The 72,089-nt window shown below is 41.3% G+C and overlaps 1 protein-coding gene across 1 annotated transcript; it reads right to left on the bottom strand.

The window, feature by feature from the left end:
* Nucleotides 1-35,179: 35,179 nt before the first annotated feature.
* On the bottom strand, nucleotides 35,180-37,579 carry FOXE1 (forkhead box E1). The gene is made up of 2 exons (XM_072126538.1): nucleotides 37,504-37,579; nucleotides 35,180-37,031 (listed from the first exon to the last, which is right to left on the bottom strand). The coding sequence occupies exon 2, from the start codon at nucleotides 36,740-36,742 to the stop codon at nucleotides 35,600-35,602; it is 1,143 nt and encodes a 380-aa protein (XP_071982639.1). The 5' UTR covers nucleotides 36,743-37,031; nucleotides 37,504-37,579; the 3' UTR covers nucleotides 35,180-35,599.
* Between the last annotated feature and the right edge of the window lie 34,510 nt (nucleotides 37,580-72,089).

The following is a 72,089-nucleotide window of genomic DNA, read 5'->3' as shown; positions in this document are numbered from 1 at the left end:
CCTAGTGTGTATAAAACTAGTATTCTTGAAAGCTCAATATACTCAGTTAGCTTCAAAAGGGTATTGCCTAATTTCTTCACTCTTCTTCTACAGCTCCTTCTACATTCTGCCTTCAGATGACAGGCTGCAAGGGGGCACATTTCAAACGTCTATATCTCCTGAACCCTGGCACCTAGAAACACAATTCTGGAGTCATATTAAACAGGAGAGTCTCCCCATTTAATAAGATTTTGTATGGAGATATCTACTCTTTAAAGTCTGTAATAAAAACTACGTAAATCTTTAACTTTTTTAGTACAACTTTAAGTGTGGATATCTTTATGGTTTATGTGAAGCATCTATACACAATCCAAATATCATATTAAAGGGGAAATTCTCCTGTTTAATATGACACCAGAATTGTGCCAGGGTTCAGGAGATATAGCTGTTTGAAGTTGGCCACTGTCATGACTTTTATAAACTTTCTTTCTGCATGGGGCATGTGCAAACAGGACATAGATGGCCGTATAGCAGTCGTGAAGGGGTTAAAGGAAATCAACCTTTAAAATTAAGCTTAATAAACTAGGGACACTTACTCCAACCACCATGATTCTGGTAATCTTCTAATATGTGTATTAAACAATATCAGGAGTATGCACAACCAAATAAATGATAATAATTTGTTGGTTGTGAAGGGGAGTATGAAGAGGGCTCATGGATGGACAGCTGTCACCTGCCAGGAACTGCTGTGGTTGGTGCTAGCACAGATCATGGCAGTTAAGATATTAATAGACATGCTGCAGGGTTGATTGGAGGTTGATGACCGCCGCAGTGACAGCTGGGATTTGTATTGCAGTTTATTGTATAAGGGATCAGACCCCTCTCAGGGTTCATGTAACCAAGGGGGCTGAAATAAAAGTTAAAAAAAATTCAAATCACCCCCTTTCCATATGAAAAATCATAAACCTATTAGTAATCGCTGCATTTTTAAATGTCCGATCTATTAAAATATAAACACAATTGGGGGTGTGGCATAGCCCGCTAGTGAATGGACTCCTGAGATCTGAGCTCTTGTGCCCGATCACCTCACATAAGCTATACTAGACAAACCTAGCTGCTGAAATTAAAAAAAAGGTCCCAAAATGGAACAGCTCACCTCTGGACCACCTGAAACCAGCTCTAGGATGATGGTCCACTTCCTTGCCGGAGCTCCGAACTCTAAAGCTTGTTCATCTGGTCTCCCATGTGGGACTTTGATGCTGACTCGCAGCTCTGGCTCCAGCAAGCAATGGAGAGAAGAGACCATGGAGCACTCAGAACAGCTGACCCTCTGGCACCTGACCCTCTCTCAGCAGGGTAAGCAATTCATTCAAAATCTTGGGTATATGTGAAAGTGTAAATTTATAAGCATTGCATGGATTCATTCAGAGTTCCCCACCTCCAAAATCGTCTGTATACAACCAAAAATTGCTATATAAAATTGAAAAATAGAGAAGTAAAATAATTTTTTGTATTATATGATATTTTTCACTAAAGAATATAAAAAGTCAATTGCTTGCATTGTGATTTTGGTTGAAGTGGGTAAGCAAACCATCACCCCCCTGGCAATGTTCGCTCCGACACCATGACATATGCAGCGCACCCTTTACCCTCTCCCACAGGCAACATCTCTATCAGAGCAACTGCAACCAGCCGTGGCGGTCTCCCCCTTACACAGTCATTAGGAGGGTGAAGGCCGCTATCAGAAGGGGTCTGTGGTAGTAATGGTGAAGCCCATCCACAATTAGCCATGACTCCACTCCCGAGGTTCTGAAGCTACCTCTATGGTCAAGCACCCCACCACAGGGAACTTACTTCTCAGTAGTGAAAAAACTGGCTGCAGTTCTTGCATCGCATAGAGAGGCTCTAGGTACATCCCTCTCTCTGAGACACCATAAACAGCAGTGTCCCTTTGATTGCAGACAGGGAACCCTGCTTGAACTCTCTAGGGACTGGTCAGAGCCCCCAGGAGAACATTGAAATGCCACCCTCACAGATTGATTTCCCAATGAGAGCCCTGGGGCTCTCGTACCAGTTCAGTTTCTTCAGCAGGCTCCCCACCTGCGGCTACTGGGCCTTTCTTTGTTGAATTTCATTGTCTTCTACCATTTCCTTGAAATAATAATCTTTATTTATATAGTGCTATCAAATTCCGTAGCGCTTTACAGAATCTGGGGAACAGATAAAATAAGACATTACAGAGTAATAATAGGAGTGAGGTTCTGCTTTAGTAGGTAAATTCTGAAGAAGTTGTAAAAGGTACATTCCAAAACAAACTAAATTTGGTCAGAGACGACCTGCAGGCCTTAGTGGATAGAGTGAAAAGACTTGAGGCAGCCCACAATGATACCAGAAGTTTTGCCTCTAAGCTTAGAGATAATAGGGGATATTAATCATACGCTGGCACTGCTCTGGCGCAGCCTAATACATAAAGAGCCTTCTGCCTCTTGATGTATACGGCGGAGTCCTGCACAGCGTTTATCTCTGTGCCAGGCCCTGCCTGGTGTAGAAATAAACGCAGCAGGTGAATTCGCCGACTACAGCGAGTGCGCAGACATGGGGACAGTAATGCCCTCCGCTTCTCCAGCGGCGCCCCTTCCTTCACGTCCCAATAGCGCGAAGGTGGCGGATTGGGGATAATAATTGCAAGTGCTAGCAGTAAGCTAGCAATTGTGATTATTTCAGGGCAGAGGCCCTGATAAATATCCCCCAATGTCTCAGACCAAGCACTCCTGCTGCGAGATATGATTCGTCAGACATGGAGGACCGTTGCCGCAAACACAAGTCCCTGAACCAAAAGGTCAAGAAGATGTGAATGCAGTTCTGCAGAAGATATTTAACAACATTGTTTGGTGGGCCAGAAGTGCACCAGATCAAATTTGACAGAGCTCATAGAGTTCTGGGGGCTAGGGGCACTGTAGCCTAGAGAGATAATTTGCTGTGTGACAGACATTGAGGTTAAAGAATGCATAATGGCCAGGGCTAGGAGAATGAACCCCCTGCAGTATGAGGCGGCAACTATTCAAGTCTTCTCTAATGTGTCTTGGATAACTATTCATAAATGCCGCCAGCTCAAACCACGCTGGCTAATGGTCAAACTTTGCCCTGAACCTAGATATCCCAAAAATTACAGATTGGGAGATTACTCCCCCCCCCCCCAACAGCCCCAGTGCCAGAATGATCTTTGATGAGGGAGAAGAGACGCCACCCGTCATCTAGAGCTTCACTAGGAGACTCAATGGCTTAGTAGCGCTAGGGATGGCGCAGAATTTGATGGAAGGCCCTTATCCTTCTACTTTGTTCTATATTGGTATCCCAGGCATGAAAAAAGTGCCCAAAAAAGAAGCATAGTGCAGTTTGGAATGTTTTCGATAAATGTAGGCCTATGTATTTACTCTTTCATTGGTACCCCTTCCCTTTTTTGTCCTTCCCATCTCTGTGGTATGTTTAATCTTGAGTCTATTTGGTCATCCCAAACAATCAGGGACACAGTTTGCACACTTATATTGATATTTATTTCATACCTCCTATTTTATGAGGAATACTTCATGTTACCATGTAATTTTTGAAATTCCTTATTCATTTTGTAAAAAAAAAACTTTTAGAAAAAAACTGTTATAAAAAAAGCAAACTAACCCCGTAATGTAAAATAGCACCTAAATGTCTGAATCTGCAGTTTTTTGCCATTTTGCCTCCAATAAAAATTTGAATAAAAAGTGATCGAAAAGTTGTACAGTTTTCAAAGCGGCACCGATGAAAAAATCATCCCATTCCACAAACAATGACACCTTACACCTTACACTGAAGAATGAGTTACAGCAGTCAGCATAGGGCGAGGCAAACCGTATAAATTTGGTTTATAAATCTGTGATCGTACTGATCCAAAGATTAACGGAGAGGTGTAATCTTCACCGCACATTGAAAGCTGTACAAATTAAGCCCACCAGAATATGGCGCAACTGTGTTTTTTGCCAATTCCACAATCTTTGGAATTTTTTTCCAGTATCCCAGTACGTGGTACAGAATATTAAACAATGCCACTACAAAATACAAGTTTACCTTGCATATAACAAGCCAACATACAAAATCTAAAAGTTACAGATTGTGGAAGGAGAGAAGTGAAAAACAAAAACGCCAAAATAACTAAAAACCTTGGTCTTGAAGGGGTTAAGTAGTCAATACACTACAAACCAACTAACAAAAGGAAGAAATAAATAGATGTATCACAAAACGGCTTCAAAGAAGTTCATTTATTTTTATTAGCAAAAAATATCACACAAGAAAGATATTTTATATTTAAAAACATAAAAAAAATTATACGTCCGTATAAATACAACAAAGGGTCGCGGACAAGGAAAGGTCACACACCTCCTAATTGGCATAAACAGTAAGAATTTTTACAATGGGTCCTTTCTGCTCACTACACAAATGCTGAGGGAGCAGGGAAGAGGGTGAGACAGTTTAATAGTCTGTAAAGCCAGATCAAAGATGGCCAGAAATTTTTATTGTAGGTTCACTTCAGTTGTGATAGACAGAATCTAAAAAGATAACCAGAATGTCACATTGTTTGATTTTTAACAAATTAATTTGCATTTTAATGCATAATAAGTAAACGAGCTGGAGCACATGGTCCTGCACCCCCCAGACACCAGAAGGCATCACGGCGTCCTGCAGAAAAGCTCAATGTGGGAGGGAGGGGAACTCTGGGTTCAGGAGCATGCTTGCCCTGCAGCCATGGAGGAGGCTCATGAGGAGACACAGGCTGACCACCAGCACCTCCTAATAGACCTGGCCCCTCCAGAAGGGCCCGTGGGTCTGATGCCTAGCCCCAGCCCATTAACCATACACTTAGCAAATGCTTCTCCTGCTGCCCCTTGCCACAGAGGCAGCCTCTCTTGAGGCAGATGTCATGTCTGGCCCATGATGAACAGGTCACAGACTATACAGCCACTTCTCCCGCTTCTCCCTCCCAATGCTGGTCATCAACATCAGAGAGCTCCCCAACCAGGGATTTGTCACTACCACCCCCAGTTGATTGGTGGTCTCATGTTAATCAGCTACCAAGGAAGCCGGACTTTCAAACTCTGATTTCAGAAGTAAAGGAGACATGCAAATCAGCTATAGCTGAGATTCATCAAGATGTCCAAATGGTAGCTCAACGGGTGGATGCACTTGGAGATGACCATGCCACTGCCCGCAAAGCCATCAATGCGCTTCAGAAGCATGTTATGTCCCAGGAAGAGACAATACAAGAACTACAATCTCATGTGGAGGACCTGGACAACAGGGGCAGGCGGCATAACATTAGGGTCCGGGGAGTTCCGGAATTAGCGGGCCAGGAAGACAATTTCTCTATCTTGCAAGAAATATTCAACACACTCCTGGGGAACCCCCCGGACACTCCCATTAAAATGGACAGAGCCCATAGAGCACTTTGTCCGAAATCCACAACTAACCAACCAAGAGACATTATCTGTTGCATCACAGATTTTCTTCTTAAGGAAGATATATTGATGAAAGCTCGTCGTTTGAAACGCATTGAATACCGTGGAACGCAAATTCATCTATACCAAGACCTATCATGGGTCACGCTTCAACGTCGCAGAACCTTGCGTCCCCTGCGTCCCCTGCTGAAATTGCTGCAAGATCATCACATACCATACAGATGGGGCTTTCCCTTTAGCCTCTCAGCACGGAAAGACAGAGTTACCCTCACACTTAAAACCTGCAAGGATCTCCCATAATGCTGCTCTCTCCTAAATATCCCGATTCCAGTAATCCCAGAATGGGCAATTGCCCCTCCGAACCCTCCCCTTTCTCCTACATGGCAGAAGGTTTAGCCAAGAAGAAAAGGAGGTTAAGATCCAACGGGAGGAGCGAGAGGCCCCCGCAGCTCCAATCAGTCCACACAGCCTTAAGGTTTCTAGACTGATAATATTGGTTGATTTGCTTGAAGATCTTCAGTTTTTGATGTAGCTAGTTTAAATGTTGAGGTAGGCTTTATTGATCTATAGTCAATTAACTGGTCGGGGGGAGGGAGACGCCTCAGAACCTGGACCCGAAACGTCTGCCACGACCCCCAACACCGGGTATGACCTTTGTCACCCAGACACCCAGACGCAGAGGTAAAGCTCCCCTGCTAGGACACGGTGTTATAGGTGTACCTGGTCGCCGGATCCCCACATGGGGCTGATTACTGTCCGCCCTATGGGGGGGGGCTGGCTCCAATCTTAGGTTTTTGAAACATAATTTTCTATGTAAGTGTGTACTTCTGTTCCACCACCCGTTTAAAGTTGTATTGTTATGGTTTATTGTACTCATCTCCTGTCTCTTGGCTATACCTCCCCAGTTCATCGAAGGAGCAGCCTGGCTCAGCTACACAGGGGCCTCCCCGGGACGGGTCCTTGGGCTTTTCTTATGGTCCGCAGATAAGCCTGTCATAGAGGTTCCGACAAGATGGTGAGAATTTTGTCATTAAATGTTAAAGGGCTTAACTCCAACACTAAACGCAACCTATTACTGCAGGAGTTGAAAAGGCAGGCCCCGGATATGGCCTTCCTTTAAGAAACGCATCTATCGGACTCTGGTTCCTGTAAATTTGCTAGGCGATTATATCCGCAGGCCTACTTGGCAAACTCCCAAACTAAAAAGGCGGGGGTGGCAATACTAATATCCCGCACTTGCCCTTTCCTGTCCTCTAAAGTACAGGCAGATGGGAGGGTAGATACATTATAGTTCAGGGCACCTTAGAGGGACAACCTATTGTGCTCTGCAACATATACTCACTAAACTCTGGACAACTTACCTTTCTGTCTGAGATTTTGACTCGACTGACGAACTTTAGGGGTACTCCCACACTGATAGGGGGGACTTTAATGCTCCTTTCTCGGAAAATAGAGACAGACTCTCAATACTGAATCGCCCCCCCGATGCAACAGACTCACCGACTGGCAGTGGGCTTCAGAAAATTAATTTGCCTATTTGACTTGTATGACCTGTGGAGAGTGGACAACCCTACCGCCAAAGCCTATACATTTTTCTCCCACCCGCATAACACCTATACCCGCATTGATTATTTTTTTGGAGACATATCTATTTTAAGAACCCTGCAGCAATCCAACATAGGACCAATAACATGGTCTGACCATGCCCCCATCATGCTTGAGCTCGATTTCACTACCACTATCCATCGCCCACTACACTGGAGGCTCAATGAGACTCTGATTTTCAACCCAACGACACGCGCAGAGCTCAATCAATGCCTACTGCACTACTTTGGGGACAACACCCCTACGGCACCATCTCATATCATCCTATGGAAGGCCCATAAGGCAGTGATCAGGGGGGATTGTATCTCTATAGCAGCACGAAAACAGAAAGTGGTTCAGGCCGCTCGTCAGAAATGCGAAAAGGAATTACGAGGTCTAGAAGCGCGCCTGTTGTCTAAACCCTCACTACGCCTACTGAGACGGGTGGTTGACGCCAGGGCTAACCTTCGTGAGCTCCTACTTATGGGGAGTGAGAAGCTACTCCGATACTCCCACAGACGATTCTATGAATTCGGTAATAAGGCCCACACTTTGCTAGCAAATCAACTAAGGACACAAGCGGCTGACAGCAACCCTTACGGCATTAAAGATGCTACGGGGACAATTAATTATGATCCAAAGGTTGTGGCCCGAATCTTTGAAGACTACTACAGTATTCTATGTTCTCTCCCCCCCACGGTCAACCCTGAATCCACAGGGGCGACAGAGGGCTTATCTCAATACTTAAATGAATGTAATCTGTCCACCCTTTCGGGGGAGGCGTTGGACTGCCTGAACCAAGAAATCACCCCAGAGGAACTGTCGGAGGTGCTGCAAGCTCTGCCCATGGGTAAGGCTCCAGGCCCCGACTGGTTTACCTATACCTACTACAAAACCTATAGCGAAATTTTGATACCCCACATGGTTGAGCTGTTCAACGCCTTCCTCGGAGGCACACCTATCCCACCTACTATGCTTTGTTCCTACATTACGGTACTCCCCAAACCTGGTAAAGACCCTTTGACTTGCGCGAGCTAGCGCCCCATAGCCCTACTTAATACGGATTTAAAAATCTTTACTAAACTACTTGCCGACAGATTGAGCCTAGATATCGCCAGGCGCCGCAGACCGTCTGGAGGTTATCCGACACCAAGGAACAGAAGCGCTTTTTCTTAGCCTAGACGCTGAGAAAGCGTTTCATAGACTAGACTGGACCTTCATGTTCGCCACCCTGCAACGGTTCGGATTTACAGGTCCCTTCCTCCAGGCTTTACGGCAGCTGTACTCTACCCCCACAGCGTCGGTTTGCCTCCCCCACGCACATTCATCCTTTTTCCCCATCAAAAATGGCACGCGCCAGGGTTGTCCACTCTCACCACTGTTATATGTCTTAAGCATCGGACCCCTAGCAGCGTACATTAGGGCTAATTCAGATATTAGAGATATTTAGGGTCCGCAACAATTAATTCAAAATTTCTACATTCGCGGATGATGTCCTGCTCACTCTTGCCAACCCCTTAACCACCCTGCCAAACTTACATTCGACGTTAGATCACTATAGCTGTTTTTCGGGTACAAAATTAACAATACCAAGACGGAGGCACTGCCGCTTAACATTCCCCCAGGGCAGCTTCAGACCCTACAGGCTACATTCCCTTACGCATGGAAATCCTCTTCCCTAAAATATTTAGGGATCCACCTCACCCCTAGTTATGGTGCCCTTTTCGGGGCCAACTTTACGCCTCTCTTCCAGGAAATTACATCTATGTTAACTAAATGGAAACCACTGCATTTGTCCCTCCTGGGGCGAGTTGCCGCAGTAAAAATGACAATTTTACCCAAATTGTTGTATCTATTTGAAACACTGCCGGTTAGGGTGCCTATGGCGTGGTTGGCAGGACTGCAGGCCAGATGCATGGACTATGTCTGGAATGGGCGGAGACATAGGATCCCAAAGACGGTTATGACCGCTGGATCCACTAACGGAGGCCTAGCCCTGCCTGACCTAAAATTATACTATTTCTCCACCACATAGCTTCCTGGACCACTCTTCCAGCCTACAACAGGTGGACAGAGTTGGAAAAGCTGTGACTGGCGCCGTATCATCCGGCAACCTTGATCTGGGGCCCCCTGCATGATACACCACCATCCACCCTCTTGGGCCCTATGCAATTTACTAGAGACATTTGGTTTAAATGCAGAGTGCGCTTCTAATTGGCCACCCTTAGGTCCCCACTCACCCCAGTACTTTTTACCCCACACCTCCCAGATAGCGTGAATTCAGGAGGATTTAAACCTTGGATAGAGGCTAAGTTATTCCAGGTTAAGGACTACACGGACGCCCATACCAGACTGATCCTTCTATTTGCCGCCCTAGTAGAGAGGTTCCCGGCTTTTGCAGGGGGCCTCTTTCAGTATGGACAAATCAAACACTATATATTATCTCATATGGGCTCGGGGGAGATCCCACGCCCATCACCATTTGAGCTTTTATGTGCCTCAGGGCCTTCCTCCAAGTGCTTAATTTCCAACATTTACAGTATTATAAACTCCCCTGTGAGACCCACCCAGCCTACACATACGTACATGGCTAAATGGGAGACATGGCTGAATAGGAAATTTTCTTTGGAACAATGGCAGATCATCTGGTGAAATGCTAAAAAGGCCTCCATAAACTCCCTCTACAAGGAGAACCAGGTAAAACTCCGTATGCTCTGGTACCACACCCCCGAGCTGTTGCACAGACTTAACCCAAATATTCTAAACACCTGCTGGCAATGTAACGGGGAGGTTGGCTCGGTGTACCATATCTTCTGGTCATGTCCGGTGATAGTAAATTACTGGAATATGATTGAAAATCTCCTGCAGGAGATCCTGGGAACCAGCGTCCCCTTGGATCCGACAATATATCTACTTAACTTACCCCCTACAAACATCAAGGGCCCAAAAGCCAGGCTGCTCCTTCATGTCCTAACGGCAGCCAAATGTTTGTTTTTCCCTATTTTGGAAGAGAACAGCCCCACCCTCTTCTACAGATTTGTATGCCCGAATTAAGGATATGAGGTTGATGGAACAACTGACTGCCCAATTGAACAACAAACTGGATCGATTTGAATCTGTTTGGTCCCCATGGGACACCCACTGCATGACTAATAGTCAAGGCTCTTAGGCCAACTGCTCGGAGCATCCGCTCAGACTTCTAAAAGTGTGTAGCTATTATGACAGGATTGTTGTTTAGTTTTTCCCTTATATTTTTACATGGTTATACGGCTTATAACATTTATTATCTATCGTATATTTTATTACACATGTCTATAGCCCATGTTTGGGCAGATGTTTTTGTTTGTGATTGTTAAAGATAAAACGAAAATAAATAAAGAGTTGACTAAAAAAAAAATAATTCGGCATTGTTGCAAATAATGTTTCTGCTGTAATTTTCCTCCAAATGCACAGTTAGTTGTCAAAAATGGTTGTACATCTACATCCAGATGAACTCATTGGTACACTAGCTCTGCCCTGTGCGATCATTGTGATCAGTTGGTCTATTAGCCCCTTAGGTGGCATGGTCAATGCCAACCCCGACCTTTAATGCTTTAACAGAAGGGAAAACGCATTGCACTCACAGTGCTGATGCCAAAGTCTTTTGTGAATAAATGCCTAATAGTTCTTGCTATAGGCAAATTATATTAGATTTATTATAGATAATAAAGTTTCATAATACAGAGTATTGTCATGTCCCCTAGTGGAACAAAAAAATTGATAATTAGCAGTTAATTAAATTAAAAGCAGACACAGCATAGTAACAATGTTTAACTCATTTTATATTACAACCTCTGGGATTTGCAGTGGTGGAAACATGTTCTGTGGAGTGATGGATCATGAGTCTCGATCTGACAGTCTGAATGTCATGAGAACATTACCTGTCTAACTGGTGGAGAAGAGATAATACTATGGAGGTGTCTTGCTGGGCTTTTGGGAAACTGTAAAATCGCTTTCTGTTTCAGAAAATGTGAAACTCCCTGAACCAATGCAAACAATTTTTGCCACATTGTGGGAACCCTATTATATACTGATGTTTATGTATAATAGTCATAAAATATCCTGTAGCTGTTCAAATACTTTTATCCATATAGTAAATGAAGGGTAAGCAATGCAGCTGAGAGACTGTTTTCAGGAAGTCAGTGGACCCTTCTAATTGTATGTAAGAGGATTGCTAATCTGTGCTGTATTAAGAAATGCAACTATTTGGTAGGGATCTAGTTTTATAGAAAGAAATCAAGGTATTATTAGAAAAATAAATAGAATTTAACATTTTATCCAAGATTTTTTTGGATCACCACAATGATGTGGATCTCCCAGCATTAACAGGGAATATCACCCTGGCAGATCAGAGGATGGAGGGTGGGTTGGGTGGCTGTGAGAAACCCCACGCATTACTTTGCGCAACTCCCAGAAACACCCTTAACCCCTTAAGGACGCAGGGTTTTTTTCGCTCATTTCTCGCTCTCAACCTTCAAAACTTTTTCATTTTTCATGTGTACAGACCTGTGTGAGGGCTTATTTTGTGCGTAACAAATTTTACTTTCCTGTAATGTTATTTATTTTAATATACCGTGTACTGCGAAGCTGAAAAAAAATTCCAAATGTGGAAAAATTGAAAAAAAAACTGCACGGTCACGTTCTTGTGGGCTCCGTTTTTATGACTTTGACTGTGCACTCAAAATAACACCTCAGCTTTATTCTTTGGTTCGGTGCGATCGTGGTGATACCAAATTTATATAGGTTTTATTGTGTTTTAATACATTTTCAAAAATTAAACGAATGTGTACAAAAAAGAAAAAAAATTTTTTGCCATCTTCTGAAGCTAATAACTTTTTCATACTTTGGCACGCGGAGCTATGTGAGGTGTAATTTTTTGCAAAATGAGCCGACCTTTACATTGCTACCATTTTTAGGTCTGTGCGACATTTTGATCATTTTTTATTCCATTTTTTTATGTGATGTAAAAAGGTGTAAAAGTCGCAATTTCGGACATTTGGGCGCCATTTCCCGTCTCGAAGGTCACCGCCGGCCGTAACCGTTTTTATATTTTGATAGATCGGGCATTTTGGGACGCGGCGATACCTAATGTGTCTGTGATTTTTACTGTTTATTATGTTTTATATCAGTTCTAGCGAATTTTTTATATTTTATTAATTTTTTTTATTTTTTTATAAACTTTTTTTTTCTTTTTTTTCCCACTATATCTTATACCATCTAGGGTACATTAACCCTAGATGGTCAGATCGCTCCTACCATATACTGCAATACTTCTGTATTGCAATATATGGCATTTTTGCAGGTCACTCATTACAATGAGCCACTGGCTCATTGTAACGAATCTGCAGATGCCAGATAGCCTCGGGTCAAACAAAGACCAGAGGCTACCATGGCAACCGATGACGCCCGCGCCTCCGTCTTTTAAATGCCGGCGGCAACTTTGCCGGCGGCAACGTAAGGGTTGATAGCAAGCACCGACCGAGGTTATTAGCGGTGCGGGTTTGCTGCAATATGCAACAACTCCCACCTCTATATGAAGAGGACTCGTGAGCCCTCTCCATACATTCCCTATACCTATGCGCCGTAGAGCTACGGCGCAGAACGTTAAGGGGGTTAAGCTGCTTTTCCCAAAATAATGTTGATCAACTCTATGGGGGACATGTATCATTATTTCTGCTAATAATTGCTCTTCAAGTATGCCTTGGTCTGCACCATGTGCAGTGTGCCTGTATCTTTGTTTCCCAGATGTTCCGTGCAGCTTTTCACTTATGTATCACTTTTTTGGCTTATTTTTGCAACTTTTTAAGCGCAAATCTGCACCAGGTACAAAGGAAGGATTTTTTAAATGGACCCTATTTTAACATATAAATTGGAATTATTTCAAACACTTTAAACGTTTAAAATTTTGCATAGTAACCTGTTTTTTTTTTAATTCTGACATTTTTGCGTTTACATTTTTTTTTAATTAATTGGTTATTTGTACGGGTTAGGTCACACATAGCGTTTTAATTGTGCTTTAATTGCATTTTGAAACCAATTACAACAGCTGAGGACAGGTGATTTGCCTTATTTCATTACTGTTAACATTTGCATTTACACAACGTTAACGCATGTGTTTAAATTGCGTTTACTATGCGTTTTGTAAATGCAAATGTTAATAGTAATTTAATTAGGCAAATCACCTCTTCTCAGCTGTTGTAATAGTTTTTTTAAAATGCGATCAAAACGCGATCAAAACGAAATTTGCAACAAAAAGTCTCAAAAAGAAGCCAAAATTTGCGTCTACCAGGATAGGAAAAACTGAACATGTATCACAAGTAAAAAGACATGATGATACATAAGGCGCAAAAAAGAGCTGCCAAATGTCTCTAAAATTCACCACAAAAACTTTGATACATGTCCCCCTATGTATCATTTTTTCTAAAAAAAAACACTAGACTCAAGGGAACAGGGTCTTATCACTAAATGTACTGTAAAGGCTCTGCACAAACATGAACATGTTTTCTAAACCTAGCTTTTGCGCCTAGTGACCAATCATGTATATACACTCACCGGCCACTTTATTAGGTACACCATGCTAGTAACGGGTTGGACCCCCTTTAGCCTTCAGAACTGCCTCAATTCTTCGTGGCATAGATTCAACAAGGTGCTGGAAGCATTCCTCAGAGATTTTGGTCCATATTGACATGATGGCATCACACAGTTGCCGCAGATTTGTCGGCTGCACATCCATGATACGAATCTCCCGTTCCACCACATCCCAATGATGCTCTATTGGATTGAGATCTGGTGACTGTGGAGGTCATTTGAGTACAGTGAACTCATTGTCATGTTCAAGAAACCAGTCTGAGATGATTCCAGCTTTATGACATGGTGCATTATCCTGCTCAAAGTAGCCATCAGATGTTGGGTACATTGTGGTCATAAAAGGATGGACATGGTCAGCAACAATACTCAAGTAGGCTGTAGCGTTGCAACGATGCTCAATTGGTACCAAGGGGCCCAAAGAGTGCCAAGAAAATATTCCCCACACCATGACACCACTACCACCAGCCTGAACCGTTGATACAAGGTAGGATGGATCCATACTTTCATGTTGTTGACGGCAAATTGTGACCCTACCATCCGAATATCGCAGCAGAAATCGAGACTCATCAGACCAGAACATTTTTCCAATCTTCTACTGTCCAATTTCGATGAGCTTGTGCAAATTGTAGCCTCAGTTTCCTGTTCTTAGCTGAAAGGAGTGGCACCCGGTGTGGTCTTCTGCTGCTGTAGCCCATCTGCCTCAAAGTTCGACGTACTGTGCATTCAGAGATGCTCTTCTGCCTACCTTGGTTGTAACGGGTGGCGATTTGAGTCACTGTTGCCTTTCTATCAGCACGAACCAGTCTGCCCATTTTCCTCTGACCTCTGGCATCAACAAGGCATTTCTGCCCACAGAACTGCCGCTCACTGGATGTTTTTTATTTTTCGGACCATTCTCTGTAAACCCTAGAGATGGTTGTGCGTGAAAATCCCAGTAGATCAGCAGTTTCTGAAATACTCAGACCAGCCCTTCTGGCACCAACAACCATGCTACGTTTAAAGGCACTCAAATCACCTTTCTTCCCCATACTGATGCTCGGTTTGAACTGCAGGAGATTGTCTTGACCATGTCTACATGCCTAAATGCACAGTTGCAGCCATGTGATTGGCTGATTAGAAATTAAGTGTTAACGAGCAGTTCTACAGGTGTACCTAATAAAGTGGCCGGTGAGTGTATATGCATCAAAGGTCAGTATTAATACAACTGAGGGCATTTGCTGGTTCCTGCCCTCGGGTGCCAGACATGTTTTACAACAGACACACTGCTAACAGGCACAATCAACTGTTCCATTTAGATCCCATGGTCAGATGCAACTATGGCATCAACTGGTCATTGCACATCCTGCAACTGGTCAATTCCCCTGCGACATAACCGGGAGCCAATTCGTTTATGGACAAGTTATATACTGTTAAGAGAACCTTCACACCTACAATAAGTAACAAGGAGCTTATAAAACTAGCACTGTCATCATTTGTCATTACTTTTGGTTGTATAGAAATAGGGTATGGGTGGTTGTACCTGTTTTAAACTTCAGGATGTTGGAAAGTATGTGCATTTATGCTATTTACTGGAAAGGTATGTTGTCCCCAAACATGTGATTATACAGGTTACTCAAACAGTTATCTGATCTAGGATTTTGTTCTTTAGCATGTAAGAATTCTGAGCAAATGGTAAAATATTATTAGAGAACTTCCTTAAGCCTTTCATTGTAATCGTGACAAAATGAATTGGGAAAAGCAAGCACTAAGAGTAAAAAATGGTGATTTATATCTAGCCCCTTAAGGACGCAGGGTTTTTCGGCCGATTTCTCGCTCTCCAACTTCAAAAATCCATAACTTTTTCATTTTTCCGTGTACAGACCTGTGTGAGGGCTTATTTTGTGCGTAACAAATTTTACTTTCCCGTGATGTTATTTATTTTAACATGCCGTGTACTGCGTAGCTGAAAAAAAATTCCAAATGTGGAAAAATTGAAAAAAAACGTCACGTGCGTCACGTTCTTGTGGGCTCAGTTTTTACGACTTTCACTCTTCGCCCCAAATAACATGCCTACTTTATTCTTTGGTTTGGTGCGATCGCGGTGATACAAAATTTATATAGGTTTTATTGTGTTTTAATACATTTTCAAAAATTAAACGAATGTGTACAAAAAAGAAAAAAATTTTTTTGCCATCTTCTGACGCTAATAACTTTTTCATACTTTGGCGCACGGAGATGTGTGAGGTGTCATTTTTTGCGAAATGAGGCGACGTTTTCATTGCTTCCATTTTGAGGTCTGTGCGATATTTTGATCATTTTTTATTTAATTTTTTATGTTATGTAAAAAGGTGTAAAAGTCGCATTTCGGACATTTGGGCGCCATTTCCCGTCTCGGAGGTCACCGGCGGCCGTAACCGTTTTTATATTTTGATAGATCGGGCATTTTGGGACGCGCCGATACCTAATATGTTTGTGATTTTTACTGTTTATTATGTTTTATATCCGTTCTAGGGAAAGGGGGGTGATTTGAACTTTTAATATTTTATTAATTTTTTTTATTTTTTAAACTTTTTTTTTTCTTTTTTTTTTCACTATTTTTTAGACCATCTAGGGTACATTAACCCTAGATGGTCAGATCGCTGCTACCATATACTGCAATACTTCTGTATTGCAATATATGGCATTTTTGCAGCACATTCATTACAATGAGCCACTGGCTCATTGTAACGAATCTGCAGCTGCCAGATAGCCTCGTGTCAAAAGAAGACACGAGGCTACCATGGTAACCGATCGCCGCCCCCCGATGACGTTCGGGGGCATGGCGATCGAAAAAAAGATGGCGGCGCCCGCGCGCCGCCGTCTTTTTAAACGCCGCCGGCGACTTTGCCGGCGGCAACGGGGGGGTTAATAGCCGCGATCGGTGCTAGCACCGACCGCGGTTATTAGCGGTGGGGGTTTTATGCATTTTGCAAAAACCCCCACCTTTGTATGAAGAGGACTCAGCCCGTGAGCCCTCTTCATACATCCCTTATACCTCTGCGCCGTAGAGCTACGGCGCAGAGCGTTAAGGGGCTAGAGAATGTCTTTTTCATTAGTTAGTATTCAGTCCCTTCCAATTTTATTTGTTTTTCATGTACATACAGTGGTGGCCAAAAGTATTGGCACCCCTGCAATTCTGTCAGATAATGCTCGTTTTCTTCCAGAAAATGATTGCAATCACAAATTCTTTGGTATTAATATCTCAATTTTATTTTGCTTGCAATCAAAAAAATGTCAAATCATTGATCATTTTACACAAAACTCCAAAAATGAGCCCAACAAAAGTATTGGAAACCTCAGCCTAATACTTGGTAGCACAACCTTTAGACAAAATACCGGTAACTGTGAACAGCCGCTTCCGGTAACCATCAATGAGTTTCTTACAATGCTCTGCTGGAATTTTAGACCATTCTTCTTTGGCAAACTGCTCCAGGTCCCTGAGATGTGAAGGCGCCTTCTCCAAACCGCCATTTTGAGATCGCTCCACAGGTGTTATGGGATACCGATCTGGACTCATTGCTGGCCACTTAAGAAGTCTCCAGTGCTCAAACCATTTTCTAGTGCTTGAAGTGTGTTTTGGGTCATTGTCCTGCTGGAAGACCCATGACCTCTGAGGGAGACCCAGCTTTCTCACACTGGGCCCTACATTATGCTGCAACATTTGTTTGTTGTCTTCAGACTTCATAATGCCATTCACACAGTCAAGCAGTTCATTGACAGAGGCTGCAAAGCAACCCCAAACCATTAGGGAACCTCTGCCATGTTTGACTGTAGGGACCGTGTTCTTTTCTTTGAAGGCCTCTTGTCTTTCCTGTAAACTCTATGGTGATGCCTTTTCCCAAAAAGCTCTACTTTTGTCTCATCTGACCAAAGAGCATTCTCCCAAAACGTTTTAGGCTTTCTCAGGTAAGTTTCTGCAAACTCCAGCCTGGCTTTTTTATGTTTCTGTGTAAGAAGTGGGGTCTTCCTGGGTATCCTACCATACCGTCCCTTTTCATCTGGATGGGGACGGATATTGTGGATAGTACGGGTTGACATTGTTGTTCCCTCGGACTGCAGGGCAGCTTGAACTTGTTTGGATGTTAGTCTAGGTTCTTTATCCACCATCTGCACAATCTTACGTTGAAAGAAGGAGCCTTGAGGAAGATTAGCTTTGAGATTGCTCATGCTTCTTCACAATTTTGATTCTCAAGTCCTCAGACAGTTCTTTGGTCTTCTTTCTTTTCTACAAGCTCAATGTGGTACATACAAGGACACAGGACAGAGGTTGAGTCAACTTTAATCCGTTTCAACTGGCTGCAACTGTTAGGTGCCACAGGTAAGTTACAGGTGCTGTTAATTGCACAAATTAGAGAAGCATCACATGATTTTTCAAACATTGCCATTACTTTTGTCCATCCCTTATATATGTTTGATGTAGAATGATATCCAATTTGGCTTTTTGACAATTATTTTTGTGTTTTTCCATTGAAGACAAATTAAATGAAGATAATAATACTGAAGAATTTCTGATTGCAATCATTTTTTGGAAAAAAAATTAAATATTATCTGACAGAATTGAAGGAGTGCCAATATTTTTGGCTACCACTGTATATATGTACCTGCAATGAAAATGCTAAAAACATAGTTAAACGCAATGAGTATGCAGAGCATATAAATATATACAATGGCAATAAATATACAACACACTTAAATATATATCAGAAAGGAATATGCTGCATATGAATATATACTTCCAGTGAATATACACCATATATAAATGTATACCAGCAAGGAATGTTTAAATCAGTCATACTTGCTTCTCTCTCCTTTTGTGCTAGCTTTATCCGTTCTGGTCTTTGTCCTTGTGGACTCCTCAGGTAACAATTATTCAAATCAGGAACAGAATGCAAGACTTCACTTGGTAATCACTACAAGATTGGTCACCCGGTTGACTTAGCCTTTTGAGCACATCTTCCCACTTTGCCACTAAAAATTACACAATCACTTACAGTATCCTGTGTCCTAAATAACAACTATGTCCCACATTGTGCTTCTAAAAATATAAATATACCTTTCAGATAACTACTGACCATGCTGTATCTAGTATAGCAAATAAAAAATATAATATATACAGTGCCCCGCTTTTTATTTATAGTTCCCAAATTAAACACAACTCCATGAAATAATTTCATACAGTGCTCCTCACCAGATTTATTATATTATGTACACACAATTCTCCTTAATCATACTTTATTGTAAACAAACAATAGACTAAAGTCCTATGATAAGCTGGATAATCATCATTGTAGGTTGTCCCCTGCAGTTGGAACCTACAATCACATGATTGATTTTTATTGCTTATGTTCCTAATGATGTCTTTTTTATCACAGAAAACATAGTGGGTGAGTAATACTAGAAGTAATTCACACCTGAAATGCAGCATACCACATGTACTGAAGGTTTTAGACCACTTCTAGATTGTTTTATGACTCCTCTGAAAAAGGTAACTACGGGGCGTGACCAAACAGAAAATAGCCCATGTGCTGGAAAATTCAGTCCGTGTGCTAGAATATTCAATATTGTGGTGCAGCAAACTGGACCAACTAATAGGTGGTGTAAGGTACGACAGTCTTATTGTTATGGGCACGGGTGCCCCTGCGACCCATATCCCGGGTTGCAGGCGCACCCGTGTGCCTTACTCTGCCCTCAGAGCCTGCCCACCAGCAAACTCACCTGTCCCGGCTCCAGCGGTGGTCCCCGTAATGTCCACCCTCCGGCGTGCATTCCGAGCTCTGTAAAATTTAAAGGGCCAGCATGCCGATAATTGGTGCCTGGCCAGCTGCCTTAACTGATAAATTCCAGCCCCTTCCTGTGTCCCCTGCCGGATCGTTGAGCCTATGCCATAGAGATAGCTCCCCTGAGATATCCCTGAGTATTCTTGCATTCCTGGTTGTTAATGTTCCTACGTTCCTGTGTGTTCCTGCTCCTGAGTTCCCGTGTTCCTGCTTTTCTGTGTCCTGTGTTCCTTTGTGTTCCTGTTCCCGTGTTCCTGTTCCCATGCTCCTGTGTGTTCCTGCGTTCCTGTTCCCGTGTTCCTGCATTCCTGTTCACGTGCTCCTGTGTGTTCCTGCCTCCCTGCTCCCGTGCTCCTGTGTTCCCATTTCCCTTCTGCCTGGACCTCCCGTTGCTGACCCCGGATTGGACTTGACCTTACATCTCAGGCGCCTGCCCTGCCCTGACTTTTTGTGCCTGAACCTGACCACGAGACTGTCTCCTGCAAAGGTACCTCGACCTTGGCTGCCACCAAGGGCTAGTTGCCCCTGTGGAACAACCTGGTGCTACTTAGATTCCGGTCCCAGGTGTCGGCTAACACCAATTGCAGGGTTCTCAACTGCTGAAACAATGTTCATGAGCAGTTTTGAGACTGTCATTGCCAGTTTCACAATAGCATCATTCCCTTATATTGTAAGGAAGATATCCCAATTTTAATGTTCTTAAATATTAAAATGCACATGTACCATAGTGGGGACAGATAGTTTTACAATAGCAGTGTTCCCAGCTTGTCTCAGCCAAACACTTCCGGCATAATGGTGACTGTGCAGTCGTGTGCTGACTGAGGCCGAGAGAGTTCAAGCTCAGTGGTTTGTCTCTTGTCACAAGGAACAAGCTATCTGATGCCAAGTTTGTAGAAAGTTTCAGCGATTGTCAGTGTCATTTGCTTCCTCTAACCTCTCCCTTGTGAATTATCTCTATGCTCAACTTGGGGATTTTACACCTGATGTACTTTTCACCGAGAATCTCTGGTTCTTCTGGGGTGACCACACAGACAGATTTATGAAAGTATATACCACTGTATCTGAAAAAGCGCTGGCAGAACAGGGTTATAAGTAAAACGAAAAAGATTACCTCTTTATCAGGCACCTGAACATAGGGACATTCTATAGAGGACCCCCAGACAGACGTATTGTGTTCTGGCTAAGGTGCCTGACAGAGAGATGCAGTCAAATGGCTGGACAATGAGTATATATACAATGTATACACAACATACTATGAAAATTCTAAAAGAATTTGAGGACCTAATCCTGGAACATGATGAATGGTTGGTCACAGTAGACGTTGACAGACACCAACGTAGGCCATAAGGATAGGTGCAGGGCCTGTGCAATGTTATGAGGATAAAAGTCTGATTCTACGAACATTCATTCTTGGGTGGTGAGAGGAGGAGTGGGTCTTCATTGAAGACATGCAAGATTTTATTGATTCTATTGTCTAGTGGAAATGCTACATTGATGATGTGGCCTTCATCTGACAGTAGGAGGTGTAAGGTACGACTCGCCAGTCTCATTGTCATGACCACAGGTGTCCCTGCGACCCATATCACGGGTCACAGGTGCACACGTGTGCCTTACTCTGCCCCCAGAGCCTGCCTGCCAGCCAACTCACCTACTTTTGTCAATCTTGGGTGGTGAGAGCAGGAGTGGGTCTTCAGTGTAGACATGCAAGATTTTATTGTTTCTATTGTCTAGTGGAAATGCTACATTGATTGCTAGTAGAATTCCTTGTTCAAATTAATAATAATGACCTAAACATCAAATTGACTCATCAAAAATAGAGTCTCCTTTCTAGATGTAAAAGTAGAAGTTGATGATTCCTGTTGTTTCGAAAGGAAACTGCAACTAACATGGTGGCTTTCCTCCTTTCATGATAGAAACTAACTGACGCTAAGGTTTTGGCTGGAATAGTTTTGAGCCTTTTTCTGGAAAATCTGAAGCAGACACCAACATTTCAAATTTTTTGCAATAATTGGAATTGCTGCAAATGAGGCACAAAAAACAACAAAATGAAAAATAAGATAAATGACCCCCATAGAGTGCTATTAATTGCACTGATAGGAAAGGCTGCCTTCACCAGGGCATTACAGTTAAGGGGGATATCTGCAACCACTATATCTACGCCATTACACATATATCTCTGGACAGTGGGAGTTTTTCCTGGAGGATGTTGGTATAGGGTAGTAAATGCGCTGTATGACACTTAGTACTGTAGTATGTACTTCTACTTTACTGAACAAGACATTAAATGAGCTATCGACAGTTTATAAATGAAAGAGCTATTATGCCATGAAGCAGCAGTCAGGCTTATTGATGGATTGGGAACACAGGGAAAGCTAAACAGAAACACTCACCCGCTTTCTATTCCACACTAAGCACACCCATACTTGTTAACTGTGGGCTGCCCAGATACCAGCAAAGTAGTTTAAGAGTGATTGCTCTTCTGCCATTATTTCTCGCCCTCATCCACTTATATAAACAGGAGGGATTTCTTTTGTGAGCAAATGTTGGACCAATGTTCCATACATCTTTAGGATGTTCTCTAACATTGTGTGTGTGGTGAGGATGTCCTCTGGCTCTGTCGTTTAGCAGGGTGGCACCCCCTACCTAACGGTATTTTGTATTATTATAACACTGTAAAGAGACACTAGTATTATTGTAAGCTAGTATTATATGGCCATAGTATACAGAATAGGATTTGCTTTACAGGTATTAGGCTTTGTAAGATAATATTATTTTAGAAGTTGATTAAAATAGATAGCAAATAAGTATGTACACCTAATGCCTTACAAATTTACTCCAAGCTAAATGCAGCATTGCACTCCAATAATGAAGCACTCATTTATCAATGCTTAGGCAGTGACTACTGCTGTCATATAGCAATGAAGTAGAGGATGAATGAGAACAATAGTGAGAGTGCAGGAAGCAGTACATTCTGTTAGTTAAAGCAGCAATCAATCAACAGACCAATAGATTTCACTAGTCATTAACAAGTTAACTACAAGTCTAATCTGGGCAATCGAAAAAGATCTCATGTTTCATGGAGGAATCAGAAATCCGCCTGCTATTATCTGGCCAGACTAGTCACTGTTTATCTTAGTAGATCACTTTTCGTTTGGATAACTAGAGGCACCTGGAAGAAAGTCTGTTAAGAATGGATTGTGAGATTTCAGCAACATGCATTTGAAATAAATTCTGCATTTTGTTTTCTACTTAAATGTTCAGGAGGGATGATCAGGTTGTTCGGTATCGTAATCATTGGTGATCTGCAGATCAACTGTTCAGAATCATAAGACAGAAGCCAAGGTCAGGACAAACACAAAACTGTTCTCAGATTATGCTCATGGAAGGTGGCAAGTAAAAGTTAGTAAATAGTCTAATGGTTTGGGTCACAGTACGGTAACAAACAAACAAAATGACAGTGGTGTGAAAAAGTATTTGACCCCTTACTGATTTCTTGATCTTTTGAATGTTTGTTACACTGGTCTTTATTATTAAGGGAAAAAGTTATAAAAACTTAAAAGGTCCGGTGTGAAAAAGTAATTGCTCCCTTCCCATTAAACATAAATTAGCTGTGTTTTCTCACATTTGTGCAGAGCAGTTCAATAAGATCTGCCTAACAAAGTTAGACATGATGGGAAGATCTAAAGAAATTTTCAGATAGGTTGTCTGCAAAAAATTACCCAAAGAATTCAGCAACACCTCTTCCAAGAAGTCACAAAACACCCGACAACAACATCCAAAAAATTGCAGGCTTCACTTGTCTAATTTAAGTCCCGCCTTCATGACTCTCACAAGGAAAAAGACTGGACAAAAGTGGACTACATGGGAAACTTTAAAAGAAACTCTGTTTCGGACGCTACATATTTCATCCTTAGTCATGGTGACCATGACTAAGGGCGAAATATGTAGCATCCGAAACGCTTAGGTCCATCTGTGTTTTTTATTTTGTATATAAGATTACTACTATTTTTGTACTATATATTTTTCTATTTTTAATGGAGTTACAATAAAGAAAATGGACTTTTAACCTGAAACATACGAGTGCCGGATTTCCAATTTTCCTATCTCAAGTTCACCTGAACCGTCACAGGACTCCTGCATCTTGCATCCCGGGCACCGTTCACACTGAATGTAGCAGACTCTTGTTTTAATGGATGGGTGAGCTGTAAATCTTTTTTCTGCTTTTCCTAATACAAATTTTGGTTATGCATTAGAACAATTATTGTTTTTTCTTTTCTGTTTGCAACCTTTTTGGTGCATTTTTGCAAGTACGTCAGGGGCTTAAGAAGTTGGTCAGTGGGTGGGTCTGATTTTTTTTAGAGCAAAATAGAGACTTTTTATACATATGTTCCATACATGTGCCTAAAAAGTCGCAAAAAATGTAAAACAAAGAAACGCAAATCAGACAAAGAAAATATGCATCCCAATGGCAAATTTTGAGAGTAAAGTATTCTAACTTTAGCCAACTTTAACCCCTTCCCGACATTTGACATAATAGTACTGCATAGCGGGAGGTGCATTCCCGCGTTTTGCAGTACTATTACATCATGCTTCTGGCGCCAGCTCCTGAATGATGCCTGTACCAGAAGCATTGGGTGCTAGCATGAGTTTCCTCATGCGTGACAGTGGCGTGCAAGGGTCCCCGGGGCTCGATCCTCTGCTGGCAGCCCTGGGGTCTGCCAGTGCCCCAGGGCTGTGCGGCTTCTTCTGGGAGGTGGGCTGTAACACACTGAGCATGCACAAACATCTAAATCATTAAGAAATCAGGAAGGGGGCAAATACTTTTCACATCACTGAACCTCCATTCCCAAGAGGAATCTTTCTTTTTGTCCAAGTTTTTGCAGTGAGGCATTTTCGGGTACATGCTTAGACCTTATACCTATAGTGGCCTTGATCAGACTATGACTAGAGTATTTGACATTTGTACAACAGAAGATACAGTGAGCGATGCAGGAAACGGGACCTGGATGCCAGGTAAGTGGCTGCTTAGGCTATGCCCACACAACCTTTTTTCCACATTGTTCGGTTATATGTAGAGATGAGCGAACATACTCGTCCGAGTATTTCGCCCATTCGAGAAAATGTCATCTCGCGGCGGTTAGATTTTTGGCGGCCAGAAACAGAGGCAATCACAAGCCAGGAGACTCTGCACTACACCCAGCATCACGTGGTACACTTACATGTCGATAGCAGTGGTTGGCTGACCTGATGAGGTGACCCTGGAATATACTAGCCCCTGCCCGCGCTGCTCGGATCATTCTCTGTCTGGATGCCGTTAGGGAGAGAGCTGCTGCTGGTCAGGGAAAGTGTTAGGGTGTTCTATTAGAATAATGTTAGGCAGGAGTGATTCTACAAGAACCCAACAGCCCTTCCTAGCGTTATATTTTATTTTTTTTTATTTGCTTGTGGCTGGGCTTGCTGGTACTAGTAGTGCAGCTAGTACCATATTGTGACAAATTTGCAGGGAGACTTGCGAATGTTCTATTTAGCTCTTAGTGACACACATATCCATCTCAAACACCTAAGTGGGACAATTTATTAGGGGTTTGATTGAATTAGGCAAAGTCCGCCACTACTTTTCCCAATGTGCCGTCCCAGCCCTGCACCAGCACGTGTCAGACAACATCACATCACTAAGCGATAAAAGGCACACCGCCCAAGAGCTATTACAGGGCATCACGGCGCAGACTGATCTGTGGCTGGCACCACTGAACCTGAAGCCAGGCATGGTTGTGTGTGACAGCGGCCGTAACCTGGTGGCAGCTCTGCAACTCGGCAGACTGACACATGAGCCATGCCTGGCCCATGTGTTAAATCTCATAGTTCAACGGTTCCTCAAGACATACCCCAATCTGTTTGATTTGCTCTCGAAGGTGCGCCGCATCTGTGCGCATTTCAGGAAATCCAGCACAGATGCTGCCACTCTCAGGGCAGTGCAGTGCCGCCTCCAACTGCTTGCTCATTGACAGTTGTGCGACGTGCCCACGAGGTGGAATTCAACATTAACCATGTTATCCAGAGTTTACCAGCAGTGCAGAGCGATTGTAGACTGCCAGATGTCAACTTCCACCAGAACTGGTAGTCAGGTCAGTCAGCTTCCTCAAGTCTACAATGAGGAGTGGACCAAAACCTATCTTTCAACCCCCAACCAAAGAGGGGTGAAAAAGACCAACATAAACAGCCGGAAAACATTAATAATAGTACAAAGTATAAATTTTATTGGGTCAAATGACAACAAGAGTGGTTAAAAGTGAACCCACTATGAGAGGGGACACAAGCAAGAGTTGCATCGCAGGCAACTGATCATAACACCTAGATGAATGGTATATAAAGGCAACAATGGCCAAATGGGGGTGTAAAAACAGTCATAATGGGAAGCGTGGAAAATAGAGGATTGGTAACCTAAAAATCAATACATATGAACCTTGTGACGAGCTTACCCATATTGTGATCGTTGCCCAGGGGTTGCTGCTATCCTGGGCAACGATCACAATATGGGTAAGCTCGTCACAAGGTTCATATGTATTGATTTTTAGGTTACCAATCCTCTATTTTCCACGCTTCCCAATATGACTGTTTTTACACCCCCATTTGGCCATTGTTGCCTTTATATACCATTCATCTAGGTGTTATGATCAGTTGCCTGCGATGCAACTCTTGCTTGTGTCCCCTCTCATAGTGGGTTCACTTTTAACCACTCTTGTTGTCATTTGACCCAATAAAATTTATACTTTGTACTATTATTAATGTTTTCCGGCTGTTTATGTTGGTCTTTTTCACCCCTCTTTGGTTGGGGGTTGAAAGATAGGTTTTGATTTATGTTTCCCAACAAGCCCCACGAGGTGTATTACAGGGAAGGCTAATTACATTATCGTGGATTCTTTGCACTGGCAATCTTTATTACCCCTTTTCTCCCTTTCCCTATAGTGTGTGTTCAATTTCAGTTAACAATGAGGAGTGGACGTGGATGTCTGATATCTGTCAGGTGCTGAGTAACTTTGAGGAGTCAACACAGATGGTCAGTGGTGACTGACCAGATAGAAAAACTCTCTGGTCAGCATGAAGTCGGAAGCTTTGCGCTCGTCACAAGAGACGGGGGAAGAAGATTCCCTTGTTGATAGCCAAAGCACCCTCCGATCTTTTTCTCAGTTCGTATTGGAGGAGGTGGAGGAGGATGAGGAGGAAGGGGAGGAGAATGTTGACGAGACAGAAGAGGGGAGCATTGCTCAGTCCTTAACTGTTCTGCGTGTATGGGCAGAAGAAGAGGAGTTGGAGGAGGAGGAAATGGACAGTCAGGCCAGTGAGGGGAGTGAATTCTTGCGCGTTGGGACTCTGGCGCATATGGCAGATTTCATGCTAGGCTGCCTATCCCGTGACCCTCGCGTTCAAAAAATTTATTCCAGCACCGATTACTGGGTACTCACTCTCCTGGACCCACGGTACAAGCAAAATCTTTCCACTCTCATCCCTGTAGAGGAAAGGAGTGTGAGAATGCATGAATACCAGCAGGCCCTGGTGCACAAGCTGAAACAGTATATCCCTTCTGACAGCGCTAGCGGCAGAGGGCATACTTCTGCGGGACAAGTAGTGAGGGAGAGTAGGCGAGCAGGCAGCTTGTCCAGTACTGGCAGGGGTACGCTTTACAAGGCCTTTGCCAGTTTTATGTCACCTCAGCAAGACACTGTCACTTGTCCCCAGTCTCGGCAGAGTAGGGCTGATCTTTACAGAAAGATGGTGAGGGAGTACGTAACTGACCATACCATCGTCCTAAATGATCACACAGCTCCCTACAACTACTGGGTTTCAAAGCTGGACATGTGGCCTGAACTGGCGCTGTACGCCTTGGAGGTTCTTACCTGCCCTGCCGCTAGCGTGTTGTCTGAGCGGGTTTTCAGTGCAGCTGGTGGCATCATCACTGATAAGCGTACACGCCTGTCGACTGACATCGCTGACAGGTTGAATAAAGCCTGGATTTCTCAGGATTTCCATTCTCCACCAGGTGAAACTAGCTCAACCTGAATAATGTATGCACTCCTCCTCCTCATTTTCCTCCTTCTCCTCCTCTTTGTTCACTAAAGCAGAGGAAACTGGCTATTTTTTGCCAGGGCCAACTGGCTCTAGCTATAGTACTCTATGTATTTAATTTTTCTGGAGGGGCACCTACCCGGGCCTCTATTTTAAACAATTTTTGGGAGTGCCATATACAGGTACTCTATGTATTTAATTTGTCTGGAGGGCCACCTACCCGGTCCTCTTGTTTGAAAACTTTTTTGGACTGCCACATACAGGCACTCAATCTATTTAATTTTTTGGAGGGCCACCTACCTGCTCCTCTGGTTTGAAAACTTTTTTGGACTGCCACATACAGGCACTCAATTTATATAATTTTTCTGGAGGGCCACCTACCTGCTCCTCTGGTTTGAAAACTTTTTTGGACTGCCTCATACAGGCACTATCCAAATCTAATTGTCTCCATAGCAGCCTCCACACGTCGTCTTTATAGCTGCCTCCACACGTTGGGGCAGATTTACTTACCCGGTCCATTCCCGATCCAGCGGCGCGTTCTCTGCGCTGGATTCGGGTCCGGCCGGGATTTAATAAGGTAGTTCCTCCGCCGTACACCAGGTGGTGCTGCTGCACTGAAAAGCATCGGAACGCACCGAGGCCGGCTGAGTAAAGGTAAGCGCGTCCCGAGCAACACATTTTCCGTTATTAAATGCTGCGGTTTTTCCGAATACGTCGGGTTTTCGTTCGGCCACGCCGCCTATTTCCATCGCGTGCATGCCGGCGCCGATGCGCCACAATCCGATCGCGTGTGCCAAAATCCCGGGGCAATACAGGGAAAATCGGCGCAAATCGGAAATATTCGGGTAACACGTCGGGAAAATGCGAATCGGGCCCTTAGAAAATGACCCCCGTTGTCTCCATTGCTACCTCCACACGTCATCTCCATAGCTGCCTTCAAAAGTCGTCCATATAGCTGCCTCCATACATCGTCCCCTTAGCAAACAAGCTGTGTCAGGCAGAATTTTGGGTTGTTTTCACGGCTTCCACATCAAACTTTTAACTTTGTCGCCACACTGTTATCCACAAAATATGCCGCCAAACTTTTGTCATTTACCAATATTATTTCAGCGCTACTTGCGCATCTGTTTACGTTCCCCTCCCCCGCCATAACCAGGCCAATTACTTATAAGAACAGTACTACACTTGATCTTATACAAAAGGTTCTTAAAAGTGCTGTTTGTAGCTTCCGCCTGCTTTGAAAATTATAATTTTTTCAAAGTAAACGCTTCTGGCCCCCAGGCTCATTTTGGGTGGGGAGGAGCCGAGAGACAGGGGCTTGGACAGGCGAAAGCTCGCCTGGCAGCGGACTGCCAGCTCCATCCCAAGATGCAACTAACATAGTTTTAACTGCAGCACCTTTAATCTACTACTACCTTACTGCCTCCATCCATCGTCCCCTTATCAAACGAGTTGTGTCAGGCAGAATTTTGGATTGTTTTAACGGCTTCCACATCAAACTTGTTAACTTTGTCCCCACCCTGCTGTGTTATCCACAAAATATACCTTCAAACTTTTATCTTCGACCGATATTATTTCAGCGCTACTTGCGCATCTGTTTACGTTCCCCTCCCCCGCCATAACCAGGCCAATTGCTTACAAGAACAGTACTACACTTGATCTTATACAAAAGGTTCTTAGAAGTGCTGTTTGTAGCCCCCGTCTGCTTTGAAAATTATAATTTTTTCAAAGTAAACGCTTCTGGCTTGGACAGGTGAAAGCTCGCCTGGCAGCGGACCGCCACCACCATCCCAAGATTAGGCAGCTTCAGACCCATCCATGCATGCTGCCCTGCTGTTTCCTGTCCATTTCGCCTCCACGATCCTCCACAGTGTCCACCAATGTCTACATGCGCAACGTTCAACTGTCTATACCCCAGGCGCTGGAGCGCGAGAGGAAATACAGCACATCATCCCCTTATCAAACGAGCTGTGTCAGGCTACATTTTCGGGTGTTTCACCAGATACATAATGGAACTCGGCCCATTTGTCACCGCCATGCTGGAGACCTGAAGTTTCAATCATAGCAGCGCAATATGGATGCCCCATACTGTCGCTCTTAATCATGGAAGTCGTCTCCATGGCTGCCTCCACATGTGGGCCCCTTAGCAAACTAGTTGTGTCAGGCTCATTTTCCGGGTGTTTCACCAGATACGTTATGGAACTTGGTCACTATGTCGCCACCATGCTGTGTTATCGACTAAATACCGTCAACCTTTTGTTCACATAGGAAATCATTTCAGCTCTTCTTGCTCACCTCCTTTGGTTCCTCTCTGCCGCCTTAACCAGGCAAAATACTGATACATACAGTGCTACACGTTATCCTCCCCAAAAGGAATTTTTTAAATTGGTTTGAAGCCTAAGTCCATTTGGGGTATGTCCCCATGCCACTCTCTAGCCTGCCGCTGCCGCCTCTGCATGCCACATCCCCTGTAGTGTCAGGGTCAATTATTGGGTGTTTTAGATGCTATCTCGCCTCATTTGGTCACTCTATCATCGCCATGCTGTTGCCCATAATTTTGGCATAATGGTGCGATTAAGCAGCCTCAGAGGCCCCTGCTGTTTCCTGTCCATTTCCATGGTGTTTCCATTATTTTCTGAGGTTTCCAGATGTTTGGCCAAGCTTCCCTGTGCAGAGCCTTGGTCCCCTTGAAAAATGCTGGAGTCTCCCATTGACTTCAATGGGGTTCGTTATTCGAAACAAGCACCGGAAAAAGTTCGACTCGAGTAACGAGCACTCGAGCATTTTAGTGCTCGCTCATCTCTAGTTATATGCACACAAGCATTTTGGCTGTGTGCTAGCTGATGTTTCATCATTTCAGTGGGCTCACACACATGGGCATAGTTGCTCAGGCAGTCTCTTCTACTGTCATCGGCATGAGTGGAGCTCACACACCTGTGACATGTGGGACCATTGTTTGGGTGATGTAAAAACAACCCTTTGTGTGCAGGAAACCTTAGTAGAAAATATTATTCTTTTTCCCAAACAGGACATAAACATTCAAAAGATGCTTTTCTTCTGTCCTGTTGCATAATTTTTTTTGTACAACAGTAGTCAACCACTATTTGGCTCCACATATTGTGGAAGAAAGTGACCACATGGAAAGTTAGTGCCAACACGATAAATGAGACCACAAGTCAGGCACTAACACAATAATCTAACTGCACATAGGGGCACATTTACTTACCTGTCCGATAGTGCTGCGATTCACTAAGATTGTGCGCCCATATGTCGCTTCCCCGCTCAGGTACAACACCTTCTTCTTCATGGTGCACGCAAGTGCCTGCCAGCGCAGCTGTGACAAAAAACGATCGCATGCAACACAATCCCAGAGCAGACACCCGTTAAATACCTGTCCGAGCCGTGTAATCCCTGAAGAAGGTGCAACGAAAGCCCGACGAAAGTGCAGCGCATGACCCATAGTAAATGAGCCCCATAATCTAACACATTTTTAATGTATATTTAATCTATTTCAAGTTTAGTGTAGAGAATAAACAGACTTCATGTGTGTTTGCTGATACAGAGTGGTAGAGATTCACAATGTTAGGACATGTACACCAGATATGATTGTGGTAAATTTCAGGGTAGAAGCACAAAGGTGACTTGTGGTTATGGCGTACAGTATAGCCTGATAAAGGCTGGAAGTACATCACTGAATACTATCAGTATATACTATCAGTATATACTACATCCATTTACAAAAAAATATAAAATGAAATTATAAAGTAGAATGTCTAGCGCCAGTTTTTTGCCGGACTTTGCACATTCTTTTTAGTGCTAATTGCTTGCACAGGTACTTATGAATTGTCTGCACCATAGCTGCACTAGGCATCATGCAATACAATTAAGGGGGTGTTCCGATACTCAGTCAGACTGTGCGCCAGATTTAACATGCAAAGTTTCGACAGAATTGTGTCTCACGCCCCATGTTAAAGGTGCACCCAAAAAAGGTTGGTGCTTTGTCGAAGCTGTGCAGAGGGCACCAGATTCATGCAGAACGTGTGCCAGAAATCCTGAATCCTGAATCCTGTACCTTCTGTACACTAGACAGACATAATGCATTTAGTGCAGTTTGCACTGCTTTTAGTAGATGTACCCCATAGTTGTCCTTTATCACAGCCACTAAATTCCAAGCTGCACCTTGCATCGCCATATTAACTATTAACTGGTAACTATTTTATACTTCAATGTACAGAACTGTGTAAGATGTCATTGTTTGCACAGTGGGAATGATTTTTCCACTGACACAGTTTTAACAACTATATAACCTTTTCAGCAATTTTTATAAAAATTTTTTATAGGAGACAAAATGGCGAACAGGAGGCTATTCGTACATGTAGGTGCTATTTTCCATTCCAGGTGTTCATTTCCAGGAATAATTGGTTTTATATTTTGACAGATTGGACATTTTGGGAAGTGCCAATAGCTAATACATTTATAATTTTACTTGTTTCTTTATTTTTATACATGTTGTAGGGAAAGGGAAGATTTGAATTTTTCATTGTTTTTAGAATTATTTTTATTTTTTGAACTTTTTTCTTTTTTCACTATTATTGCACTTTTATTGAAATCTAACATTAAAATTAAGTAGGGGACTTACTCATAGGCACCATAACTGTGGTAATCTTCTTATATTTGTTATCAATCATCTCCTATCTTCTAAAATCTTTTCAAATTATGCTAATGAGCCATAATGCTTTTTGGGGGCTTACCAGAGCCCTTCCATGCTGTAGCTTCAGTGTCAAGGTGCCTGGATCTAATATGTGCTGGTTTAAAATACTTAGTTTTGATGGTAGACTTTCTTTCCACACACAAAGGTAAGGTTTTTATTGTCATTTTTTTAAAAACTTTTTTAATGATTTATTTTTACTATTTTTCAGACCTCATAGGGTAATTTAACCCTAAGTTGTCTGATTGATCCTACCATTTTGTGCCATACTGCAGTATGGCAATATATGGGGATTTACCACATAATTTATTACAATGTGCAAATCGCACATTGTAATGAATATTTTAAAATGATATAGCCTTAGTTCTTTTTATGACCCAAGGCTGTAATGGAAACAGATCGCCCCTCCGTGATTATGTCATGTGGAGTGACATAACACCCACCTTTTATGGAGAGGGCTCAGCCCGTGAGTAAGGGGTTAAGATTATAACATGGATATAATGAAAATTATGTTTTTATAAGAAGAAATCATTTTTCATACTAACTATGTTTGCTGGTTGTTGAATTCCACTCACTTTGTAGTCATATCACCTTGGAAAGTTGCATAACAGACCAACAGTTGTAAATTTCATAGGGATTTGTTGTGAGGTAGTATCCTCATTTTATTGACCACTTACAATAATTTATGTCATAGCTGCACCTACACTCTGAAACCTTCTAGCCAAACCTCTCCTCTCTTCACAAAGTATGCCTAGAAAACTCAACATAAAACTCTAAGTCGGATCCAGAATAGGGCCATGAGGCTGCTCTAAAACATATGCTAGTACTGTAGATTTGTACCGTGTAAGCCATGGAGAGCAGAAGAAGAGTGAAGAAATCAGGCCTTTTTGAGGCTAACTGAGTTTATTTGATGGTGAGCTTTTGAGAATACTAGTTCTTTCGAGAATATTAGACATGATGTTATGCATGAAACAGAAAATTCACAGCATTTTATACACACTAAACAGTGATCATCAAAGGACATTAAACATATCACTGCTGTTATCAGTGCTCAAGCAAGATGGTAATTTAGGTAATTTAGTTGTTTTGTGTTTTTGTACTAATTTGTGCATTACTATAATGGTGCTCTATAATAAAAATAATAATAATAGTCATGGACAGAAAAAAGGAATAAAAAGGAAATACAAGCCTTTTATTCATACTCTGTGTGACAACTGTATATTTATTAATTAATGTGAACAGATACTGTAACGGAAAAACTTTTAAAAGAAGCAGGAAAGCCCTTAAAATATGTGACGAAGGACCAGATGAATGACATCCCAGTCCTATGAAGATTTTGCTTGTCATTATTTAACACCAATTGTATCCTATGGAAATAAAGTACATTTTAGGGTATGTTAAGGTAGATTTGTTTGAAGTGCTTTATGAGACCTTCTTCCACATTATTTGCTATAGAAAATGCCCCTATCTGCCTCACATTATGAGAAGCAGCGACCAGCTCTATTTCATTTCAGCGTTTGCATAACAAAATTGCTAATCTCATTATATGAGGCTAATGCATTTCCAAACCCATAGCGGAATCGTAAGCCTCAGCTTTCTGCTGCAGATTCCAGGGGCATTTTAGGGATAGTTTTTGAGGTCATTCTTTGTCAATTTAAATCACTTGACTTCTTTTAAAAGGGGGTTAAATTATAAAAATGAATTTCTTTGCTCAACCAGTAAAAGTCACAAAGTAGCTGAGCAAAAGTAAAAACCTTCTGAGCAAATTTAGAAATTTAAAATGTAGTGGTCAATGGGTCAATTTATAATGACTAGAGTTTCAGAGATAAACAGAGACAGAGTGAATGCTTTAATGTAAGAACAGCAATGGGCACTTTGCTATTAAATCATTCATCTCCCTTCCTATCTAGTATTCCTCATATCTCTATTAAACAATCCACTTGTGACTATTATTTTGTCATTCTTTAATAAAAAACAGATAGATTTATGTTTTACCTTTACCTGATCTGCCCCTGTGTTGCTGTGCACAGGTTCCACATTTTAGATGTTCCTTTTGTAGGACTTACTTACTTTTGGACATATTCAATACTTTCTAAATAAAACTAAACTAAATACTTATAAAATGTAAACCTTTAACTGTCAATACATGAAACTATGTTAATTCCTCAGGTTAGAAGTAAAAATGCAGATACTTTTTAAGGATATCCTAGGTACATGTTCAGTAGTTATCTAGAATGTACTATTAACAGTGTAGAGGCTTCTAAATTCATTCTATTCATTCTAAGTTTTCTGCAATTCTGTACTCTTCCAAACTGCCTGGTTTACCTTTAGCTAGATAGCTCATAATAATATTGCCTTTTTATGTTGAGATATTAATATTTTAGGTACCTTTTTAATATATTTAAAGGAATAACACATTCAAATAGGAAATGTCTTTACCCAATATGATTGTTGTATGCAAACTTAAATACTGACGTGACTATTTTGTTGTTTCAAGGCATTCATGAAAATTACACTAACCATGTTTACACATATATCTAGAGCAAAACGCAGATTAAAATTAGCAACTGAAGAATTTTGTAAAACATTTTGTTATCTATATTTCCCCAAACCCAAATACTTCATTATGAGTCATCATTCATCTCACAATTAATACTTGTAGTTAACCAACAATAAAATGGTAAAACATTTAATATATTTTGCTAACAAGTTTGTTATAACCATTATTAGACTACAGCCAATGCTATTCGGTATTCTGATAATCGAGACCTAAATAAGTTGTTATATAGAACACTGATCAGTAGATGTATGTAATATACAATTATCACTATAAGGAATTAAAAGACAGACACATTACATAACATTCATTTTTTACATTAATATTTATTTTATTTACAATAAAAAACAATATAAAAGTATTTAGACAAATAATAGACCCACATCCCCAAATATAAGTGCAGTGTTTACCAGGTGTTTACCATTCTTCCATGTCTATGTCTATTAAGTAACTTCAGGAGCTTACTGTTTAAAAATGTCATGTTTATCCTACATTGGTAGAAAAGGCAGGATAATAACTAATACACAATAAAAATATTGAATTCTCTATCCATCCCATAGGGAAAAAATAAAAGGATGATGGATATTACATCTGTTAGTCCATCTTATAAGTGTAAGAGTATAAGGGTAATGGCACAGCCCTGTTTTAATATTTATCACTGTGATACTATGCTTTGTCTCCTCATGCCATAGTTAATACATTTGCCTTCATTGGCAAAAAACATAGCTGCATGTGCTAATATCATTTACACTTTCTATTGCATATTACTGTATTTGCAGCATTAACGTGACAATATGATACATTATACTGCAGGAACAAACCTGTCCATATTCCCAGAGTATGTTGCATGTCGTAGGTAGGCATTAGTGCCGGCTAGTTGTCCATTACTATTGTAGGCAGTCAATGAGGTGTACTGTCCTGGAGACATCCTACCATAGAAGTCCATGCTATCACTGTTCATTACCGGAGATGTAGGCATGGCTAATCTGCTGGATGTGCCAAACAGCTGTGTGTTTCCATGTGAATAAGAACTTTGATTAACTTGGATGTGGCTGTTGGGCATTGGGTAGGAATATTGCATGGGGTTGGCAGGTCTTTGTAGCATGCTGCTTCCTCCTGGTTGGCTGTTATAACTTGCACCAGTATAATTGCAAGAGTTGGTATTGGGAGAGTTGACCTCTGGACTCATGGATCGGCTTGCCTGCTGTGTATGCTCTGTGCCACTGGAATGCCCTATAAGGGTATTAATGCTGAAAACTCTAGACTGGCTAGAACCAAAGGCAGGAGAAGAAGATGGGTAGTAAACAGACGGATGGGGGGTGATCTGCTGACTATAAGTGGGGCTCATTGTCATATTGGAATACACAGAATTAGGATAAGTTGGCCTACTCACTTGCAGGGATGGGAACATACTAGTGTCGTGTATGTAAGCTGGGTATGTAGTGAGATCTGTCCTTTTGAATCTCTTCCTTCTCCTCAGAAAGCTTCCACTGTCAAACATATCTTCAGCATTAGGGTCCAAAGCCCAGTAGTTGCCTTTCCCAGGCCTGCCTGGTTCCCTAGGAATTTTGATGAAACAATCATTTAAAGTAAGATTGTGCCTGATTGAGTTTTGCCACTTCTTTGAGTTGTCTCGGTAAAAAGGGAACCTTTCCATAATGAACTTGTAGATACCTCCTAGGGTAAGCTTTCTGTCAGAAGAGTGAGCAATGGCCATTGCGATGAGGGCAATGTAGCTGTAAGGTGGTTTACCTCTTTGCAGGGGTCTTTTCCTCCTTCTTCCTTTTGGAGTGTCCTCCACTTCAGAAGACCCACTGGATAGATTTGCTTCAGCTGCTGGCTCCTTCTCCACCTTGACTACAGGCATAGAAAAGTTACTTGTTTGCTGTAGGTTGGTGCCTGCTGCGGTAGCTCTAGTAGGAGACTGCTGGCTCTCAGCAGTCATCTTTTCAGAATTTGTTTATTCCTTACAATTATTAGGCAATTTTATTCCCTCTTTTTTACAAGAGGTTAAAAAAGAAGCAACTAGTTCATATGAAGTTCTTATGTAATCCAAGGGAAAAAAATCTATTTAATGTACGAACATTGTTACCCAAATATTAATATGATACAGTAGATAATTAAGTTGGAATCAGGATTCAACTGTGTTTAAGTTGAAAGAGTCTTTGCAGCCCTTCTTTTGTATACTCCTTTGTATACTCGCAGTTATTCAATTTTGCCCCACGGACAGAAATCTGTAGAACAAACGTACAAATATATGTAAAAAAATTCACAAGCAGGTTGTACTATAATATACATGAAAAACATATATTATCTTTGTCATAAATAGGCCACATGAGAATTTGTCCTTTAAAACACTATAGAAGTGTTTCCTTTTGATGTATAAAGAGCTGCAGAATATGTTGGCACTAAAAATTTAAAATGTAATCATTCAAATTCTTATTTATATAGCCAATAGATAATAACACTAACCTTACACAAATACTAATCATACTCTGCTTCAGTTAGTGTCTTCATCGCATTTATTTTTATTACTAATTCTATCCCAACAACTTAACATTTTACCATTGTAACCATCACTCAGCATGAGAATGTGAACATGCATAATGTAAAATAACAATATATGAAAAATTGATTATAACCACCAATAATTGGACAATAGTGTATGATGTAAGCATATACACTGTGTATAGTGTAAGTATTTACCTTATTGCAAAAGATACAAGGTCCAGACTCTTCTCACAAAGCAGATATCAGCTGTCCTGTCTTGCTTCCACTTTATACACAGCCTTAAATAGTGGCACAGCCTAGACTTGGAACCTGTACAGCCTGCTGTAGACCTGGCTGTCACAGTAAAAGTCCCTCCCACTAACAACACACCTGGATATTCCTAAACGAGCCGAGTTGACAAAATAAAAGCCCCCAATTCTTTACAACTGCCACCCACCTTGCAGACATTTAACTCTTTCCCACTACAAATGTCTGAAACAGAACACTACAAACTTATGAAAAACAAGAGCCACAGAACTGCAACTATGTGGAATCATTTGAAGGCGTAAAATAGATTAATGAAGGGCACAAATTTTATTTTTTTAAGAACTCATGGTAGTAATATCTATTTTATAAACACAGAACACAGAAATAGTGATTATATATCATACATACTTGTCTATGCACTGACTGCCAATGTGACACCTGCTTTAGTAGGTAGGCGAGCCAGGAAAGAGCTATGTTATGCATTTCAGCTGAAAAGCACATTTAACTAAGCATAGTATCCAAAGTTATAAATACAATGGCCATTAGCTTAAAGGGGTTGTTTACTTTCAACAAATAATGTATATTGATTTTTGTAATGAAGTGATACAATTTTCCAATATACTTTCTGCATCAATTCCTCATGCTTTCCTAGATCTCTGCTTGCTGTCCTTTTATAGAAAGCTTCTGTGTTTGCGCGGGCTATTATTATTACACAACTCTGATTACTCTCTCTGATAATAACGGCTTGTGTACCTGCATGTCCATCAAGTATCATTGACAGATTGTTATAAACTAGAATAAAACATAGATGCTATAGCAGGACAGCAAGCAGAGATCTAGAAAACCATGAGGTATTGATACAGAAAGTATTTTGTAAAATTGTATAACTTTTCATTACACAATCAATATAATTTATGGGATGAAAGTGGACAACCCCTTCAAATGTAAACAATGAAATAATTAAAATAGTATACTTTATGTGTTACAATTGTTAATTCATACAGTTCTTACTTTAATAAAATCAAAAACTGTGTAAGCACAGTGTTACTAACAAACCAGTGGTAATGAATTCTTCCCACCAATGTGTGATGAAGCATTTTCATATTGTAATTTAATCATTTTCATGTGGTTATAATGTACTGTAACCCAATAGCACAGACTAGTAGTTGGTACACAACATCAGGCTGGTGAAGGCATTTCTTGTGTCAATATTTGACTAGAATATACAGATCTATGTAAATAGATGATCAATGCTTAGAACAAAGTGATTCTAGCAAATTGGTATTAATTCATTTTATATTGGTTCTATTATGATGCATACACCTGTTGTTCTGTTGTTGCTAAATTTCTCATAACTGAATCTCATAATTGCATATGTACACAAACATATACATATACAGGCGGTCCCCTACTTAAGGACACCCGACTTACAGACAACCCATAGTTACAGACGGACCCCTCTGCCCACTGTGACCTCTGGTGAAGCTCTCTGGATGCTTTACTATAGTCCCAGACTGCAATGATCAGCTATAAGGTGTCTGTAATGAAGCTTTATTGATAATTCTTGGTCCAATTACACCAAAAATTTTGAAACTCCAATTGTCACTGGGGCAAAAGAAAAAAAATTGTCTAGAACTTCCATTATAAAATATACAGTTTCGACTTACATACAAATTCAACTTAAGAACAAACCTCCAGACCCTATCTTGTATGTAACCCGGGGACTGCCTGTATATATTTAGTCATGTAGTAGAGGACTGTGTAAATATGAAGATATCTAAAATTATATAATCTGCATATATTTGTATCTGCATACATTTCTAGATAAGCATAAATAAACCAAATATTTACAGTATTTACAGTAATAATCCCTTTGTTGAAATAAAAATAGTTACAAAAATTACATGGGTATTAATAAAAATGGTCAGTTACAAAACTAATAGAAATAGGTAACAATATGAACATTATAAGTATTATCTTATCTAGACTGAATAATCCCTCAGATGTGAAATAAGCATAATGTACATTGTTTATCTCTATTATAGCTGGTTATTTATGAATATTCAAATGTAGCATTGATAACTTTCTAAAAATAATCTGATCTGTAATCTCTGAGATTATTTCAGTTCCGCATGCTGGCATTCCTCAGACAAAGTATATAATTTACAGAAATCTTAGAGGCATCCTAAAAGAAAAAAAAATCACCTGGGATATCATAAAATCTCTGTTGTTCAGAGTGATGGGCCAACCTGTTATTGTTTGTGGTGGAGTTGTCCCACATGTAATGATCATATAAAAAGGGTCACACAATTTAAAAACAAATATTTTTCCTCTCATGAAACATTTTTGATGGCTCAATTTTCATGGTTAACGGTCTTAGAGGTTTACTGGATTTTATTGTAATTGTTCATTGGGTGGTCAATAAGAAGATTAAGGGCGGGTTCACATTGGTTTGTGATCAGTCCATGATCACGGACGTGAGGAGTGCTGTGCCAAGGACTGAGCTCTGTGCAATACAATGTCTGCTCTGCTACCCATTAAAGAAACAAGAATTTATGCATCATATATCAATATGTGGGGTAGGCAGTTTTTGTGGGGTTCCCGCGCCTCAGCAGCTTCACTATCTTGGTCTGTATAGTTGCTATTTGCTTATGATTTACATATAGCGCCATTCTTTGCATATACTCTGTGCATTTATTGTTGAGTTATTTATTTGTACATTGTTGTGAATAGCTGCATATTGTTTTCTAGGTGTTACTATGTGATGGAGCTTCCCTGCTGGTATTTGAGTCGCATCATGGACTAATATCTGGTTTTTATATTACATTTATATGTATTTTAAATGTGCCTGCTGTTTGTGGACTTGTATTTAATAAAATTTAAATAATATTAAATAAAATTTCAAAGTGCATTTTAATACATTTTTTTCCCCTGTTGTGGTATATACAGTTTTGGGTGATTTGGGGGGATTACTTTGCACCTTGACTGTGTGCCCACTATAAAGTGTGTTTTGTACATAAATTTTAACTCTAGCAGCATCCTTATCACACTGATACAGATTACAGGTTAGCACAACTGGTTGGCTGCAGGTTGGCACTACTGGTCGGCCGGTTACACCCAGCTGTGTGGTGTGAGTTATAGTTAAATCTGTCCCTAGATGTTAGTGGTGACATAAACTTTGTTTTACTAGATTGGCATGTGGCAGCTTCACAGGTCTCATATACAAGTGCATGTGTTCTGCTGGCAATTGCATCACTTGTAGAAGCTTTATAACTTGTATTTTGCTAAATGTGCTCTACTTCCCCTCCACTTTCGACTTATTACCTCTCAATCACCTAATTACTTAGCCTTAAACAAGTCTATACAATGCAGGTGTACTGATACATGTCTGTTATTACAGCCAAAACAAGAATGACGCCATCCCTCAACACTGTATATGTGGCCCTTATTAGCACCTAATGACCTCTGGACACATGCAGGTCTATTATTCCCAGTTTCATTGAAACAAAATGTCTTCTAGAAAATGGACGTACAAGTGCCTTGTTTATAGTACATGCACGTTTGTTTATTATACTGAATAAAGATGGGTGCTGTTATTATTTTTTCCTACTATTTGACTGCAATTTGTCCACAATTTTGGGTCAATTCTCATTGTAATTCATGAGGCTGGGGCAAGAGTGAGCATAAAAAAGTATACAGGGTTACATACAAGATAGGTTCTGTAGGTATGTTCTTAAGATAAATTTGTATATAAGTCGGAACTGTATTTTTTATAATTGAAACCCAAGACAACATTTTTCTGGTCTCTATGACAATTGGATTTTAAAAATGTTGGATTGTCACAAGAACCAGGATTAATAATAAATCTTAATTGCAGACACCAATTTGATAACTGTTACAGCTGTTTATTGTAGTCTAGGACTAAAGTCCAGTAAATTACCAACGTCCAGAGGTCCATTTGTAACTATGGGTTGTCTGTAAGTCGGGTGTTCTTAAGTAGAAGACCTCCTTTACTTACTTTTCTCTGCCTCCTGGTTCCAGATTTCACAAGTGCCCCTTAACTGCCAGCAAGTGCCTCCAACACAGAGGTCATAACAGACCCCAGTGGAGTCACAGGTTCACCGGTGGGGTGTGACCCTCCAACACTTCTAGCCCTGCTGATCATTGATAGCTGGAATTGGCAGGTAATCTACACTTTATTTGTGCCTACCCTGTCATAGCTTCTGTAGAGTTTTCCAGGGTCCTGGAAGGTAGGGAATATTTTTTTCATGATATCCTATGGTAAATATCTTGTATATAACACTCTATTAGCACGTTTCGTTTTAGAAATATGATCACCAGATTATTGTACAAGTAATGTAAGTTCAGAGAAAACATATCCCTCTCCATTGTCCTAAATTACCTAAGTACCCTGTCAGTTGTCTCTGTGTGTGGTCTTAGCATCTTAGCATTACTTGCTGTTAAATACATTTATGATGGTAATTTTTTATGGCATCCAATCTATATATATTGTATTCACTTGTCAATATATCCTTATTTAGATTGCAATCTTTGCTAAATATGATTGCTGTAGGAATGTGGTGTTGCAATACCTCATGACTACTGTTCTATATTTACAAAGACTAAATGTATGCTCTCTTCATTGGGCAACATGCTTTATCACATGTAATACATGTGCGGTGTGACATTGTTAGTCATTACTATTAATGTTAAAAGAAAAATGCACTTATACGTTTGTTGATGCATTTTGGCTGCATTCTCACTCTGCAATTGGATTACATTTAGAAATACAATTTTCTCCTGATCGCATCTGCATTTATACTGAAATTCTTGTGATTGAGAATGTGCATCATGTGTTTTTGCATTGTGCACATGTGAACGACAGAAAGTCCCACTCCTCCACTATGCTTGAATGTGATAAATGTAATTCGAATGCAAATTGTGACCATAACCACTCGGGACCTAACTATGCCCACAATCCTAAGGCAATTATTACAACCTCTACTCCACTGGTAAAATAAAAAATATATACAAGCCTGGACAACTCCTTTAATCATGAAGGCCATGTAAGTATGTATGTATCTATGTATATTATATATAGACATGTATAAGCACATAAGAACATGAAAACAGAACCGAATCCAAAGTCAGCGTAATGTATTGAGTGCAGAATTGTGAGCTAGTGTGTTATACCAGCACTATAAATCTGGCAACTCACACATGACATCTTTGGTCAGGGGAATTCTCTTTCATTGTCTTCTTCTATCCAGAGGATATGTCAGCTTCTTCCATCCAGAACTTGCAGTCACAGTTATGCACCACATTAGCCAATAGTCACAGCGTCTGCTCCCAGTAGCCACAGTGCTGTTCCCAGTAGTGGCACATGGCTGCATCCTTTAGTCACAATGCTGCTCCCAGTAGTCACAATGCTGCTCCCAGTAGTCACAATGCTGCCCCCAGTAGCAAATTGTGCCCCCAGTAACCAGTGCTGCCCTCAAGCCCTAGTAGGCATGCAGGACGCAGCTGGATACATCAAGAAGCTGGAGCCTCTTGATGTATCGGGCTGCGCAAGAGCGCTGGCATATGATAAATATTCCCCCCAGCTCTCTATCAAACAGCTCTCGTGCTACTCTCCAACAAGTAGCGAGGTGGGAGCTGTGACTACGACCTGATCCCACCCCCGCAGTGGTACTCTGTGGAACAGTCACCCCTGCAGCACCACCACCTGGGGGGCAGGCTACCTGGAAGGTCTAACATTTTTTTATTTTTAATAACAAATCTCCCATATTCCCAGGTGCCCCACTTCTGTACAGCTTCTCCCTTCTGCTGTAGCTGGCACCTGTTTAGATCTTACAGCAGAGCAGAGGGGATGGGAAGCAGTTGCAATGTGGAGATCAAAGAACACTCAAATTCCACATTTGAGGAATATAAAATCATTTTTCACAGTCCTTTTACCAATAGCAACATACACAAGGGTTTAGTCACACATCTCTCCAGTACTGCTACCTAATAAAGTCTTAAACTCTAAAGAAATATTACTATTATGTTTTTTTAAAAAATATACCTTAATGTGTCAATTCAGCATGGTTTACTTCCATGACAAATGTTTTACAGAATTGTGTTTAGAGAATAGTACAAAGACTCATCAGAATACTCAGGAAGATGCTGTTCCGTGAAAATCTCTACACAGTAATTTTATGATATGCTCGTACTTGGTCTTGAGCAAACATATACAATGCAAACATAAAATAAACTATTATTACCATAAACACTTGGCTCAATGACATGGTGACCACAAGACATGGAGGCTACACAAGTCAGGTAAGTAAACATTGTTTAATAACAAACCAGGCTTCCTCTTATGACATAAGGACACAGACACTAAACACTTGTCAAGTTTATTTTGCATGTGTATCTTTAGGGCTGCAGAGTAAATGAAACTGTTTGTCAAGTATAATTGTGTGTTGTAACAATATTTCCACTTTTGTATACCGTTATTTTCACTTCTAGAGGGGTGTTACAAATGTGCTCACATTGCAGTCTATTCCATAAGTAATAGGAAATTCTTAACCAGTTGAAGACCAGCATAATTTGTTTAATCAGGTTTCGACACAATTTGTAAGGATTTTTTTATATGTGCTCATTGGATGGCTCTAAGTTCTTTTTGAGCAAGGTGATTTTTACAATGTTTTTTGGTAGAAATAATGGATTCTTGTCTCATTTTTTTTGTTTTTCATTTTTACTTTTAAATAATATTTTGGGCTTAAAAGCGACAGTATTTAACTCTTTTTGTCTGCTTGTATTATAACGTCACTCTAAAACAGACATTTTAAAAGTGTTTGACACTTTATGCTAGACATTTTGATAAATCACATCTCTGTTTTAGCGTAACTGGGTGCCTTCTGGAATTATGACTGGTGATGCAAAAACATATTTGGGATATTTTTTTTTTTATTTATTCATTTTTTTAACTTTTACTTTTTATTTCTACATGCTGTCCATCAAAGGTCAGAAAAGACCTTTGGGAACATTGCTTTATATTCTCTTAACAGCACTTGAGGGCTGTCTATAAGAAACAGAGAGGACAGTATTGGTAAAAACCACTTCCAACCCCTCTCCAATGTCCACCTGTCTGCAAAGGGGCACCCTAGACTTGGCTGCCAGATCACACTGGCTGCCTTCTATAGCTTTCGGTGTAAACACACAATCGCACAGGCTTCATTGACCATACAACGACAGCAGGCAGTCAAGAATATCTTAAACTTTCTAATGTCAAGACTGGTAGACAGAAATTTAAAAATAGAGTGAACCTTTAAAGCAGCAGTTATTCCCACGTAATATTTCTGTAGCTCTAACATTTCACATAAATATTCTGTAATGGATAACTATTGCAGGAGCACATTTATATTTTATCAGAAAATAAAGGAACTTTACACAATGTGATTTTTACAATTTGTACAAATAAAATTTTAAGACTCCAAAAATAGCATAGTTTTCATTATCTTAACTACATTGTAACATCTTTATAAGAATACTATTATTATTTGAAAAGTGTTAAATGTAAACATTAACAAGAAAATCCCACAGCTTTGATGCCAAATGTCTCAATTATCATCTACTGCATGAGTTAATCTAGTTCAATCCAGTGAAAAAAGACCCTAAAGAATGCTGATCAGTTATTAGGTGCTGCTTCATCATTCATGGTGTCCTGTCCTCAGATGCTCAATCAGCAGGTGATTTGTCACCGTTGGAATGGTTTTTGATGTGTTTCTTGAGTAATGCATTTAGGTTCCACTATGCTCCATTTACACTGAGCACCTTGTCCCAAAAATCTGGATTAACAAAGAATTTACTCATTTAATCACGAGACTATTGTTCATGTGCTTGAGGAGCTTGTCTTATCTAGATCAATGAAGAAAATGTCTTCATGCACGGTTGCAATTAGTATAAATGAGAGGATCGGTTAATATAGGTAATTGCTGTGGTTTTCTTTGTCCAGTAGCTGAATAAAAACCTGCTACTTGTGCTAGGTGCTAGCTCCAAAATTTGTTTCATGAGAAACAAATACTTCATGAAACTTATTCCACATAAGGGTAGTTTATTCAATGAACATTTTGGTGGACAGTCACCTTATAAATCAAAGAGTAAAGCAACTATCAAGGGATAATCATATTGTTGTTCAAGAGTTTGCTAGCAACAATAGCAATGTATATCCCAATATTTTCACCAATCTGATCACCAAAAAGACTTTTACTGTACTGAACAAGTCTGACAGTTCATCATAGACATTAGTACAGTCTTTCCTATAGAGCAGTGGTGGCGAACCAATGGCACGGGTGCCGGACGCGGCACTCAGAGACATCTCTGTGGGTACCCAGGCCATCACCCCAGAATGGAGTTCACCATGCAGGATTTCATGCAGAATCTTCTTGCAACGATAGACAAATTTGCTCTCATCCTTTTAACTGCATTGGTGTCCTCAGGAGGCTAATACAATTGAAAATTGTAAAAGAACAGGGAAAAATAAATTATTGCTTAAATTGCTTTGCTGGCACTTTGCAATAAATAAGTGGCTTTTGGTTGAAGTTTGGGTACTCAGGCTCTAAAAGGTTTGCCAAAGATTTTGCTATAGAGGAGCAGGCACAAGCTGGTGACATTGCCTGACAAGGCAACTAAACTTAATTGGATCTTAGGTAGAGGTGAATTTAGAGCATCCAGAGACTACAGTACATAGGGGTGGCCATACACTTTCAAGAATAGTTGGATGAATCAAATTGGAACCCACCATGCTGCCTACACTTTCAGAAGGACTATCATTTTAAAGAATTTGTATATAAATGCTAAATTATTTAGTAATTATATATTATTAACTGATCTTGCCATCTTTTCTTAATCATGATAAACAGGATGTGTTTATTTACAGCATCTTGAAATTATATGAGTCATAGCTGCACTGTCACATGTTTCTTAGGGGGTATTCTGCTGCATGATCAAGGAATGAAGAGGTTGAAGTGTTCATCTGAGCTCTGACAACCACCTTGACCCATGATTTAATTTTTGTGTCATAGGGTCTGGGCAGTCAAACAATTTTGCACTTACTGACCCAGTTTTAGGCTGCATTTAAGCAAACATATGCCCAACTGGAGCCGCACATATGTGACCCGCCCTGGAGAGGAGGAGGAGGAGTGACCACCATTGGAAATAATGCTGCACGGCCAATAATATGGCCGACGATAGAGCATGCTCTATGTTTTTGTGGCTACGTAACGGTACGGTGAGCGTATTTTGTGCTCTCCTGAACGTTCCGTGTGGCTATTGCTGTCTACGTGGGACGTATGTATAGCCACAAGCTTGCGGCCGTACATACGTCCTGCTCACGTTCATGTAAATGCAGCCCTATTTGAATATATATTACCATATATTTTAAATTATAGGTTTGATAATATCAGATTCAACGGTCACTTTTTACATTTTGTTACTTATTTTGCAGAGCATTTGTACTTTATCTTAGACACCATTTGGTGGCTGCTTTCTTCATGCAAATGAGAGTGTGGTGGTTATTGCAAATGACTCCTGGGATGAATATTCAAAGCATTTCAATGTTCTTTGGATGCTGTAAATTACTGACATGCTTGACTTCAAATCTTGTCAGTTTTGCATTGGCTTGTATCGCTCAAACCTGTATATGTCAGCACCTAATGAAAATCCTCCAGTCTGTGACTTTGAATAGATTTCAGGCTGCCCAAAGAAAAAAAGAGAGTCTCCTTTGCCTGTCAAATATCCATTTCTGTCTGTCTGCTTGCAGGTACCTGATGCATTATTACTTAATACTGTGCAAGCAACCAAACCTATGCCAAATATTCTCAGAAAGCTTTCAAGCGCTTGACACAGAGAGCGCACGCAATGTACACAGGAGGATCCACTGACACCAACTGGGCATCTATCAACATGGATTACTGGTTGTAAAAGATGAGATTGCAGGAGTGCTGGTGGCTGCAAGTTTAATTGAAGTCAAACCATATGAAGAGAGACTAAAGATTAGATCGTAAGCATGGAATGGATCTAGAGAAGAGCTAAGAACTTACCAAATGTTTTACAAGCAGACAATGTAGGATTAACCCCTTTCACTCTCTTTAGGAAAAAAGAAATGGAACATTCTAAAGCCTCATCTACTGTTTTACCACAAACATGTCAATCAAACAGTTCAAGTCTAGGGCATTACAGAAACTTGATTTGTAGTATTGTCGCATGCCCATGTTGGTATAAAGTTTATAAAGTATTACTGTAGTAATAACACATTTAACCCAGTGGTGTTACATAGAATGGTTGCTTATGACCCTTTGATCTTCTTTCGTGTCATATATTTTATGCATTGTAAGTTATGCCTTGTCACCAAGCTAGTGGAGAAGTGAAATCAAGAACACAAAATCTTTGGCATTTTAGCAACTTTTTAGAGTAGTTTGCGAAACTTATGTATTGATATACAAGTGGTAGGATTGTTTTAAACAGTTTAGTTTTTTTTGGTTGAACAGTATTCCATTTTTTTTCAAATTCTTAGGATAGGAAAGTATTTACACATAGGCAGGGATCTGACACACTACCAACATGCAGCTCAAGAGACTACAAGAAACTTTGGGAAAAGAATATGCAAACAAGTTTTCCAGAATCACAAAAGAAAAACATGCCCCTAGTGCTTCCTTAAATAAGGCAACTTTCCCTATAAATCAATGACCAACTTTCCATAAACCCTAGTGACATGACTAGGGATAAAATCCAAACCAGTAAGTCTCTTCCAAAAGGAAAAAGCACTCCAGTCACTGCTTCTCCTAAATTTTTCCCTTTTGGAAGAGGACAAAGCAGGGCCTGAGGAGTGAATAGATTAAATCCGGGCTGTGTGGAGTGCAGAGCGTCTCAGACTAATTTCAATACCAAATAAAAGTGTTTTACTGAAAAATGCCCTCTTTCCAGTGGCTAGTAAAAGCAGATACAAGCGCAGTACATTGGAACATGGAGATGAGTACTATCATCTACCATCAGTTAATCTGATGATAGATGTTCTTTAAAATTAGCAGTAGAGGTATAGTTTCCTTTTTTCCCATTGTGAAAAACGTATTTGCTTTCCAAGAATTATTTGCATGCATGGGCTTTAAGACTATGGTCTATTTACTAACGGTCCTCCGGATGCATTTCTGGCGGGTTTTCCAACATTTTCGGGGATCGCGCTACTGGGACAGGGATTTAGAAGGCGATTGTGTCGCATGCGATCGTATTTTGGCGCATCAGCATCGGCTTTCATGCAACAGAAATCGGGGGGCGAGCCGTCGGACGAGCCGACTAATTCGGACAGAAAACAGGATTTAAATTTAAAATTGTATCGCAAGCCATGCAGTTACATGCATCGGGAAGAAGATGGTGAACTCCGGCGGACCTGAGCGGAGAGCAACACACGTAAGGACGCACGATGTAAGTGAATCGCGGCAGAGTTCATTCTCGTGAGAGTTACCCTACTGACATACTTTCCCCTTCTGATACAAGACACTTTGTAACATATGTTATAACTGTTCGTGGGAGAGATAGGGAAGATCTATTAACTCCTTGTATTATAAGTGTAACAGTGTGAAAATAGTACAAAATAGCACAAGAAGCACTGGCCTGCTTTAGAAAGAGAACAAGTAAACATTCCAGAATTTAAAAATCCTCTTCTATTTTCATATAGACAATCTAAAAATATTAGGGACAGACGGAGGTCCCTTGAAAAAGAAACAGATGAAGGTCCCTTGAAAAAGAAAATTGAAAAGGGGATATATGGACACACGCACAAGGGGGCCTAACTGTGTCTTTCATGTGTAAATTGTTCATATACACTCACCGGCCACTTTATTAGGTACACCTGTCCAACTGCTCGTAAACACTTAATTTCTAATAAGCCAATCATATGGCGGCAACTCAGTGCATTTAGGCATGTAGACATGGTCAAGACAATCTCCTGCAGTTCAAACCGAGCATCAGTATGGGGAAGAAAGGTGATTTGAGTGCCTTTGAACGTGGCATGGTTGTTGGTGCCAGAAGGGCTGGTCTGAGTATTTCAGAAACTGCTGATCTACTGGGATTTTAACGCACAACCATCTGTAGGGTTTACAGAGAATGGTCCGAAAAAGAAAAAACATCCAGTGAGTGGCAGTTCTGTGGGCAGAAATGCCTTGTTGATGCCAGAGGTCAGAGGAGAATGGGCAGACTGGTTCGAGCTGATAGAAAGGCAACAGTGACTCAAATCGCCACCCGTGACTCAAATCGCCCTCGTTACAACCAAGGTAGGCAGAAGAGCATCTCTGAACGCACAGTACGTCGAACTTTGAGGCAGATGGGCTACAGCAGCAGAGGACCACACCGGGTGCCACTCCTTTCAGCTAAGAACAATTTGTACAATTTGCACAAGCTCATTGAAATTGGACAGTAGAAGATTGGAAAAACGTTGCCTGGTCTGATGAGTCTCGATTTCTGCTGCAACATTCGGATGGTAGGGTCAGAATTTGGCGTCAACAACATGAAAGCATGGATCCATCCTGCCTTGTATCAACGGTTCAGGCTGGTGGTGGTGGTGTCATGGTGTGGGGAATATTTTCTTGGCACTCTTTGGGCCCCTTGGTACCAATTGAGCATCGTTGCAACGCCACAGCCTACCTGAGTATTGTTGCTGACCATGTCCATCCCTTTATGACCACAATGTACCCAACATCTGATGGCTACTTTCAGCAGGATAATGCGCCATGTCATAAAGCTGGAATCATCTCAGACTGGTTTCTTGAACATGACAATGAGTTCACTGTACTCAAATGGCCTCCACAGTCACCAGATCTCAATCCAATAGAGCATCTTTGGGATGTGGTGGAACGGGAGATTCGCATCATGGATGTGCAGCCGACAAATCTGCGGCAACTGTGTGATGCCATCATGTCAATATGGACCAAAATCTCTGAGGAATGCTTCCAGCACCTTGTTGAATCTATGCCACGAAGAATTGAGGCAGTTCTGAAGGCAAAAGGGTGTCCAACCCGTTACTAGCATGGTGTACCTAATAAAGTGGCCGGTGAGTGTATGATCAAAGGTGAATACTTTGTGCACAAAGGGAAGCAATATTTGATAAGGCATTACTTAGATTGTAACAGTGATTTTGTGATCTATATGTTGAGTTGTCCATGCAATTTATTATACATCGGGGAAATGACACTCGACTTTCAGACAAGATTGAATCACCACAGATATGCGATAAGGAAATAGAGACTTGATTTACCAGTGTCTAGGCCCTTTGCTGAAACGGGACATACTGAGGATCAACCCTAGTGTATGCTAATAGACCATATTCCTCCCTTGTGCCGTGGTGGCAATAAGGAATTAATATTAAGGAAAAAGAACTCCAGTGGATTCATACTTTGGGTACACTGAAGGTCTGAATATTGAGTTTCATCTAAACAGTATGCTGCAAGTCTTGTGAACGATTGGATGATACATAGTGCATGAAAGGAATCTGGTTTGGGATACAATTGTGTATGTGAATGTATTTGTTGTCAATTGGTATCTTTTTATATTATTTTTTGACATTGTGCTTACATTATTCTCTTTTTGTATTAGAAATTAAAAATATGCATTATTATAAGCAGCCTCTGAACACCTGACCTGCCAGATGTGTCCTTTTTGAACTGATAGGGAATACATACTTTTCTTTGCACCAATTACAGATTTTACACAGATCTGTGGTTGTGTCCTGCAATAAGGGTACATTCACAAAGCCGTATGCCCACCCAGCCGCAGCCCGGCCACAGTCCGCCTCTATCTTTTCTCCATGTGTAGCACCGTACTGCCGCGGGGGTCGCCATTGCAGTCTATGGGGGCATATATGCGGCCGTATATTTCTGGCCGCATATACATCCCCCTAGACAGCCGTGTGAAGGTACCCTAAGGAGGATCTCTTATTGGCTTAGTTTATAACAATGCTCTTCCACAATATTTATTTATTGAACTTGCTCTTACCCAATTTGGGGTGTGTCATCGGCATAGACGTTATCCTGTTCACTAGCACTGAGTGAGACTTCAGTTTAAGCAAATCTGGAGATGGTTGTGCACTATGCAATATTACATGCTGCATACAGAGATCAACGTGGTCCCTATGGTATCTTTAAAATAAGTTTTCTGTATGAAGGAGAGGAGGGGGTAGGCTAGATATGAGAGGGGGTGCTCTTAATTATTATGATTAGTTTACATGTGTCACTGTACCTTTGTGAATTTATACATATATTATGAAATCATGAGTGTTTTTATTTACGCACTGTTTTTTAGAATGCAAAATTATGTAATATTTACAAAGTTTTTTTTCCTTACTACACACTGTCACTTTGAGCCATTCGGCCTGCTGCTTCACCTTTATATACTTACTGCCATTTGTATTCTGATATGCTTAAGGAAGGGTGTTTGTAACCAAAACATGGCAATTTACCATGGAATAAAGTACACCTATTTTCTTTTTGGAATGCTGCTTTTTCTGTGTTTTTATATACATCTTGCAAAATACACATCAGATCAAAAAACTAAAAATATACGTGTCAAACATTCTTCAAAATTCGATCCAAACTTGGCCCACTCGGCAGGGGTCAACCTTAAAATCTTAAATGATCATAAGCTCTTGCTTTGTAAGCTCTTGCTTTGTAAGCTCTTGCGAGCCGGGCCTTCACTCCCATTGTTCCATATGACCGTGTATTGACTTATTTTATTTGTATATGTCCCCTATGATTTGTAAATCACTAGGGAATATGACGGCGCTATAAGAATAAAGATGATTATTATCACAACTGAAAACCCCCATTATTTATTGCAGATTTGGATTTCCCAGGAAAAATTACATTGATTCAAGTAATTTCCTTTGACATTTGGCAGTGTAATTGTCAAAATCGAATGCCTACAAAAAATGTTCAAATAAATAGGGATCTCTCAAGAAATACACATGAAAGTGAAAAACAAAACAATGTAACAAATATTTGTTAAAAATCTATTCAATGGTACCTCAGCCTCAGGTCTTTATAAGATCCGAGGCTGTCCCGTGTCTCCAGATCTGTTACAGTGTGCGATTTTCTGTTAAGATGGGGTGCAGTGTGTATATTAATTGACAACAAAAGAACTTTTCTGATCTTTCATTGGCTGCAATGAAACAAAAAGTAAAAAATTTAAAAGGGGTCTGAATACTTTCCACACCCATTGTAGAACCGAGAAATCAAGTTGCATTTAGGCTGCATTGTCTCACAAATGTTCTTCTGTGTGATCCAAACACCTCAAATTTAGGTTTGACTATCCATAACATTTTTTTCCTATCTTACTTCCTGTCCAATGTCTGTGTTCTTTTGCCCATAATAATCTTTTCATTTTATTATCCAGTCTCAGATATGGCTTTTTCTTTGTCACTCTGCCCTGAAGGCCAGAATACTGGAGTTGCCTCTTCACTGTAGAGGTTGACACTGGTGTTTGGAGGGAACTATTTAATTAATCTGGAGTGGTGGTTTTTGGAAATGGGCCTATATACCTGTATCTGTATAGATATTGCACTAAAACCCAGCCGTTTGCAGCTAGAATAGTCATTTACTAGCTGAATTGAAAGAAAATGTGCTTTTCTTTCAAAAATAAGAAAATTTGTAAGTGACCTCAAACTTTTGAGGTAGTGCGGTTGTGTGTGTATATACTGTATATTCTAGTCATTTTGCTTCAAGTGTTGCTTCATGTCATGTTAGTGTTGTGCACTCTAGAAAGTGCCATAGTCCTTCTATTTTGGCATCTGTTGTGACCTATTGAAAACGTTATTTTATGGTATGTTTGCATGACTTGTTAACATGGTTAATATAAAATCTGTTGTAGACATGATGGATATTATTATCTTTTATTATATCTTAACTTACAATTATCTTAGCTGGCATACAATATACCGTGTTTTAAACCAAAGCTACGATAACATACTTGAGACATAACATGGCACAATGTACAAATACATTACATAATAGAACCATATAGGTGAGTATTACAAGAACTGAAAAGTAAGATGGGGCTACCATGTATTTCATGTTGTCAAACAATTTTGGTCCTATATGCTAAAAATGCTATGTTTGTTATTTTTTTCAATGATACCAAAATCCTAGGTCGTAAAAAAATTGAACAAAGGTACGTAAGCTATACAACATGGCAGTGGGTACTGTCAATCTCAGAAACTGATAAAAAGCTATTTGATTAACTTTACTGTTTAGACTCACAGAAATCAGAAATCTGCTTCCACCTCAGTCTGGGATTTAGCTAATTGTCTACAATTCTATTCTTAAAATATTACCTACAATTAAAAAAGATGCTACTTTAAAAGATGTTTTCTGACATTACAAGTAGGGAAATCCTATGTACTATACATTTAAATCCATATCTCAGCAGAGACCACACACAACAGTATAATAACACAAATAACAATACTTGCATATCTACAAGCTCTGGCTCGCTCAGCACAGTATACAGAAGGATCATGTAATGGTTATTTAATTGCTGTGTTTGTTGTTAACATATTAAAGCATCTCCTTATTTAAGTTTCCAATTTGTAGAAGGATCTTTGGAGAAGTAACTGGGATTAAAGTTATTAGGCATGTGCTAGTCAGGCTAAGATGTCAATATGTCGCAGCTTGTCATAACATTTAGGGGAACATCATGGCATATTTTGACAACAGCGCCAGATATGGAATAAAGTACATATAGTAAAGACATGAGTAACAGATTGATGATAACAGAAGAAAAGGGAAGCTTGTCTGGATTGTCTCCAGGAACCCTTGTAACCTATTGATAAAGTTCTACACTAACAGCCTTGGCTGCCGAGAAAGCATTTTCTTAGATCAAACATAAACTGGAAAAAGTATGACATTTTGGATGACAAAAAATGCACTAAAATTGACCTCCCTAATGTAAATAAAAGATTATATATAACTGCAAAAAATAGTACAAATGGTCTAATGATTATGGCCAATAAAAACTGCAGCTCCACTATTACCTTTACATATCCATTGATAAAAAATGGTCCATTTAAAACATAGTGAACAATTTTGTAAAATTTAATGTGGGGCAATATAAGGAAGATTGTTTTTTCCACACAACACACATCTCCTCGAAACTTTGTTCCCATGCAGATTGTTCATCTTTTTCTTGTTCTCACTTAGCATTTATGACCAGTTTCAAGTTGTAGAAACATCAATGTATCTCAGACTAGTATTTCAAAAGCATAGAACGCAACATCAATGCTCAGCAAGTAATGTTTTTGGATGGGGTTCAATAGTGACATACCCTTAGCTGTCAGTAGTACAGGGGTTGAGTTGCCAGGTTACGTGGATAGCTTCTTTAGGTTTATGTTTAACCTGAATTTCTATATAGATCTTAACTGGTATATTTGGTAAAACTCCAGACAAAGTATTTTTCATCTCTGAGACAATAGGATGTTCATAATTTTTGGTTGTTATGGGTACACGGGTCAGCTATAAAGTTTCATTGCAGACACCTCTGATAACTCTTATGTTGATCATTGCAACCTGGGGCTAAAGATCAGTAAATTATCAGGATATAAATAGCTTTACCAGAGGTTACAGTGGATAGAGAGGTCTGTTTATAACTAGGGGTTGTCTGTAAGTTGCGTGTTCTTAAGTTTTGGATTGTAGTTTAAAACCATACCCACCGGTTAAATCCCCTATCACTTCATCATTGCAACTGGAGTGACTTTGCAACTTTTTAACCCCTTCCCGTCGCAGCCCTTTATCAATTTTGTGTTTTCATTTTTTACTCCCCCCTTCAAAAATCTATAACCTTTTATTTTTACATGTACAGAACTGTCTGATGTCTTCTTTTCTGCATAACCAATTTCATAGTGATGGTATTTAATATTCCATGCGGGGAAAAAATTCCAAATGCAGTAAATGCAATAAAATCTCGTGGGCTTGGATTTTATGGATTTCCTGTACTCCCCAAATGACATGTCTACTTTATTCTTTGGGTCGGTAGGATTACGGGAATACCGAATTTGTATAGGTTTTATAATGTTTTCATACATTTACAAAAATGAAAACCTCAACAAATCAAAAAATTATTTTGCCATCTTCTGGCACTTCACACTTCGGTATACAGAGCTGTGGGTAGTGTCATTTTTTGCAACTTTTGATGACATTTTCAATGCTACAATTTTTAGGACTGTATGACCTTTTGATCACTTTTTATAGAATTTTTAATATTTTTCAAAATGGCAAAAAAGTGGGTGCTATTTTCCATTAGGGGGTCAAACGCAGTGAAAAAGGTTATTATATTTTGATAGATCGGATATTTTCAGATGCGACGATACCTAATGTGTTTATGATTTTTAATGTTTATTTATATTTATAACAGTTATAGGGAAAGGTGGGTGATTTGAATTTTTAGTTTTTTTTTTTAACTTTTTAAAAAAAATGTTTACTATTATTCAGACTTCCCAGGGTACTTTAACCCTAGGTTGTTTGTTTGATTGATGTATATATATATATATATATATATATATATATATATATATACACACACATAAATATATATATAATATATATATACCGTATATACGCAAGTATAGGCCGACCCAAGTATAAGCCGAGGCCCCTAATTTTACCACAAAAAAACTGGTAAAACTTATATTTTTTTACTCGAGTATAAGCCGAGTTTGGGTTTTCAGCACATTTTTTTGTGCTGAAAAACTAGGCTTATACTCGAGTATATATATGTATATACATATACTATCTTGTCTGTTTGTCTGTGTCATGCAGGGATGCTTAGGGTCTTCCAGCAAAATTCATTTTGCGGGTCCACTGCACAGCAACATGCATCTGATCTCATTCAGAAATTCTAGAAACTTAACTGACACACATTGTACTGCTGCTTGGCTGGTTTCCTCTCATTGTTCCAGTATGGCTCATTGACCCACCAGGGAATTCACTTGTTCCTCTTTAGGCCAAGTGGTTAGTACTGTATATGGATTTATTGAATATAAAAATGCAAGGCCAAGAGTCAATCTAGCTCTGATCATGCAAGCTACTGATGCCAAAGTCTCTACTGATATTGAGACCACATGATCTAATGTTGCCCCTACTATTCATATCTAGCTTTGCAGAATCAGCAATCTTTCACATTTCCACCCCTAGGTGTGAGCAAAGCTTCTCCACGCCTGAGTGTTCTTGTGCTCCTCAGCTGTGGCACCTGCACCCGCTTCCTGTTCCAGGTCTCTGCTTTCTTGGACTCCGGTTCTGCGGGGAACTTCATGGATGCCGCTCTGGTCTCCCGGCACCACGTCCCTGTGATCCTTTTTGAGAATCCTCTGGTCATTTCCTTGGTCCGATCCGGTCTGGTATTGAACTGAGCCTTTTTCCCTGCAAGTCGGTGCTCTGCATGAAGAGAGACTGTCCTTCTATGTACTGCCACGCTCTACCTCGTCTCTTCTGCTGGGCCTTCCGTGGTTGCAGCTCCACGCACCTGTCCTAAACTGGCAGACTGGAGAGATTCTGTGCTGGGGTCCAGAGTGTTTGTCTCGATGAATGATGGCGCCTCTACCCGTACATGTCTTGGCCTCCTCTAACTCCTAAGCCTTTGCTGATGTTTTCTCGAAGAAGCAAACAGAGACTTTGCCACAGCACCATCCCTACGACTGCCCTGTGGATCTCCTGCCAGGTGCCTCTCCTCCCCGGGGTTGGAAGTATCCTCTTTCTGTTCCCGAGACTGCTGCTATGTCAGAGTATATCCAAGAGAACCTGCAAAGGGGGTTTATACGTAAGTCCTCCTCTCCAGCTTGTGAAGACTTCTTTTTTGTGACTAAGAAGAATGGGTCACTCCGACCCTGTATTGACGTTCTTAACAAGGTCATGGTTAAGAATCATTATCAGTTACAATTGATCAGGGAGCTCTTTGACCGCCTGCTTGGCTCCAAGGTTTTCTCCAAGCTGCAACCCCGTGGAGCCTACAACCTCATCAGGATCCACAAGGGTAACAAGTGGAAGAGTGCTTTTAACACTGGTTATGGACATTTTGAGTACTTTCGTTAATGACATCTTCAGGGATCTGCTGTATACTTGTGTCGTAGTCTATAATGACGACATTCTGGTATTATCTCCGAACCTTGAGTGCCACCAGTCTCACGTACGGCAAGTTCTTGGACATCTTTGGGCCAACTGCCTCTACCCCAAGCTTGAGAAATGTCAATTTCACCAGCAGAGCCTTCATTTTCCCAGGCTATGTAATTTCAGACAGAACCTTCCAAGTGGATCCTGCCAAACTGTCTGCTGTTCTACGATGGCCGCATCCAGAGGGTCTACTTGCCATACAGAGGTTTCTGGGCTTTGCCAACTATTACCGGCAGTCTATACCACATTTCTCCACTCTTGTATACCCCATCCTGGCGCTCACCAAGAAGGGCACTAACCCCGCCTATGTTTTTTTGGCGGCTGTAGAAGCCTTCCCAAGGTTGAAATCCACTTTTGCCTCTGCCCCTGTTCTCACTAGGCCAGATACAGAAAAGCCTTTTCATCCGGAAGTTGATGCGTCCTAAGTGGGTGCGGTGCTCACCCAGAAAGGGCCTAAAGGCTGAACACGCACTTGCGGCTTCTGTAAGACTTTTTCCGATGCAGAGAGGAATTAATCCATAGGAGATAGATAACTTCTGGCCATTAAACTTGCCCTGGAAGAATGGTGATATCTTTTGGAGGGAGCTCACAATCTGGTCTGCATATATACAGACCATAAAAATCTCCTGTATCTCCAGACAGCCCAACGTCTCAACTCTATTCAATTATTGGTCTCTCTTCTTCTCACGCTTCAACCTCCTGATCCAATTCCATCCTGCTGAGAAGAATATGTAGGCTGATGCCCCTTCACATGCCTCTGATGTCATAGGCGAGGAACCAGCTTCTCTGCACATTATGTCTCCTGAATAGCTGGTTATTGCTGCTCCGGTGGATCTTCATCAACTACCTCTTGGCAAGACCTATGTCAGACAGGCTCTACGGAAGAAAATTCTGACTTGGGGACATTGCTCACGTGTGGCTGGGCATCCTGGGGTGCAGATCTGGTCAAGGATGTTTGGGACTTTGTGGCTTCCTGTGCCCAGAATATGCCGTTACATCTCAAGCCTATTGGTCTCCTTCTGCCATTGCCGATACCCAGCTGCCCGTGGTCTCACGTGACTATGGACTTCATCACGGACCTTCCACCTTCAATACCATTATCTGGGTGGTGGCAGACCATTTTTCAAAATGGACCCATTTTGTCCCTCTTCCTAGTCTGCCATCTTCTCCACCTATTGCCAATCTCTTCTTCCATCACATCTTCTGGCTCCATGGACTCCCAGCACATTGTTAACTGTTCGAGGGGTTAAATTCGTCTCCAAATTCTGGCGTTCTCTGTGTAACTAGCTACAAGTAGAGTTGGACTCCTCTTCCACCTATCACCCATAGTCTAATGGTCACTTGGAGAGAGTTAACCCATCAGGACGACTGGTCCACTCGATTGCAATTGGCAGAGTTTTCCTATAATTCCCTAGACTCTGCTTCTGCCAGCTCATCACTTTTCTTTATCAACTATGGACTGCATCCATGCCCTCCTCTTCCTCTACATGTGTCCTCGGACGTCCCTGTGGTTGAAGAATTGGTACAGGATTTAAAGTCCATATGGGAGCAGACTCGCCTTTCCATGCTAAAGGCTTTGCTTGGACCAAGCTCCAGAGGGATAAGAAGCGCAGGTCTCCTCCTGTCTTCTCTCCAGGTGACAAAGTCTGGTTGTCCTCCAGTTATGTCTGACTGAAGATCCCTGGTTATAAACTTGGTCCTCGTTTGCTGGGTCCATTTGAGGTGCTTACTTTCATCAATCCAGTCAATCCTTCCATCATGCGCATCTCGAACACTTTCCATGTCTCTTTACTCTCAGGTTTGTCTCAGGTACCTCCTCCTGCTTGATCTTCATCAACTACCTCTTGGCAAGACCTATGTCAGACTGGCTCTACGGAAGAAAATTCTGACTTGGGGACATTGCTCACGTGTGGCTGGGCATCCTGGGGTGCAGATCTGGTCAAGGATGTTTGGGACTTTGTGGCTTCCTGCGCTTCCTGTGCCCAGAATATGCCGTTACATCTCAAGCCTATTGGTCTCCTTCTGCCATTGCCGATACCCAGCTGCCCGTGGTCTCACGTGACTATGGACTTCATCACGGACCTTCCACCTTCAATACCATTATCTGGGTGGTGGCAGACCATTTTTCAAAATGGCCCCATTTTGTCCCTCTTCCTAGTCTGCCATCTTCTCCACCTATTGCCAATCTCTTCTTCCAAGCTAAAGGCTTTGCTTGGACCAAGCTCCAGAGGGATAAGAAGCGCAGGTCTCCTCCTGTCTTCTCTCCAGGTGACAAAGTCTGGTTGTCCTCCAGTTATGTCTGACTGAAGATCCCTGGTTATAAACTTGGTCCTCGTTTGCTGGGTCCATTTGAGGTGCTTACTTTCATCAATCCAGTCAATCCTTCCATCATGCACATCTCGAACACTTTCCATGTCTCTTTACTCTCAGGTTTGTCTCAGGTACCTCCTCCTGCTCCTGAGGCTCACTCCACGATGTCTTCGAGGTAAAAGAGGTCCTAGATATGAAGATGGTGAAGGGGTTCGGGCCGGAGTAGAGATTATGGGAACCCGAGGATAACATTCTGGACCACAGTCTCCTGCAGAGATTCCTCCAGCCAAAGAAGAGGGGGATACTGTCACGGGTGCTCCTGCGACCCATGTCTTGGGTCGTGGGCTCACCCGTGATCCTCGGTGTGCCCCAGCGCCCCTCCGCTGTGTCTTACCTCTCCTTGTTCTTGATTCCTATTCAGCAGCCGTGCATGCGCATTCCCATCTCCTAGGTCGCGTGTTCCCATCTCCTAGGTCGCGCGCACTGGCTTCAGAAGATTTAAATGGCCAGAGCACCACTAATTGGTGCTGGCCCTTTTTAGGAAATGAATAAAGCCCGGAGTCTCCTAGCATTCCCTGACGGATCTTCATGCTATATGCCATCGAGAAAGCTTTGTCCTGTGCCTAGTGCTTGTGATTGGATTCCCCATTGTGACCTCAGACCTGTTCCCGTTTTACGCTCCTCCGCTGGATGCCCTGACCTCCTGCTCTGTCCCAGAATCGTTGCCTCCTGCCTTGACCATCTGCCTGTCCCCGACCACGAGATTGCCTGGCCATTTTGTACCACGACCTTGGCTGCCACCACCGACAAGTCGCACCTGTGGAACGACCTAGCGGTACCACGCCGCAGCAAGACCAAGCCGCTTCGCGGCAGGCTCTGGTGAAAACCGGTGCCACTTAGACTCCGGTCTCAGGTGTTGGCTCATGTTATCTTCTGCAGTGGTCCAGGGGGTTCACTGACCTAGTAGCCTGACTTCGCTTATACTATCAATATACACTCACCAGCCACTTTATTAGGTACACCATGCTAGTAATGGGTTGGACCCCCTTTTGCCTTCAGAACTGCCTCAATTCTTTGTGACATAGATTCAACAAGGTGCTAGAAGCATTCCTCAGAGATTTTGGTCCATATTGACATGATGGCATCACACAGTTGCCGCAGATTTGTCGGCTGCACATCCATGATGCGAATCTCCCGTTCCACCACATCCCAAAGATGCTCTATTGGATTGAGATCTGGTGACTGTGGAGGCCATTTGAGTACAGTGAACTCATTGTCATGTTCAAGAAACCAGTCTGAGATGATTCCAGCTTTATGACATGGCGCATTATCCTGCTGAAAATAGCCATCAGATGTTGGGTACATTGTGGTCATAAAGGGATGGACATGGTCAGCAACAATACTCAGGTAGGCTGTGGCATTGCAACGATGCTCAATTGGTACCAAGGGGCCCAAAGAGCGCCAAGAAAATATTCCCCACACCATGACATTACCACCACCAGCCTGAACCGTTGATACAAGGCAGGATGGATCCATGCTTTCATGTTGTTGACGCCAAATTCTGACCCTACCATCCGAATGTCTCAGCAGAAATCGAGACTCATCAGACCAGGCAATGTTTTTCCAATCTTCTACTGTCCAATTTCGATGAGCTTGTGCAAATTGTAGCCTCCGTTTCCTTTTCTTAGCTGAAAGGAGTGGCACCCGGTGTGGTCTTCTGCTGCTGTAGCCCATCTGCCTCAAAGTTCGCAATACTGTGCGTTCAGAGATGCTCTTCTGCCTACCTTGGTTGTAACGGGTGGCGATTTGAGTCACTGTTGCCTTTCTATCAGCTCAAACCAGTCTGCCCATTCTCCTCTGACCTCTGGCATCAACAAGGCATTTCCGCCCACAGAACTGCCGCTCACTGGATGTTTTTTCTTTTTCGGACCATTCGCTGTAAACCCTAGAGATGGTTGTGCGTGAAAATCCCAGTAGATCAGCAGTTTCTGAAATACTCAGACCAGCCCTTCTGGCACCAACAACCATGCCACGTTCAAAGTCACTCAAATCACCTTTCTTCCCCATACTGATGCTCGGTTTGAACTGCAGGAGATTGTCTTAACCATGTCTACATGCCTAAAGGCACTGAGTTGCCGCCATGTGATTGGCTGATTAGAAATTAAGTGTTAACGAGCAGTCGGACAGGTGTACCTAATAAAACTACTGTGTATATATAAGGCAAATTTGACTCTTCAAACGAACATTAACGCATAAATAAAATACTACTAGGAACCTGTAGAACTGTGTTGTGCAGGGCCCATGCAATAAATAAAAGATATGGTATTCAGATTGGATATTGCAAAATAGGAAAATAATATAAAATACGCACAAAACTTCGAACATGGGCTTGAGGTATATAGGGCTGGCTCCAGTTTAAGGAGGCCCCTGGGTGATAGAGCCTTAGTGGGCCCCTTTCAGAAAATTCACATCCTGGCACCAAAGCCTCCACCCAGTAGCCACACTGTCCCTCTCTTTTCCCCCACAGTAGCCACTCTGTCCCTTCCCACCCATAGCCACACTGCCCCCCCATAAGCCACATTGTTGTCTCCCCCCATAGCCACACTGTCCTCCCATAAGCCACACTCCCCCCCCCCATGTAGCCACACTGTCCCCCCATAAGCCACACTGTCCCCCATAAGCCACATTGTCCCCTCTATATAGCCACACTGTGCCCCCATAAGCCATATTGTCCCCCTCTCCCCATAAGCCACACTGTTCCCCACCCATAATCCACACTACCCCTCCCCCAATAAGGCACAATGTTCCTCCACCCATAAGCCACACTGCCCCCCCACCCATAAACAACAATGTACCCCCTACATAGCCATGCTGTCCCCCCATAAGTCACACTGTCTTCGTCATGTGCCTGCTTTATGTGCCAGCTCCGAAGCCGGCACACATGATGTGACGACAACATATCGCGTACAACTTCGAGCACCTCTTTGTGGGAGCAAGAAATGATGATTTATTGATTTTGCCTCCCGACGGTAAACAACAGGAGCCAGAAGGTGATCATTTGTACTAGTGTTTCAAAGCAACACTGGTCCAATTGATCCATGGGCCAAATTTTTTTTTTCGCGACCCGAAAAATAGCGGTGCTATTTTTTGTAAGTAAAATATAGCATACACAGGAGTATAATAGGTAATGGGACTGAAGACTGGGACATGTGCCATCATGTTCTTATATAGCTGTGTATTCCGAAATGTTGGCAAATGTACAACTACTTATATCCTTTTGATAAAGATGGAATAGCTACAGTGGGTTGAAACTGCCAATTGTTATAGGTTATGAGGTTTTGTTTGTCAGCAACCAGCATTACTCACATAAATCTGTATGTGTTATAAATAATATATATATATATATATATATATATATATATATATACACATATACTGTATTTTTCGGCCTATAAGGCGCACCAAAAATCCTTTCATTTTCTCAGAAATCAAAGGTGGGCCTTATAGGCCAGTGCGCCTTATATATGAACTTATACAGAAATGTACTACAGACAAGATGTACTGTACATTTACCAGTGTTTAATAGCTCCATCCCCAGAAATTTCCTGCACCTTCCCACACAGTATACAGGGTCCCTAGCTCCTGAAGTGCCCTGGCACCACAACTAACATTGTGCCCATCCTGCCCTCCCCTAGCACGGAGAGACCAGAGCTGCCATAGTGCCGACCACGAGGCAATCATCATCATCATCAGTAAACAATCCTCCATACCTGACAGCCCTGTAACAGGGGAAAGAGAAGGAGCCACAGGGAACCCCGCAGGAATAACACCCTGGCTGAGGATGGAAGGAGAAGGGCCGGAGGGAGACAGCTTAACCCCTGCTGCATCACCCTGCATTAACCCCCAGCAGCCCATACCTCTGAGATCGGAGCTCTCTGACACGCTGAAGACAAGTTTCCCGGGAAGTGTAGCTGGCTTGTACTGTGCACAGGTCTGCCACCTGCTGGTCATTTTATTTTATTATTAGGTACTGCATTCGATCCTGCGCCTTATACTCCAGTGCGCCTTATATATGAACTTAGATGTCTTAGCAGCCATTTATTCGAGGTGCGCCTTATAGTCCGGTGCGCCTTATAGGCCGAAAAATACGGTATATAAAAATCATTTAATGATGCATATTCATTATAGGTTCACCTATTGAGTGACAAAGATTAGACTAATTTATAAAACAAAGTTATATTCAAATAACATTTATCAATGTAAGTTCAATTAAAATCATGTATCTAATACAACCGGGATAGGATCTCTGATTATCTGTGCTGTTGTTTTAAGGGGATTGGCCAAAAGTTGTGTCATTTGTGTTTGATCCATGCTGTACTCTACCATTTCCTAGAATCTTAATATATGAGATAGAAAGATACTTTTTCTTTCTTTTGCGTTTTATACTTGCCTTTTTCAGTGCTTTTTCACCGAACTATATGTTCTCGAGCAGTATTTTACCAGACTGGCCTTTTGTATTTGTAGCAATCAGCAAATATTTTACAGTCAATCACCATGAAGAAGGCTTCGCGCCGGTAAGAGAGAAATGTTATTGGTCAATTTACTTTGAAAGACCCGGGATCAAGGAACATCAGATTTCTTTTACTATCCGTCACAGCTGCAGGTCTGATGAAAAAAAACAGGTGGTATAAGAAACTTCTTCTATGGCACCTATACTTTATGTCGGAAGCACAATGGCTCCACTGCAATGAATGTAGGGAATCTCTGCTCAACCATTCACCAGCTTAAGAAGCTTGAATCAATCATAATTTTCCTTGGAGCTCTAAAGGGACAATTGAAATTTGCTAATAACGGCCCTGTGCTAATGTTCCATGACACTTTTTCGCTTGGCTTCAAACTTGCCAAGTACATTCTGCCTCCCACACACATAGTCCATAATATACACCAAGATAAACACTTTGCATTCCAGACGGTAGGCCCACCAGAAATGGGGCTGGTCTGTGCTGTAGACGCACTAAAATATAGCTCATACCTGCTGATAAATCTTACTGAACTCACTGCTAAGATGTCAACCTTAACACTCACTGGATTCCAAGCTCTATAGAAAAGCCATGTGATATAGGCATGGCTCAATCTTTGACTTTCAGCCATGCATATCGAGAAATGCCTGTCTAAAGGTGAAGCATACTTTATTTGGTATTTAAAATAAAGTCAGAGGAAAGAAAAAATGACTGTAGATGACTGTTAACATTTAAAGAATCTATTATACTGAAACAGTTTCAGAGACGTATTTAATTTTGGCAAAATCAGAAGTGTCTCAATAACAAGCTGTGTACAGGACAAATTCTCTGTGTAGACTGTGAAGGCAAAACTTTCCATGAAGTTACTAATTGATACTATGGGGGTCATTTATCTTTGTTCTGATTTTTTTTTCTGTTATATTTGCGATATTTGCGGCACATAAGTAAATTTGTGCAAAAATTTGTGACTATCACTCACCCAGAAAAGTTTGCTGTAACTGAGTTTTCTTCAATGTTGCACCTGATATATCTTGGCACCCAGGTGTTGAAAACTGTTTGTGCAAAAGCACAATTTTTTGCGCAAACAAACTCCACTCCCCTGCTGACAGAAAATGATTGGAATGGGTTATTCAAAAAAGACACTAATTTGCAAAATGTCAATAGGCTCAGATGCCAGATTTATCAACCTCTAAGATGAATGAAGAAAGCCCAAATCTCAACCAAAAAAGCAGACACAGATTTCCAGATTAAAGATAATGGAATTATACCCCAAACTGCCTTAGACATGTTTATGGGCTCATTGGCTCAGCTTGCTCCATACACAGCTGGTGTCAGCTGTATAATACAACTAAGACCCACCTGTTACTTCTGCAGTCCCTAACTTACTGACCCCATTTGAACCCAACCGCGGTACCTAAGTTACCATTCCATGGGCTCGGAAAAGAGCTCCCAAATGTCTGAATCACCATTTTTCCATCCACGAATATTTGAATAAAAAATTTAATATAAATTTAATATCGCACATACTGCAAAAAATGACACCTCACACAAGTCATTGTGAAAAAAGTGTGAAAAAATTATTAGCCTCAGAATTTGTCAAAATGGAAAATATTTTTTTTTAATATAAATTTGATATCCCTGTGATTGTAGCGACCCAAATGATAAAAACAGAGCCCACAAGAAAATGCCACAAATGTGCTGCATGGAATATTAAATGGCGCCACTAAAAAGTACAATTTGTCCAGCAGATAACAAGCCCTAACACATCTCTGTAAACATAAAAATAAAATAGTTATTGTTTTAGGAATGAGGGGAGTAAAAAACACAAGTGAGTGCTGCAGGGGTTACAACTTTAGGTCTTTTTCTAATCATTTCATTAATGAATTGCTTGTTTTTTTCTGTAAATGCTTCTTCTCACACTCATTTGTTCTCTGTGAAAAGATGTTTTTTCCCTTACATCGTTCACCACATAGGATACTTATTGTTATATTATGATAGATTAGGCAGCTTGTGGTCCTGTGATCATTAACATATTTATGATTTTATTTTCTTTATTTAAATATCAATTCAAATCATTTATTACATTTATTTTATATTTTTTTTTTTTTTTTTTATTTCGATATCCAGTGTATATCAGAAGTAAATACAGCATTAAATGCACTGCACAACTTGGCTGCCTTCAAGCAGGCACAGTCATCACTTACTGTTCAAATTACCGTAAGTTGAAGCTGTTTACTTCTATGTCTGTGTTGTCAAACTCTTCTTAGTTGGTAATCCTTTTCTATCAAGTAAACAATGGCTTATTGCTGAGGAATTTGCCACCCTTGTGTCTTTGGCCTCTGGATAAAATCTCCAAACTGCATCCCTAAAAAGCTGTTATAATGTCCCCTAGATAACAGCTATATGCTTCACAAAATGACAACAATGTGCCCACCTGCATATACACACTATGACCCCTCAAATATTATAATACATACTACCATATTTTTCCCTCTCATTAATTCATTTGTTACACCAGCACGTCCTCATTAATTCAAATAGCACAGATGTACTTTTAAAACTTTGGTTAGCACACCACCCCCATTATATATGTACCCCAGAACAGTCCCCCAGTATATAAGTAGCCTAGCACATGCCTTCACTATAATTTAACATACCACATGCCCCCAGTATATATGTAACCCAACACATGCCCCAGTATATATGTAAGCCAAGCCAATATGTAACACATGCCCAGATTATATAAGAAACCCAGGCCAGCACATTCCCTTAATGTATAGGTGATCCAGCATACAACCCCAGCATAAAAGTAGCAGAGCACATGTCCCCAGTATATATGTAACCCAGTACATGCTCATAGTATATATGTAGCTCGGAACATGCCCAACTTGTATATATGTAGCTCAGCACATTCCCCAGTATATATGTAACCCAACACATGCCCAGATTATATAAGAAACCCAGGCCGGCATGTTCCCTTAATATATAGGTAATCCAGCATAAACCCCCAGCATAAAAGTAGCAGAGCACATGTCCCCAGTATATATGTAACCCAGTACATGCTCATAGTATATATGTAGCCCAGAACATGCCCAACTTGTATATATGGAGCTCAGCACATTCCCCAGTATATATGTAAGCGAACACATGCCCTAAGAATATATACAGCCCATGCCAGCACATTCCCTCAAAATATAGGTCCAGCATATGCCCTCTCCCCATATGTAAGCCAACACATTCCCACAGTATATACAATATTATACAACTTTATTAATTGGTTTGGGGAAATTGTTTCCTAACATTGGTCCAGGCATAGTAAACATAGTAAGACACAAAGAAAATACTGAATCAAGCGATGCATGACATCTTGGAGAGCATAACTGTTGCTGTTAACTGGTGTTATTGGTTGTTGCTGTGTTGCTGGAGAATTGTAGCGGACAGGGCCTGGTGTTTGTTCAGTTAAATCAAATTTCTGCAAGCATCTTTTTTCATATTGTGGTGCGGGGTTCCCCAATAGTGCTCTGTGCATACTTGATGATCTTTCAAAATTAGTTTTTGACTCTTCCGTTATGCTATCTCCTAAGCAGTAAAAAACATTTCCAGGCTCCTCTCCTATGCTTGACCCACTGCCTGCATCAGTGACCCCATCCCCTCATATCTGGTACAGTCTCTCTCCCTAGCAGTCACTTCTCAACTAAAATCTTCAACCTCTTTCTCTCTTCTGGCATTGTCCCCTCTTCTTTCAAGCACGCAGTTGTTTCCCCACTACTAAAGAAACCTTCCCTGGACCCATCCAGTGCTACTACAGATCAGTTTCTAGCCTCCTGGAAAGCCTGGTCTATTCTCGACTAACCCGCTATCTCTAAGCTAACTCCTTCCTTGACCCCCTACAATCTGGTTCCGTCTCTATGCACTCCACTGAAACTGCTCTTACTAAAGTCTACAATGATCTCCTCACTGCTAAATCCAAAGGTAACTATGCTATCCTCATTCTTCTGGATCAATCGGCAGCGTTGGATACTGTGGACCACAAGCTCCTCCTCCCGATGCTTTGCTCCATTGACCTAAAGGACACTGTACTCTTGGTTTTCTTTCTATCTCTCTGACTTATCTATCTCTCTTCCTCAGGGAGCAGTCCCAGGTCCTCTTCTCTTTTCCCTCTATACTACCCCCCTTGGACAAACCATCAGCAGATTTGGTTTCCAGTATCATCTCTATGCTGATCATACCCAGCTGTATACTTCTGCACGTAACATCACCCCTGCCTTAATCCAGAACAGTAGTGAATGTCTCTGTGCTGTCTCTAACATCATGTCCTCTCTCTTCTTGAAACGTAATCTTTCTATGACTGAAATTGTTGTCTTTCCTCCATCTACTAACTGACCAAACCATGATTTCTCCGTCTTGGTCTGTGGGATCACTATAACATCAAGCCCGCTGTCTTGGGGTTGTGCTGGACTCTGACCTCTCATTTTCACCATATATTCAATCTCTTGCTCGCTCTTGCCGCATGTATCTCAGGAACATGTCCAAAATCCGACCATTTCTGACAGTTGAAAGATCTAAAATGCTAATTGTTCCGCTGATTCACTCCTGACTAGACTACTGTAATTCCCTACTAATTGGTCTTTCACTCACTAAACTCTCTCCTCTACAATCTATTCTTAATGCAGCAGCCAGGTTTGTCTTTCAGACCAAACGCTACACAGATGCCTCCAGTCTGTGCCAGTCACTGGATTGGCTGCCTGTCTCCTTCCGTATTCACTTTAAAATAATAACCTTCATCCACAAATCTCTGCATTATGCTGCACCTCCCTAGCTCTCTTCTCTCATCTCAGTCTATCGCCCTTCTCGTGCTCTTCGATCTGCCAGTGATATTAGATTAATCTCTACCTTAATCTGAACCCCCATGCACGTCTCCAGGACTTCTCCCGAGTTGCATCAATTCTCTGGAATGTCCTTCCCCTTACTATCAGACTTAGGCCCCTTCTACACTAGCGAGTGTGATGCGATGAACTCGCATCACACTCGCAACGCAAGCTGCCGGGAACGCACGGCCCGAACGCTGCACCGCGGGAGTGAACTGACATGCTGAGTTCACTCCCGCGGTGCAGCGTTCGGGCCGTGTGTTCCCGGCAGCTTGCGTTGCGAGTGTGATGCGAGTACATCGCATCACACTCGCTAGTGTGGAAGGGGCCTTATACTCACCCTCCAAAGTTTCAAACATGCTCTTAAAACCCATCTATTTAGGCAAGCCTATCACACTCGCTAACTGCATGAAATGTCAACTCTCCCTTTACTAAACCATCATATGTCCTCTTCCCGTCTGTTATCTAGCAAACACCAGATATATACCGAGTTCAAGGCTTCTCTACAGTCACTTTCACCTTGGACCTGGTATATAAGATAGCAACTTCAAGCAGCAGAATTTCATTTATTAAATTATTTATTAAATTATTTCACCTTATATTATTTTTGTTCCCTTATAAAGAATGGCTGGACCATTATACAATCTCTTTTACCTCTTGTGTCAACCCTGTCACGGGTGTACCTGCGATCCATGCCTCGGATCACAGTTACACCCATGCCCCTCTCCGTGCCACCGCTGCTTCGATCCCCGACCCATTCTTACCGATCCTGTCCTTCTACAAGCTATGGCACGCATGCGCCGTAACTCTTAAATTTAAAGGGCCAGCGCACCACTGATTGGCGCTGGCCACTTCCGGGGTTGCTATATAATCCAGCGGTTCCCATCACTGCCCACCGGATCTTCAGCTATTTCCTGTGAAGTGAAAGCCCCTCTGTGTTCCTATACCTGCTTCAGTGTTCCTGCTCATGTGTTCCTGTTCCCATCTGCCTGGACCTCTCGTTGCTGACCTCGGATTGGACATCTACCACTTGCATCTCTGCTGCCTGCCCTGACCATGTATCTGAACATTACTACGAGACTGTCACCTTTTATAGTACCTCAACCTTGGCTGCCACCGCGGGCTAGTCACACCTGTGGAACGACTTGGTGGCACCCAACGCAGCAAGACCATCCCGCTTTGCGGCAGGCTCTGGTGAAGACCAAGTGCCACTTAGATTCTGATCCAAGGTGTCGGCTAGTACCACCTCCCGCAACGGTCCAGAGGGTCCACAAACCCCTTCATAGACTTGTGGAACAACTCAGAAACTTGCTACAGATGTGAAAGGATTTGAGTTTCCTAATACTGTACGTTACATACATGACCATACATATTTGTAGGCGCTCATTTGTTTAATATCCCGGTTCTTGATGTTGATAGGATTGCAGACCGGTTTATTCCTGCGTAAATCTATGACCATCACCTTTGTTTTGTCCTCATTAAGGATGACATTGTTGCTCTCACTCCAAGTTCAACTCTCACTCCAAAATGTAAGCCAACACTTGCCCTCAGTAGATTAGTAGCCCAGGCTAGCACATTCCCTAAATATATACATAGTCCAGCATTTGTCCCCAGTATGTATGTGCTACTATTCTAAGTTTACAACTTGTTGTTTCATAGTATAGTTTTATAATGTTCTTTCCATTTCTATTGATTCTGTGTGTAGGATAGCCCAGAGTCATTACTTAAAAGGTTAAGGGCAAATTTGTTTAGGACCAGTGTTGATTTCACTTACCATCCTGGTATGGTAAATATGTAGGAAAATGACTCAATGCAAGATGCAAATATTCTCCCAAACCATCTCTTCCACCTGTCAGTACCTCATAACCTGTAGGCACATAACCTGCTGCACATTTTGCAAACTATATATATAGTCTCATGACAACCCATAGTATATAGCTTTATGCATGTACATTTTTACTGTACTGTTACAGGATATGGACATATCTCTTATTAAAAGTAACCTGTCAACTAAAAGTAACCTAAAATAAATACAAGAATTTTATGAAGCAGATCAAATCCTTCAAGAAATGTTTCTTTTATGGAATAGCATGTTGGCATCATCGATAAAATCAAGTATTAAATGAAATTTTATGCAAATTAGTTGTCTACAATCATAGAGTTAGAGTTCAGAATTAAAGTGAGGCTCTCTCCAGCTCCCAATGCCCCCTCTAGTATGATTTGCATCCTTCAGGAGAGTTGACTCCTAATATACCAGGATACGAGGACATCAATTACAACAATGGGTGTTTGGAGACATTTATCCTCCTCTGTAACTTTATTCAACTCATTTGCATGTTCCATGTCAGTTTATTCTATGCATAATGCCAACTCACAATAAAAGGAAAATAATCTGGAAGGTGATAATATGCTAATTTCAGGTGACTTCCCTGCAAATAACATTATTTAACCCCTTTGTGACTGAGGGTCATCGATGCCTTACTGTCCAGGACAATTTTTGCAGTTCTGTTATGCACTTAATACATTTGGAAAATATTTACATATCAAAACAATTTTTAGTTTTTTGCATAACAAGTTAAACAATGAGACTTTAACTTGATAAGATAGTTTTATTAGTTACAGATTTTTTTCTTTATAAAATTAGCTAATTG

The sequence above is a fragment of the Engystomops pustulosus genome, chromosome 1 (genome assembly GCF_040894005.1).
Source record: "Engystomops pustulosus chromosome 1, aEngPut4.maternal, whole genome shotgun sequence".
Classification (NCBI taxonomy): Eukaryota; Metazoa; Chordata; class Amphibia; order Anura; family Leptodactylidae; genus Engystomops; species Engystomops pustulosus.
The sequence above is the reverse complement of the archived record's forward strand: the minus strand, read 5'-3'. Positions and strand labels throughout refer to the sequence as shown.

Coding starts and splice junctions, on each gene's coding strand:
- FOXE1 (XM_072126538.1), bottom strand. CDS start 36,742: ATGACTGCTGAGAGCCAGCAGTCTCCTACTAGAGCTACCGCAGCAGGC.